Consider the following 60,351-nt stretch of genomic DNA (forward strand, 5'->3'; position numbering starts at 1 on the left):
GGTTCGAGTGGCGAGTCAGTGCTAGTTCTCATCTCGTGCTGAACATGAGCACGTGTGGCATGGTGGCCCAAATTCATGTGTGTGAGAGTGAGTGTAACTGGGTGTGTATGAGTGTGTGAGTGAATTTTAAAATTTGTGAATGGAGCTGTGATTAGTCAAATTGGAAGGATGCCCTGGTGGGGTCCCCCCTTTTAGGAAGAGGGACCACACTGATTGTAGCAACTATCAGGGCATCTCCCTCCTCAGTGTGCCGGAAAAGGTCCTGGCAAGGATTATTCGGCATCGCCTTGCCAGGCACACTAAGGAAAGGCTTGCAGAGCCCCAATATGGTTTCAGAAAGGGGTGGTCCTGCACTGATCCCACATTCTCTGTCCGTCTGCTACAGGAGAGGTGTAAGGAAATTCAACAGGACTGACATCACTGCTTTATTGACTTGGTTAAGCCCAATGATACCATCAATAGGCCAGGGCTTTGGGTGATGTTATTCTTCATGCTATAAGGGTCCTTGGCTCTCTACTCACAATCATTAAGGATTACCATGATGGTGGACAAGCCTGGGTAAAGCTGCCTGGCCAGGAGTCAGAGCCAGTCCCTATTCATATGACCAGGTCAGAATCATAATATTTAGATTGGAGGAATCCAATGAGATATTAAGCTCTTTTTCACAGATGTCCAGTATATCACCTTTGGATGCAACAAAGATGTCCTCAGGCTCCTACATTATCTGACAGGTTTTTTGACCGTGGAATTTGTGAAGATTTCCATGGCTGTTTCAGTGGAATATTTTTTCTGATACCGATACAATTGGAGGCTGATCGATGCGATGGTCAAGGGACGGCTTCTCATTGGTCACCCATATTATGCATGCTGATGATCTGGTAATTGCTGCTCACTCTGAGGAGTTGGAGACTGCTGCTGAACCTGGAGATTTCCACTAAGAGGTGTGGGGTCTTACCATCAGCCCCACAAAACAAAGCATCTGTCTGGGTATTTTAAATAAAAAAACACTCCACCCCATGAGTGGGGGTAGTTCTCGTAAGAACGGAGGAGTTCCTATACCTGGGTAGTGTGCTTATGACTAGTTAGTTTGGTATCAGAGGTCTCCAAATCAGTCGAGTGGCATCTATTCATCAGCTGCCTAAGGCCACGTGGAAGCTGTCTAACCAGTCACTTAATATGAAGCTCTGGGTCTTCTCAACCACAGTTAAAGGAACATTTGTGCCAGTTCGAAATATTTAGGCTGGCCTGCCTGTGATCCATCCTAGATTGAACCAGACTGGATTGTTTGAGCTCGCATCCTTGAAAGATCTGGACACAGTCCCATCACTGAGCTCCTCTGGCAGATGAGGCTGTATTGGCCGGGTCATGTAGCCCCCATGTCCTGCCACTGCACAGCCTAGAGAAGAGATTGGATCATGTGGTACAAGAGAATGTGGAGCTGAGTGGACTTGCCGATGACTGGTACCAGCGGTGTCAAGATCGGCCTCTGGAGTAGGCACGTGAAGGACGCTATTGGGCAGTTGGAGGCAGCCGCCCTCCAACAATAATGGAGGGTAGAGGAGCGACGCTCTCAACCGTGAGTGTGGCATCAGGCGGCTAAAACGCAGAAATTTGATAGTGGGGAGCACAGCTAATGCAACTGTTAAGTCATCTCAATTAACCCATAACATCTGGGCCTGTCCCGTGATCTGCTAGCAGGGATTCTTCAACATCACGTAGTCTCAAATTGCACCTCGCCTGGCACAAGCGATGGGTGGTGATGTCACTGCCACTTAACGGCGAATTGCGGCTGTTTGGTTAGTGTGCGATCAGATACAGACTACCCCCACCCCCCATTAGAGCCCACTCGGTAAATACTTAGGCCCCATCACGGCTCAGCTCTGGCTCGGCCGCTTGGCTCATGCTCAGCTCACAGACATCTTGACCGTGGCTGGGACCATGGCTCACAGAGCCGACTCCCGTTAATTGCATGGCTTTAAGCTGGCTCACTTGAGCAAGAGCCGAGCCAGAGCCAAACCGTGGCTGAATACGGACCATAGTGAGGGCATTTTAGTTGAGGTTTAAAGACACTTTATACCCATGTAAGAGGACATGTAGCGTTTCGCCCTTCCCGACTCATTTGTTACGGCTGTGCTGCTATCTCTATGCTGTGTAAGAAATATAGCGTGCTATATAAACAAAGTGTATAATATATCCTGTGCAATGTGTCTGTGTCAGCTTTATTTACAATAACTCTGCAGGCACGGTGCCATGGGTCCATGGGGCCTGGGTTCCACCTCCTGGGTTCACATGAAGAGCATACAGACTATGTGGTGTTTGTATCTCTCCCTTGCCTGCACGAGTTCCCTCTGGGTTATCTGGTTTCCTCCTTCAGCTTAAAAAAACCGTACAGGTTCCCCCTCGCTTTATGCGAGTTCGGTTTGTGCAATTTGGCGCATATGCGGCTAACCTAGTGCAGAGACGTAACCTGCAAATTACGCAATTGGGATCGCACACAGCAGCAACATCGTCCCCTGCTGTTAAAGATGATGTAGCACCGTCCTTAAACAGATTCTCGAGACTCGGTGAGGCTTTCCTGGGTAAATAACCGGAAAAAATGTGGGCCTGGGTGAGTTTCCACGGCACAGACGGAGCCAGAGTAGGGCCTCTGAGAACCTGCGCCAAGGAGATGGAGCTGCAACACGGCCTTAGAGAGGCCCCAGCACGCAGAATGGGGGGGGGGGGACGCTCTGTATAACATACACAAACTAAGACGCTCAGCAGGCTTGAGCTTGGATAGTAATTGGATGGGCTTCCAACATGCACACTAACAGAGGGCAGTGTTTCCCAATGCAATGTTATACTGCACTTCTGTGCTCCCCACCTTCACCAACCCGAATTGACCAGCGTAGTGAAGTATGGTCAGATAACCCCCCGCGACCAACACGGCTTGGGTAGGTCCTCATCCAGCAGTGGATCGACTCGAGGACAATGTGCAAGTAGAGACTTAGGGGCCGTCCATAAATGACGTCACGCACCTGGGGGGGGGGGTCAGACATCTGTGACGATGTGTGACGAGGGAGGGGGGTTGAGAAATGTGACGTCACATCAAAACGCGCAACTTTAAATAAATATAGACAACACGTTCTACTTAATTAAATAGACTTTTTAATAAATGTTTTCTCCTACAACATCAGAGTGCAGCGCCACATTAAATACGCACTACAATGACAATAGTTTAAAGCGATTTGAAGCATGTTTTATTTGGGGGGGGGGCAGAGCTTTGTGACGTCATATTTGAGGGGGGGGGCTATTTTTTTGTGACGTCGTGTGACGAAGGGGGGGGGGGATCAAAAATCGTCCAAAATCGAGTGACGTCATTTATGGACGATCCCTTAGGCAACTTACTCCACACGGGGGGAGGGGGGAGCCGAGATAATTAATTCAAGCCACGCCCAGTCCCCGAGGCACCGCCCACGTGGAAGAAATCGTTGCCAGACGAGAGGTTTCACGTGGCACGCACACGTGGTTCTCACGGGAGCCCCGGGACGGGAGGTGCAAGTCCGAGCCCCCCACCCCCTAACAGGGGTCGAGAGAGAGAGAGAGGGGACCCCGAGGGAAGGAGGAAGTTACCGGGCAGAAGAAGAGCCGGAGGCCGAGAGGGGACAGGGGAGGCCGGGCAAGCAGAGAGGCCGCAGCAGGAGAGAGGGACACGGCAGAGAGAGAGAGAGAGAGTCGGGGAAAGGGGTCTTGGTAGCGGCTGTCTCGGCGGGTGGTGGAGGTGGTGGGGGTGGTGGGGGAGCCGGAGGTGGAGGTGGGGTAGTGGTGGTGGTGGAGCCGGTGGTGGTGGTGGAGCCGGTGGTGGTGGAGGTGGTGGGGGCTCATCGGACCCCGCCATGTCCCTGGAGGTGACGGCGCTGGGCACGGGGGCCGCGTTTCCTTCCCCGCGCCGCGGGACCTCGGCCGTGGCCCTGCGGCTCCCCGACGGCTCCGTGTGGCTTTTCGACTGCGGCGAGGGGACCCAGACACAACTCATGCGCTCCCCGCTCAAACCCGGTACGGCACGGGGGTCCGTGGGGGTCCGTGGGGGGCCGCGTCTCACGCAGGAGCCTATAGGGGGCCCTTCGTGACCAGCACCCTCTCGGGGACAAAGGTCCCCCGTGTAGACTTCACAGACTGCAGGGGAAAGTGCTGTTAACGAGGAGCTCCTGTGAAGGCCGGCACGGCACACGAGAGGGTGGGTAGCCATCACCACGCCCAACCGCCTTTGTCTCACAAGTGGCGATGTTTACACACCACACCAGCTACTCATTTGCGACTGAGTCGACCTAGGGGAGGCCCAGGACCGGTTTAGATAATCGTCACTGGTGTTGTCCGTGACCGGGAATCGAACTCGGGTCGCCGGGTTCGTAGCGCTAACCGCTGCACCACCGCTCCCCAACAAACGCAAGCACACAACGACTTGCAACAGTAGCAACGAGGCGGTGTCCATGAACTTGTATGACGCGCTCCACACGTGGGCCAGTGACGTCACAGGATACACACAAACCTCGTGTCTCGCACCCTCGACTGTTGATGTGCACTACAATGGGGGGTAGAGGTGTTGTGTGTTTTATCGCGTAAATATAAATGTGTATTTAAACCCGCCGCCACCACCACCACCCGACACAGCCAATTGGCAAGGTTTGTCGCGTAAACAAAACCGTGTGGTTGAGTTGCTACTCAGCAGCACACCGCTTGTGTGTTGGAGAGTGAATCCACTACAACATTTACAATTCGAGTGACGTTTCGCTGGCGATTACAACAACAGCAGCAGCAGTCGGCTTCATCAGGCGATTTGCCAGAATAGTGAAGGCGTCTTCCTCCTGTTGCAGTCTTACATCGAGGGGCGAGTGAAGGAGACGTCGCCACTGTGAGTCTGTCTGGTGCTGCCCTTCCCACCTGCTAGGCTCCTTGGACTGCGAGGCGACCAGCGGATGGCAGTACGTCACACGTGTGGGTTGAATCCATCTGTGCGGAGTTCCCAGCGGCGGCTTTCCCTGGTGCCCCATGACCCCCAAACTCTCGCCAATGGCATTCGTGGCCAAATATCTCCAACGTCGAAGCCGCCTCTAGCGGAGGCCCCTCCACTTCGGGATGGGCGTACTGTATTCCCTGAATTATCAAACGCATCCCAGCCTCCACCCTGCCCGCGGGAGTTGTAAGGCACAAGTTAGAGGGTGCCTGTTATAATCTGGAGAATGTGGCAGTGGGCAGGGTCACACCGCAGCCTCGTGCTGCTCATTGAGTCGTCAGTGAGTCCACGCCAGAGTCCTGTAGCCCAGCAGCACTTGCGTGCTCCATTCATCGCAAACCCCGAGAAGCAGATGCCACTATTATGGTCCATTCGGAGCGCAGCACCACCTCCACTACCTCCACTACCTCCGTGTCCTCCCGACCACCTCCTCCACCACCAACACCTTCACCTCATCCGTGTCCTCCCCACCACAGGCCGGGTGACCAAGATCTTCATCACCCACCTGCATGGCGACCACGTGTTCGGCCTGCCGGGCCTCATGTGCTCGCTCAGCATGCTGGCCTTCGGGACGGCCGACGCGGCGGCCCCCCCGGACGAGGAGGCCCCCGCCGAGGGGCCCCGCGTGACCGCGGGGCCCCCGCAGCTGGAGGTGTTTGGGCCCGTGGGGCTGCGGCGCCTGCTGCGCGTGGCGCTGCAGCTGTCGCGCTCGCAGCTGGGGTTCCGCTTCGCCGTTCACGAGCTGCGGCCCAGCGCGCAGCAGTGGAGCGCAGCCGACAGCGGCGACTGGAGGCCGCCGGAGGAGGTGCGGGAGGATGATGGGTGGACACGTGACGATGGGGTTTAGGGTTCTAAACGGCGCTTGGGGCCACGTGAGATGAGCATCGGCTCAAATTGGGATGCTTCTAAATTTTTTATTTTTTAAAGCTCATGATTGTAATGATTTAAAAAACGCGCCTAAAATTAAGTTAAGTGTAAGTTGTACGCTCATTATCTCGCAGAAGTGTAATATAATTAAATTATGCAGCTTGCGTTCATACAAGGCTTCTGCATGTGTACCTGTGTGTGTGAGGAGTGACCGTGTGGTGCAATCGAACTCGGCGACCCGAGTTCGATTCCCGCTCACGGCCAACGCCAGTCCCGATCATCTCAACTCGGCCTGAAATGAATAAGAACCCATTGCGGTGTGTGAACATCGCCACTGGGAGACAAAGGCGGCCGGCCGTGGTGCTGGCCACCCACCCCCTCGTGTGCCACAGTGCCGGCCTTCACGGCTGCTGCCCGCTAGCAGCGCTCGCCCCAGCGGCCTGTTGAGGATTGAGGGGGGCGTCTTTGTGCGTTGCAGGCAGAGGGGGCCCCGCACCCCCAGGAGGAGCCCGGCCGAGAGATCACGGAGGGCCCCCCCCAGGAGGAGGGGTTCCTCGTGCTGGAGGGGGGCCCCGGTGCCCCCTCCGTGCGAGCCTTCCCGCTGCGCCACTGCGTGCCGAGCTTCGGCTACGCCGTCAGGGAGCCCCCCAGGGCCGGGCGACTCCACGTGGAGGTGCTGCGCGGGCTCGGTGAGGGGGGGTGGCGGGGGGAGGGGGGGGGGGCAGGCGGGGTGGGGGGGCAGGCGGGGGGGGGGGCAGGCGGGGGGGGGCATCGTGGGTCCTCGGCACCGGGCCTGGGCTTCTCTTGATTGAGGGTGGTGGCGGTTGAGGTTTGGTGGCCTCAAAGTGCACCTGGCCTGGCACAGGCACCGTGGTGATGTCACCGTCGCTTCATTGGTATTGGTTGGGTAGCGAGTTATGGTGAGTGAGGGTGAGGTTGGCGCGTGGGGTTGGTGGGTGTGGATGGTGAGTGAGGGTGAGGTTGGCGAGTGAGGTTCGTGGTTGAGGTTGGCGGGTGAGGACGGGCGGCGGGTGACGGTGTTGACGGAGGAGGCCCGTGGCCCCTCGTGACGCGGTGTGCCTCCCCCTTCCCCTCAGGTGTGCCGCCAGGGCCCCTGTACGGCCGCCTGAAGGCGGGCGAGGCTGTGACGCTGCCGAGCGGGAGGGTGCTGCTGCCGGGAGAGGTGGCGGACCCCCCCGTGCCCGGCCGCTTGGTCGCCGTGTTCGGCGACTGCTCGGAGCCGCTGGGCCCCGCCGCTCTGAGGCTGTGCCAGGTGCGCGGCGCTCCCCGCAACCACGCGGACAACAACAACAACAAGCGCGGCTCTTGTTGTTGTTGAGAGTCGCTTGTTTAACCAGGAAAGCCTCGCTTGAGTCTCAAGACTCGTTCAGGAAGGTCCTGCCAAGTGTTGTGGGGTGGTGTGGCCGGCACCGCGCCTACGGAGGGATGGTGTTTATACACACTACACTACACCAGGTACCTCGCAGACTCGGGAGCAGTTTAGATACCAGCCACTGATGTTAGGGAATCGATCTCGTTTCACCGGCGCAGTGTGCAAACCACTGCGTCACCACTCTCCAACGCTAAACGCTACACTCGCACCCACTCCTCTCTGCCTCTTTAGTGTGCGCATGTGGGGAGCGGCGGCGCAGCGGTTCGTAGACCGTGCTACACAACCGGTGCCCGCGTTGGATTCCCGACCACGGCCAACACCATTGATGATTAATGATCTAAACCAGTGCTGGGTCTCCCCTAGGTCGACTCAAACAGTACCTGGTGCGATGCGTAATCATCCCCACAGGGGAGATAAAGGTGACCAGGCGTGGTTCGGGCCACCCGTCCCATCGCGTGCCTCGCCGGGCTTAATAGGTGCTCGCTAACAGCACTTGCACCAACAGTCTGTTGAGGGGAGAATCTTGAATTGTAAATGTTGTGGATCTACTCTACAACACTAGTAACTAATTGGCATGTTTTGTAACTGGTTGTGTCGGGTGGTGGCAGGTTTAACGATGCATTCATATTGACGCGATCTAACCCACGTGTTTTTATTATGGGCAATAAACTAAAAACTATTTATATTTTACCAGGTGAGGCCCACTGAGCTATACAGCTCTTTTTCAGAAGTGACATGGCCACAAATGGAAGCTTAACGAAGTTGCTAATTACGTGGAAAATTATAAAAGCCAAATACTCTGAATGCATTTTGATTCTACATTTGGATGGAAAAAACGGAGGACCCAGATAAAAATCCACGCGACCACGGGAAGAGAGACACACAAACTCCAAATATACAGGCTTCAGGGTGGAGATCGAACCCACGACCTCCTGCATACCAGGCGAGCTAGTTAACATCTCCTAGCCACCGTGGCGCCCCACGAATCTTTCCCTTCTGTGGCGGGTGCAGGGCGCCGACCTGCTGGTGCACGAGGCGACGCTGGAGGACGGGCTGCAGGAGAAGGCCCGCCTTCGCGGCCACTCCACCCCGTCGGGCGCCGCCGCCACGGCGCTGGCGTGCGGCGCCCACCGCCTGCTGCTCACGCACCTCAGCCAGCGCTACCGGCCCGGCGGGCCTGAGGCGGCGCGGCTGCGCGAGCAGGCCGAGGCGCGGATAGCGCTCGCCGGAGACGGAGCCCGGTGCCAGGTCACGCTGGCCGAGGACCTCATGGTGGTGGACGTCCCTCTGAGGCAGCAGCAGCAGCAGCGGTAACGGCCGCAGCAGAATGCCGCAATTGCAACAGCAGCTGCAGTAATGTCCGTATGAACAATGGCAACAGCAGCATAAACAATGACCAGCGGCAGCTGCAGCAGCAATGCTATCTGCAGCAACACTACTACCAGCGGCAGCTGCAGCAACACTGCTACCAGCGCCATCACTCAGGGCGCGTAGTCGACTACCAAGCTGCCATCGGGAGCACGAGAGAAGTGGCCCAGCAGCAATCGCCAACTCCGGAGTTGTGGGGTCTGGGGGACTTTGGACGAGGAAAAAGGTGTGGCGGCATCAGAGGCACTGGTCACAGATTCCACCAATTGAGTAACTTGAAAGCTTTACTCAGGAAGTCCAATGTTACATTTTAAAGATTTATTTTCAGGACAGTTTTTTTGCCAATTCCTCGATAACAGCTCATGTGTTTGTTGTGGGGGAGAAAACAATGCCCAGAGAAAACCTACACAGGCATGGAGATCACTCAACCTATTTGCTGGACTGCTTTCTGTATATGTACACAACACGCATGACACTACATTCACACGTTGATTAATGGAACACGCAATACAAAGGCAGATTCCCTTATAGCCTCAACAGACTTGGGGAAAGTGCTGTTAGCGAACAGTAATGAAGACCGGCACGGCACACGAGGGGGTGGGTGGCCAGCACCACGCCCAACCGCCTTTGTCTCCCAAGTGGCGATGATTACGCACTTCGGGTAATTATTTGAGGCCGAGTCGACCCAGGGGAGGCCCAGGACTAGTTCAATGAATCGTCGTGTTTGGAGCATGAACTGCTACACTACCTCCCCACACTATTTACATGACACCACTCACACGCCCACCAGCTCCCAATGCGCAGACACACAGCACACCCCTCGATTTACACGGCAAACTACACGCACAAAGTGAATTCACCTTTCTGGCATGTTTATAAATTCCATGAACATGGATGCGTGTCAGTTTTTTGCGTGTTGTTAGCTTATTAATCAATGAATAATGGAATAAATGCAATGAGGTACATGACCATTTTTCTTAATGTTCAATGTATGCAAATTATTGTCCTTAAATAAAGCAAATTGCTTTGTGTCCAGTTGAGTACTGAGTGGTGATTCTAGATTTGAAGCTTTCGTGACTGCAAGGATTCATACTCTTAGGTCTTGTCGGTAAAGTCACGTAGGTGACTTTACCGATAGAACAGATACAGCAATTGTGCTGACTTCCACCTGAAGACGGAAGCTTGTGTTGCCTCCTAAACGTCGTGATTTATTATTTTATTTCTTATATTTTTATTATTATTTATTTTTTGCCTACATGACTTTACCGAAAAGACCTAAGAGTACTGAGTGGTGGCCAGAAGGTACGGTCTGTTGAACTTCTTTCGCACCCTACGTAGCCAACCCCGCCAATCGGAGGTGCGTGGCAAGGACAACCAAGAGACACGTTTGAGGTGGCCAGGAGATGGCGCGACACCAATGGAGTCCCTACATCTGTCTGTGGAGCCATCACTGCTGTGAGATTGTGATCAACTTCCTCACGTGATACTGCACCCATCTTTTAGGACCGTGGTGGACGACAAATGGGTCTGGGATTGGTGTTTGGGAAAGATGGGAACCCAGTTCTCATCGAACTCATTGAGCTCATTCTGCTCCAGCTGCTGCTGCTCCTCGAGCTGTTGATCATGTTTCTGGATCTGCTGCTTCTCCTGGAGCTGCTGCTCCTGCAGATTGTGTGCTGCAGGGTTGTGCGCTGCTCTGCTGTACGGCTGTGTGCTGTTGCAGGGCTGTGTGGTGCTGGGCTGTGTGGGTGCAGGGCTATGTGCTGCAGGGCTGTGTGGTGCAGTGCTGTGTGGTGCTAGGCTGTGGTATGGCCAAGGGGTCTGACCATAATAAACGCTGCCCTCTTTGTTCCACGTGATCAGGCGGCGGTGGAGCCAATGGGAGCCCGCCGGCTTAATATTGGAAAGAGGCTCGGGTCTTGAACCGCTCGTGGAGCCTCAATTCACCTTGCCTGGTAAAGGCACCGTGGACATGCGTGCAGGATGGTGCAGGACCATGGTCTCCACGTGTCTGGCGTGACCAAGAACAAAACTGAAGAGCTGATGATATTAGGATACTTTGAGGTCAGATCTTATAGGTTGCATGTTAAATGTGCACGCAGCTTCGAATCTGGAAGGTAGAAAATGTTGGTAGCAAGGTGTGGTGGCATCTGCAGCTTTAACCATGCTGGCATATTAACCTTGATCGTAGCCACATTACCAGCAAACGGAACAGTGCAATGTTACAAAGATCTGTGTTTATTAAAATCACTCCCGAGACGCGACCTTCGGCTATGACGACAGAAAACAGAGACGGTGTTGCCCCCGACTTGACTTCCCAGAGCGGAGAACTCCCTCAAGATTCTCTAGCTCTGTGGATGGGCAGCAGTAGTAATCTAATGCCTCTTTTTTCCCCACCGCACGTGCGATCCAGCCTAGCGCGAGGTTGTTTCTCCACTGCAGAACCCGAGCTGTGCTGACGACGACGTCACAATGAGCCAAGACGCACGTGCATGCCAATGCATGACTAAATATTTCGCATTTCCTGAAGCGTGCACTTAAACCCCGGCTCTGACCCCGCTTGGCCCCCGGGGCCAGAGTTTTCCGAGTTTGGTCCAGCTCAGTGGAAAACCACCCGTACTGTGCGGGTCCCTCGTCAGCACGGCCCGGATGTGACGGTGCAAAAAAGGGGGCATAAGAAACTGGTTGGCGGGGAGACGTTTTACTGCGGGAGGAGAGGGGGTCCCCGCATCTGGACCTGCGGAGGAGGGGGCCGCATCCCGCGCGGGGGAGGCGGTGGGGGCCCACGAGGGAAGCCGAAGGGAGGCGGCCGTGGGGGGGCTCCGTATCCCATGGGCGGCATGTGGTGGGGGGGGGCCCCTCATGTTCGGAGGAGCGGGGCCTGGGGGCACAAACACAGACGATGCAAGGGGTTAGAAGGCCGACGCGGCGAGAGACACGGTGGCGCGTGTGATACGGGAGACGTGCGACGACCGAGACGCAGGTGAACGCGGCACTGACTTGTGCAGTTTGTCATAAACGGCACGCGGTCCACCATACATACCCATTGGGGGGCCAAAGGGGGGCCCACGATGCGGCATGCCCATGTGTGGAGGAGGGGGGCCGTGGGGCATCGAGTGAGATGGGGGCCGGGATGGGGGGCCCTGACCCCCAACCGACACGGGCGGAGCCGGGGGAGGGGGCACCATGCCCATGCTGTGGGGCGGCATCACCCCCATCGGGTGCATTCCTACAGCAAGACGCGGCAGCAGAGGCGACCATCAGAAGAGACCACAGATACAGCACTGAGACAACAATCAGTCTACAAGCAAAGACTAAAGACATGATGACAACGATTACAGACGGAAACCACCGGATCTATTACTTCACCCGCCGTATGACCCACAACCTCACCCGTCACATCACCCACCACCACAATAATTGCATGACCGATCACTTCAACAATCACATAACCCATCTCACCAATATCATCACCCGTCACCTCACCAATCGCATGACACATCACCTCAACCATCGCATGACATCACCTGACCCATCGCATGACACATCACCTGACCCATCGCATGACACATCACCTCACCCATCGCATGACACATCACCTCACCCATCGCATGACACATCACCTCACCCATCGCATGACACATCACCTCACCCATCGCATGACACATCACCCGCTGCACAACTCCCTCGTGCTGGTTCGGTTACCTGGGTGGGGCATGACGGGAGGGAAGGGAGGCGGCACGGGCGGCGGGCCCGAGGAGTGCGGGTGGCCGGGGCTGGGCGAGGGCCCCGCCGAGCTGCTGGCGGACATGCCGTGAGACATCATGGCGCCCGACATCGTCATCCCGGGAGGCAGAGAGCCGGGCATCGGAGCCGGCGGGGGAAGCCCTCCCATCATAGACATTCCTGCGACGGCAGAGTCCAGGCCACGTAGAACGCGCGTGCAAGCATCTCTCGTAGGCACGCACACACACATGGTCTCTCATCTATATGTAAATATGCGCACACACACAAACACAGCTGCCATTCGCCACTAAGTGGTTTTGACTTCACAGCGATTTCCCAGCCTATGTGCACTTTGACAGATGCACCGCTTGTGCTCCCCACAGTGCCATCGTGCTCTGTTGTAGCCACCTGACGCATTGCTCATTGTTGCGAGCGTCGCTCACACCTCCGATTAGCACGGTCGGCTATGCACGGTGTAAAATAAGTTAAAAATAAATAAATACATGTTCCTTCGCCCTCCCGTTTTTGTTAGAGGGCGACTGCCTCAAACTGTCCGGTAGCATAGTGTCCCTCGAATGCACAATCAGACATGAAGTGTTACTCATTACCACCATCTCACATACACAGTGTCTCATACACACAGTAACATATACACACAGTGACACAGAATGAACCACACACACGCACTGACCATCACACAGTATGCTGCACACGCACAGATTCCCTGGGTAAGCGACACACACGCACTCTTCAGGCAAGAGCTGTTGTCCAGCACTTATTAAGGGCAGCAACGGCTGACGAAGGAGGTGGCGTGGAAAGCACCGCCAGCAGCAGCAGCACGAGCTGCAAACTCACCAACAACCAAATGTGCTCACACAGACAAAAATTCCCCGTGTAGCCTAAACAGACTGTTGGGGCAAGTGCTGTTAGCGAGCACCTACGAAGGCCGGCGCAGCACACGAGGGGCTGGGTGGCCAACACTACACCTGGCCGCCTTTGTCTCCCTAGTGCCGATGTTAACACATTGCACCAGGTACTCTTTTGAGGCTGAGTTGACCTAGAAGAGGCCCAGGACCGGTTCAGATAATCGTCGGTGGTGTTGGCCGTGGGCAGGATTCGAACTTGTGTCGCCAGCTTCGTAGTGCAGCGCGCTAACCGCCCCACTACCGCTCCCCACACACACACGCGCACATCCACACGCGCACACGTTTGGCATCCGCACGGCACGAGCAACGGCCCGCTCTCACCGGGCGGCGGCATGGGCATCCCAGAAACGGGCACGGAGGGGGCCTGCGGGGGTGGCGGCGCGTCGGCGAACAGCTGGTGGGGGCGGTCCGCCTGCGAGAGCGGGTTCTGCGCAGCGAGCAGGCGCTCGGCGGCCGAGCCATGGCGCTCGCCCTTCGAGTCCTTCTTGAACGCGTACGAGACGGAGATGGGCCGGTTGCACAGGTACTGCCCGTTCATGGCCTCGATGGCGGCGTCGGAGGCCTCGAAGCTCGCGAAGTTGATGAAGGCGTAGCCCTTCGAGTTGCCCGTTTCAGGGTCGCGCATCGTCTTGGGGGTCTGCAGGATGACGCCGAACGCGCTGAACGTGTCGTACAGCAGCTTCTCGTCGATCTCCGTGTCCAGGTTCCCGATGAAGATGTTGGCGCCCACGTCGAGGTTCTTGTTGTGGGCCGACGCTTTGTTGACGCGGATCGGCTTGCCGTACAACTTGATCATGTTCATGATTTTAATCGCGTAGTCGGCATCTTCTTCGCCGAGGAATTCGACGAAGCCGTAGCCTGCGACGGAAAGATGGACGCGCCGTTAACGTCGACACAGGCGTCCCGCACAACTCACATTTTAAATGCAGTGCCCTGTAACGTGACAAACATCTGAGGGTGCACAGGACTTGAACCTCTCAAAATGGGGTTGTGCTGTCTCAGCTGCGCTGGCAGACGCAGCCGTTAACAGTCGGCCCGATATAAACCAAAATCGCCACCGAAACGAATTATATCGGCATCGCCGACACGTTTCCGAGTCTGGCCAGGTGGCACCAGATCTCCCCTTCTTACGCCAACACTTGCATCCACCAGGCAGCCTGGCTCCTCCACAAGTCCACCGACCCCACATGCCCACTAGGAATCATAATCGATCCCCTACTACTGAATCCGGACTCCAGGCTAGGAATCACGAGAATTGTCCAGTTCTAATAAGCTGGTGGCACAGTTGGTCGTGGCCTATGGGTGCTGGAGACACACGAATGGCACTTGGATAAGGTGAGTGCGTGACGATGTTTGTGATGCGAGTACTCGATGTATGTTTGCGATGAGAGGGCTTGACGTGTTTGTTGTAGCTAACGGTGTTGTGTAGAGTGGGAAGCGGTTGTGTAGTGGTTAGCGCACTGTGCGACGACCCCCACCGACCAAAGTTAGATTCGCGCTCACGGCCAATATTCAGTCACGAATATCAGAACAGGTGCTGGGCCACCTCTAAATATACTCAGTACTAATGAGAACTTGATAAAGGTGGCCAGGTTGTGGTGTTTGGCCACTCACTCCCTCCTGTGCCGTGCCAGCCCTCAAAGGTGCTCGCAAAACCGCACTTGCCCCCAGAATGTGTGAACGGCTGTATGAGGGATGTTGCTTGTGTGTTATGAAGGTGGTTTCAGTGAAAGTTTGTGATGTGGCTGGTTACTGCGAGTGGTTCAAGGGGCTGGCTGCGTTGTCGGTGGTTAACGTCGATGTTTGTGATGTGGGACCGCACCTTGGTGTTGCTGAGTGATGCGGTCTTTGGGCATGTGGGTGTTTACCACCGGCCCTGCCTGCAGAAAGAGCTCCCATAGCTAGCGCCTCGCTCACTCTTGTCGTCTAGTCACCAACGTACACAGTGGCATCTGCAACAGAGCAGCAAGAAACAGCACAGCATTAGTTAGCGAGGTGACCATGACCAAATTACCTGAATGATCACAGATGACGAGGGCAAAGCCGGTTTGTGCCTGGATAGCAGTTGTAGGGAGACCATGAAGCGGCACAAATGTCACAGGCTGCGGGGAGACTGCGCTGTCGGCAGCAGAGTGCATTGCAGAAATAAGCAATTGTTCTACTGTACTTCTATGCTCCAACGTCCGTGCCCCCGCCAAAACCAACCCGCAAATGCACCCAGGGTGCGATAGTTGAAGATCTGGGAGACGTAACAAGTGAAATGAGAGATGTGGGGAATCAAGAGGGCGGTGAGAGGGGGGTTGACGGAGAGATGAGTTTGGATTGCCCAAAGAAAGCAAAGTAGAGGGCAGCGTGCTGCAATAAAGAGACGGGGGGAGCGCAGAGAGAGAGAGTGGAGGGAGAGCAGGGCGGGCGGAGTAATAATGAGTGGGGAGATGAGGGAGTGGAGGCAACATCGTGAGAGTCCTCCAGTCGGGAGAGGAGGCTGTGGAGAGGGGAGATGACAGCGAGCGGGGGGGGGAGTGGAGATGGCACCAAGGGAAGGGAGAGTGGAGATGGCAGTGAGGGAAGGGAGAGTGAGATGGCAATGAGGGAAGGGAGAGTGGAGATGGCAGTGAGGGATGGGAGAGTGGAGATGGCAATGAGGGAAGGGAGAGTGGAGATGGCAGTGAGGGATGGGAGAGTGGAGATGGCACCAAGGGAGGGAGGATGGGGAGAGTGGAGATGGCAGTGAGGGATGGGAGAGTGGAGATGGCAGTGAGGGAGGGAGAGTGGAGATGGCAGTGAGGGAAGGGAGAGTGGAGATGGCAGTGAGGGATGGGAGAGTGGAGATGGCAGTGAGGGAAGGGAGAGTGGAGATGGCAGTGAGGGATGGGAGAGTGGAGATGGCAGTGAGGGAAGGGAGAGTGGAGATGGCAATGAGGGAAGGGAGAGTGGAGATGGCAGTGAGGGAAGGGAGAGTGGAGATGGCAGTGAGGGATGGGAGAGTGGAGATGGCAGTGAGGGATGGGAGAGTGGAGATGGCAGTGAGGGAAGGGAGAGTGGAGATGGCAGTGAGGGAAGGGAGAGTGGAGATGGCAGTGAGGGATGGGAGAGTGGAGATGGCAATGAGGGAAGGGAGAGTGGAGATGGCAGTGAGGGAAGGGAGAGTGGAGATGGCAATGAGGGAGGGAGAGTGGAGATGGCAGTGAGGGAAGGGAGAGTGGAGATGGCAATGAGGGAGGGAGAGTGGAGATGGGCAGTGAGGGAAGGGAGGGAGAGTGGAGATGGCAGATGAGGGAGAGGAGAGTGGAGATGGCAGTGAGGGATGGGAGAGTGGAGATGGCATGAGGGAAGGGAGAGTGGAGATGGCAATGAGGGATGGGAGAGTGGAGATGGCAGTGAGGGAGGGAGAGTGGAGATGGCAATGAGGGAGGGAGAGTGGAGATGGCAGTGAGGGAGGGAGAGTGGAGATGGCAATGAGGGGGGAGAGTGGAGATGGCAATGAGGGGAGGAGGGAGAGTGGAGATGGCAATGAGGGAGGGAGAGTGGAGATGGCAGTGAGGGAAGGGAGAGTGGAGATGGCAATGAGGGAAGGGAGAGTGGAGATGGCAGTGAGGGAAGGGAGAGTGGAGATGGCAATGAGGGAGGGAGAGTGGAGATGGCAATGAGGGAGGGAGAGTGGAGATGGCAATGAGGGAAGGGGGAGAGTGGAGATGGCAGTGAGGGAGGGAGAGTGGAGATGGCAATGAGGGGGGAGAGTGGAGATGGCAATGAGGGATGGGAGAGTGGAGATGGCAGTGAGGGAAGGGAGAGTGGAGATGGCAGTGAGGGAGGGAGAGTGGAGATGGCATGAGGGATGGGAGAGTGGAGATGGCAATGAGGGATGGGGAGAGTGGAGGGGGGGGGGGAGAGTGGAGATGGCAGTGAGGGAGGGAGAGTGGAGATGGCAGTGAGGGAGGGAGAGTGGAGATGGCAATGAGGGAGGGGAGAGTGGAGATGGCAGTGAGGGATGGGAGAGTGGAGATGGCATGAGGGAAGGGAGAGTGGAGATGGCAATGAGGGAGGGAGAGTGGAGATGGCAGTGAGGGATGGGAGAGTGGAGATGGCATGAGGGAAGGGAGAGTGGAGATGGCAATGAGGGAGGGAGGAGAGTGGAGATGGCAATGAGGGAAGGGAGAGTGGAGATGGCAGTGAGGGATGGGAGAGTGGAGATGGCAATGAGGGAGGGAGAGTGGAGATGGCAGTGAGGGAGGGAGAGTGGAGATGGCAGGGAGGGGGAGAGTGGAGATGGCAGTGAGGGAAGGGAGAGGGAGATGATGGCAGTGAGGGAGGGAGAGTGGAGATGGCAGTGAGGGAGGGAGAGTGGAGATGGCAGATGAGGGAGGGAGAGTGGAGATGGCAGTGAGGGAGGGAGAGTGGGGAGATGGCATGAGGGAGGGAGAGTGGAGATGGCAGCAGTGAGGGAGGGAGTGGAGATGGCAGTGAGGGAGGGGGAGGGAGAGTGGAGATGGCAGTGAGGGAAGGGAGAGTGGGAGATGGCAGTGAGGGAGGGAGAGTGGAGATGGCAGTGAGGGAGGGAGAGTGGAGATGGCAAGTGAGGGAAGGGAGAGTGGAGATGGCAGTGAGGGAGGGAGAGTGGAGATGGCAATGAGGGAGGGAGAGTGGAGATGGCAGTGAGGAGGGAGAGTGGAGATGGCATGAGGGATGGGAGAGTGGAGATGGCAATGAGGGAGGGAGAGTGGAGATGGCAATGAGGGAGGGAGAGTGGAGATGGCAGTGAGGGATGGGAGAGTGGAGATGGCAGTGAGGGAAGGGAGAGTGGAGATGGCAGTGAGGAGGGAGAGTGGGATGGCAGTGAGGGATGGGAGAGGGGAGATGGCAATGAGGGAGGGAGAGTGGAGATGGCAATGAGGGAGGAGAGTGGAGATGGCAGTGAGGGATGGGAGAGTGGAGATGGCAGTGAGGGAAGGAGAGAGTGGAGATGGCAGTGAGGGAAGGGAGGAGGTGGAGATGGCAATGAGGGAAGGGAGGAGTGGAGATGGCAGTGAGGGATGGGAGAGTGGAGATGGCAATGAGGGAAGGGAGAGTGGAGATGGCAGTGAGGGAGGGAGAGTGGAGATGGCAGTGAGGGAAGGGAGAGAGTGGAGATGGCAGTGAGGGAAGGGAGAGTGGAGGATGGCAATGAGGGAAGGGAGAGTGGAGATGGCAGTGAGGGAAGGGAGAGTGGAGATGGCAGTGAGGGAAGGGAGAAGTGGAGATGGCAGTGACGGAAGGGAGAGTGGAGATGGCAATGAGGGAAGGGAGAGTGGATGATGGCAATGAGGGAGGGAGAGTGGAGATGGCAGTGAGGGAAGGGAGAGTGGAGATGGCAATGAGGGAGGGAGAGTGGAGATGGCAGTGAGGGATGGCGAGAGTGGAGATGGCAGTGAGGGAAGGGAGAGTGGAGATGGCAGTGAGGGAAGGGAGAGTGGAGATGGCAATGAGGGAGGGAGAGTGGAGATGGCAGTGAGGGATGGGAGAGTGGAGATGGCAGTGAGGGAAGGGAGAGTGGAGATGGCAGTGAGGGGGGGGAGAGGATTGGGCGCTAGAGAATCGGGAGCGGAGTTTGGGGGAGTACAGTGCGGTACAGTGCGTAGCGGCGCGTAGGAGAGGGAGCAGAGTGGGCAGTGAGCACAGGAGAGTAGAGAGAGAGAGTAGAGCAGGGAGAGAGTAGAGTAAGGAGAGGGTAGAGGAGAGAGTATAGTAGAGAGTAGGGAGTAATGAGAGAGTAGAGTAGGGAGAGACTAGATGAGAGAGTAGATGAGAGAGTAATGAGAGTGTAGAGTAGATTAGAAAGTAAGGAGAGAGGGTATAGTAGAGAGAGTAGAATAGAGAGTAGAGTAATGAGAGAGAGTAGATGATAGAGTAAAGTAATGAGAGAGTAGAGTAGAGAGAGTAGATGATGAGAGGAGGAGACCCACCCTGGTTTCGCTCCGAGATCGGCCCGGCCGCCATTCTGTTCCGCGAGGCCCGAGTCGCGCTCTGCGCATGCGCGCGGGGGTCGGAGGTCACGTGACGCGTGCAACTCGCGCTGCGTACGCGACGTAATGACGTCACGGCGTGCCGGTGCGTGATGACGTCATCGCGTTTTTATAATTATTTTGCGGGCAGTCCTCGACTTACGTACGGGTTCCGTTCCCCGTTTCGTGAGCCGATCAGTTCGTAAGTGGGAACACAACAACGGGGCGCGCACGCAGTCATCGACTTACGAACGCGCGTCTTTACGAACAGCCCGCGCTTACGAACCAACTTTCATGAAATCCGTAGCTTTTTAATGACATTGACTTCATACGCAAAACTCCTCCTTGCAAACTGAACCGCGGGACTATTTTGTTCAGGGGAGCGATCCTCCGCGAATTGGACTGAGTCGTGCTGGGAGAAAGCGTACACGTGTGTGTGTTTGTGCACGTGTGTTTTTGTGCACATGTGTGTGTTTGTGTGTGTGTTTGTGCACGTGTGTGTTTGTGTGTGTGTTTGTGCAAGTGTGTGTATGTGTGTGTGCACGTGTGTGTTTGTGTATGTGTTTGTGTGTGTGTATGTGGGGGGAGCGGTGGTGTAGCGGTTAGCGCGCTGAGCTTCGAACCGGCGTCCAGAGTTCGATTCCTGCTCACGGCTGACACCAGTGACGATTATCTGAACCGGTCCTGGGCCTCCGCTAGGTCGACTCAGCCTCAAATGAGTACCTGGTGCGGTGTGTAAACATCGCCTCTGGGGAGACAAAGGCGGCCGGACGTGGGGTTGGCCACTCACCCCCTTTGTGTGCCGTGCCGGCCTTCATAGGTGCTCGCTTACATAACTTGCCCCAACAGTCTGTTCAGGCTATACGGGGGATCTTTATCTTTGTTTGTGCACGTGTGTGTGTTTGTCTGTTCAAGCTATACGGGGGAGCCAGAGGACATCCCACCCCAAGGTGTACAGGGAAAGGCTCTGACTCCCGGCCACGTAGTTTAACCCGGGCCCGCTCACCATCATGAAGGTCTTTAATGATCGTGAGCAGAGGGTCAGGGACCCCGGAAGCACGAAGAACAACTCAGAGCCCACGCACACACAATTTCACACACACGCGCACACACTCAGCAATTCTATTCTTAGCCACACGGTGGCAGTAGCAACAGCAGCGTGATTCAGGATCTCGATATCAAATGTCGAGTTCTGCTGCTGCCCACGATGAGAAGGGCTTCAGCAGAGAGAGAGTTTTGTGTCGTTTTGCTGTTGCTCCTCCATTGCAGGAGCGCAGGCGACAGTGGTTTACTGTGTGGCCCATAGTTTGGGTTTGCATGGCCACAGCCGCACTTATATGGCTTGTGTCTTTAACGCATCTCTCTGTGTCACTGTGTCTCTATGTGCCTCTGGGTCTCTATGAGTCTTTGTGTCTCTATGGTTTACTATATGGTCCATAATTTGGGTTGCATGCCCACAATTGCACTCCTGTGGTTTTGTCTTTAACGCATCTCTCTGTGTCGCTGTGTCTCTATGTGCCTCTGGGTCTCTATGAGTCTTTGTGTCTCTATGGGTTTACTGTGTGGTCCATAATTTGGGTTGCATGCCCACAATTGCACTCCTGTGGGTTTGTCTTTAATACACCTCGATGTATCTTCGAGTCCGTCTCAAATGTGTCTATCGGTCGCTATGTATCTCTATGAGCTCCGTGTGTCTCCATGTATCGCGACCTGTGGGTGAGCGGGTGAGTGAATGTGTGGTTGAGTCGTTTTGGTACACCGGTGTTGTGGAGGAGTGATTTCAAAGGCAGGAGAATGTGCAATGTTTGGGTCTGGAGCGAGGTGTTAATTCTGAACCTCCATCATCAACAGCCGTGGTCACTCCACGGCTTGATGAACGCCTCCCCACACACGGTCACCAACTTTCACGATCATGCGAGGCCACAATTGTTCTCTCTGAACGTTGTCATAACGCTCCGAATCATGGGACCTTCCTTGCCAGTATCAAAATATAAGAATGTTTTACCCTTTCTGGAAATAAAACAGGCATGAAGATTTTAAATACCAAACAGAAACCTTTTGCAAGGAATCATGTCTGCATTGACTACATATTTGTGGTGAACATGCAAACGTAAAAAAACATGCTCTGGTAATATATGCATCGTCTTTGAAACTGATTGGTCCACACCAATGACAGATTTCTTTCGAGCCTCGTCTCAAACAGTGTTAGACCAGAGGACGCCAAAAGGCGAACAGCACAAAGGCAATGCACTGTCGGGGCAATGCGAGCTTATATTACCGGACAATGTTTTTTGTTTGCATGCTCACCACAGGTATATGTGGTTAATGCAGACATTATTCCTTGCAAAAGCTTTCTGTTTGGTGTTTTAACATCTTAACACCTGTTTTATTGCCAGAAAGGATAACACCTATTATTCTTAGAACTCTCCGAATAACCACGTGATCTCTGGGACAACGTTGGCATGTGGTTTGCAGAACGTTTGCCAACATTTGCAATCAGCAATCGCCCCAGGAACACGGCTTATTTTGTGTAACCGCCTGTGTCCAACCGTTATTTTATTTTATTAGAAAAAGTAATATTCGTGGCTTTTACAAAACAAAGGGTGCAGTGTTGGATTCAAGATAACCAGATAAACATATCCATTCATCCTGAGTCCAACTTCACAATCAATTATTTCCTGCAAACGGATCGTGTCAGCAAATCTGAGCTGGTTAATGTTTTGTCCATTTACGTATGTTTGCCTCTTATTTCCCAAATGCAATATTAAGGACAAACATCTCATGTCCCCCATAACAGCAGCCTGTCAAAGCATATATTCTATTATGCTTTGTGTCGTTTGAAGTGATGTACCGTCAGTGTATCTGTTCCAGCTCTATTATGGCTTTGGCAATTCCTTTATGCTTTATTAAATAATACATTACATTTCCCAAAGTGCCTTTCAACTCGGTACGCAAGGCACTGCACATCACTATACATACCACTGGCCAAGGGGTAGCAAAACTAAGGAGAAATAAACAGCGGCTAATCGAGAGAACCGAAAGCGAGAGAGAATAAGTGCGTGGCGAGGAAGGGGGTCTAAACCGCGGCGCCGTTCGTCTTCCGAATGTGCGAGCAGCACTTGGCGAGGCGCTTGCTCCACGGCCGGTGAGTAGCTCAGCAGCAGCAAGAGGAGGAGCAGCAGCAGCAGGAGGAGAAGGCAGGTCACCCGGAGTGTGCACAGGGGGAGCCGGCTCCGAGGAACGCACAGGGAGGCACCGGCCATCAAAGGACGAAGCCTTAGGGATGATGGCCAAACATACGGGGGCGGTCAGTAAATTTGAGATAACCTGCTATCCACTTTTTTGAGAGCCTTTAAAGGTCAAAAGGAGACCAGGTGAGACATATTTGTATGAAGACACCCATTGACTCGTGGGAGCTTGAGTGGCTGGAAAAGAACGGCGGTGATATGGACGATGTTCAACAAGGATGGACGCACCGATTAAGAGGGCGTCAGAAGACGGCAACCACGTTGACAGCTTTGGGGTCAAGCACCGTTTCTACACAGATGACGTCCGACTCTTCGCCTCCATCGATTCCACAGACGCCTCTGCACTTCAGAGGCTCTGCGGAGTTCACCGCCAGCCTGCAGCAGTGGCCTCTGGGCCCACGGTCTACCCTTGAATGTTTCCAAATCCGATGTCGTCCCGATTGACACCACGCAGCGCCTCACCACATCCATGCTCCCTTTGAGCATTTTCATCGCTGGCTCCGGTCCACGCACCAGGTCTCCTGGGATGAACTACTAAGGAGGTCTCAACGATGCACATACTGTCGTCCTCTTCTGCTGTGGAGAAAACTATCTTGGTTGCCACTCTGACTGGATTAATATGAGGACGAAACAAACCCCTGTCCCTGGCCCCTCCTCCCTCTCGTGGCTGCTGCTCTCTGAACGAGTCCAGAGCTTTCTGAGATCATCCTCCTGAGTGCACTGAAGCCCTGACACTGCGCTGGTAATAAGTTAACATGCTCTTTTAAATATGTTCCTAGTTTGTATAAGGCTCAAGATATCAAAAACAAATACTCATTATTTCATATAAAATTTTTGTACAATATTTTCGTATCATTGCATCATTGTACTTTATTACTTTTGTCATTTTAGTGACTCCGGCCACTGTTGCAAATGAGACTAACATGGTCTCTCGATTCGCACCTGGTTAAACAAAACCAAAGCTGAACCCAGCCGTTGGCTGCTTAAACAATTGGCTGCTGCATATCGCCAACTTGCCAAGCGTCAGGCTGCCAATTTCGAAACCCTTTACCACACATGGATTTGAAAAGACGAGCCGTAACACTCTGCAACGTCGTTTAGAAATCACATCGCGGCAATGGTCGGTATGCAGCAAAAGGGTTTAAACATCGACAGCCTACCAATTCAATTGGCTGGGTTGCAGTCGCATAACGAGCGTCGGGGGGCAGGCCCCGTTGACAACCACCCTGAGATTTGTTTTCAACAACAGTTTCAAAGAACAACTGATTTAAAACGGGGTTTACATTTTTTAAAATAAAAATGCGTTTCACGTTTTATTTTAATTTAATTAGAGCAGTAACGTTTGGTGACTGTGTGAGACAAATCCAATATTGGGGCCCCACCCGACCGATTGCCGCACCCCCCGAGCTGATAATGTCGTGACTACGCCACTGCTGGGTTGGCAAAGAAGAATATTGCTTTGAAGAGCCCAGACGCCGGGAATCACGCTCCCAGAGGCCGGGAATCACGCTCCCAGACACTGGGAATCACGCTCCCAGACACTGGGAATCACGCTCCCAGACGCTGGGAATCACGCTCCCAGACGCCGGGAATCACGCTCCCAGAGGCCGGGAATCACACTCCCAGACACTGGGAATCACGCTCCCAGAGGCCGGGAATCACGCTCCCAGAGGCCGGGAATCACGCTCCCAGACACTGGGAATCACGCTCCCAGACACTGGGAATCACGCTCCCAGAGGCCGGGAATCACGCTCCCAGACACGCCAGGAATCACGCTCCCAGACACTGGGAATCACGCCCAGACACTGGGAATCCCACTCACAGACGCCAGGAATAACGCTCCCAGACGTCAGGAATCACGCTCCCAGAAGCGGATAAGCTGGAAGATTGCTTGGAACCCGGACAGACACAGTTGGAATTTGGCCATCTACGTGCTGCCAGCGTGTGCGGCGCTAAGCCAAGTTAAGTCATTGAGATTTCTTAGTTCAGTCGCGGGAAACGCACCGCAGCAAGGAAACAAAACAAGCCAAACCAGCCAATCCTTTCTCAAAACCTGCACAGCTGCTTGTTCTTCCACAGTTACCCACCTGGGTCACACACCTGGCATCCCCTGTGAAGCCCACACACGTGTGTGGCCAACGTGGAGGAAAGGCGGAACTGTGGACTCCGCCGCCCGTCGAGGGTTGTCTCGCTCACGGTCTTGGTGTCTCGGTGTCTCGCACACAGTTTCTCGCTCACAGTCTCTGTGTCTCTATTTACAACCTCAGCAGGAACGTGTGCAGGGTTCCACCTCTGGGGAACCCAGCAAACGCAGGGAGAGGCTTCCAGCGTTCCGCCTCGATGGCGTAGGGCATCGCAATCATGCGGTTGAGCGTGAACACTCGGTCGCCCTTCACGACCGAGCAGAACAGCGCGCCCTTGCTGTTCATGTACTGCCCGGCCAGCGTCGTCCACGCCGCGCTGCTGATGTTGTAGCGGTCGATGGCGCAGTGCAGGAAGTCGTCGTAGGGCCCGTTGCGGATCACGTAGAGGTTGTCCCTGTGGGCCACCATGCAGTGGCCGTAGCTGTGCGGCTTGACGAGCGTGGCCAGGCGGCGCCAGGCCTCTCCGTCCGCGTCCAGCTCCGAGATGGTGGTGGTGTCGAGCGGCTTCCACAGGCACACGAAGGCGCGGCCCAGCGTCGTGGCGCAAGCCGCCCCGGCGGCCGCCTGGGGGAGCGGCGCGCAGGGCGACCACGCCTCGGCGCGCTCGTCGAAGCTCTCCACCGTCGCCAGCTTAATGCCGCCGTGCTCGCCGCCGATCGCCAGCAGGCGGTCCCGGTGGGCCAGCAGCGCGAGGTTGTAGCGCGGCTGGTTGGGGCCTGCGAGCTCGCGCCACACCTTCCGGAGCGGGTCGTAGCAGAAGGTCGTCTCCACGGGGTCGCGTTCCATCCCGCGGATCCCGCCGACCAGGTACAGCTTGTTGTTTAGCACGGCGATACCCGCCAGCGCAGAGCTCGCGCTGCAGGGAAGGGCCGTGACCGCCTCCCAGCGGTTGTGGACTTCGTCCAGGCAGCAGACGGTGCGCGACTTGTCGTCCAGGTAGGCGTTCGACGAGGAATACGTGCCGACCGCCGACAGGCGGCTCGGCTGCAGCGCGGACACGTGAAGCCGGTGCTCCTCGGACAGGAGGCTCAGCCTGCTCGCGAAGCGCGGCTCGTCGAGCACGTCCCGCACAAAGTGAGCGGCGCAGCGGCGCGCCCGCTCAACGCCGTACTCGCTGGCGGCGACGAGCATCTCGACGCAGTTGTCCGAATCTACCGCCGCGCTCAGGTACGCGACCAGAGCGCTCACCTGCAGGAAGCCGGCGGCCTCCACCGCGTCGACGACGTCGTCGGCTCGGAGAGGCGTGGCGCCGTCATCCAGGACTCGCAGCATGATGGAGAAACCGTTGGCGGTTATGCATCCGGTTATTTCCAGCTCATCGCGCTGGCACTCGCGCATTCCGGAGCGGAAGAGTGCGTCAAAGTAGTCGCAGTGCTCGGCCATGCGGCTCCGGTTGACCTCGAACACGACCCCTTCCACCGTGACACGCAGATCGCGCGTCGGCGACGGCTTGCTCATTATTGCGCCGCTCGGTTCACTGCCACCGCCACCACCCCGATCGTGAAGCCACCCCGGTCATCGTGCCACCCCTCTCCTCTCACGACCCCCCAAATCATCGCACCACCCGACTCGTAGCACCGCCCCCTCTCATCACGCAACCTGGATTATGGCACCACCACGATCATCGGCATGAGCTTCCACGAGCTGGGGGCATGTGCTGGCCGACCGCTGGACCCTCGCGTTTGACCTGCTGCTGTTCTGTGCATTGGTGAGCCGCAAGCCCTGCGCTATGAATAGCACGCGTATATATAGCCACCAATGCGCAGCGAGCACTCGAATTACCACCCACAGCCCTGCCTACACCTTACACTAACAACATTGACATTACTTAATACCCAGCTGATGCACTGATGTTACACTTAAAGTGTAAGGTCGAGACAGATTTTGTTAAGGCCTTCATCCAGCATTGGATTGATCAAGGCTGATGATGATGAAATGTAAGGATTCAGTGTTGTTTTTGAAATCTCAAATATACTTTATTTAATGATTCGAGAGCCAATTTAAAATATTGCAATTAAATCTGCGAAACAGATTACATTTTACATCGTAATGCGACACGAGAGACCAGACTATGAGCAGTAAGTAACTGAAACAGAAGAGATGGTAACTCAACGGCAGGACCCATGCACGCACATCAGAGAACACAGGCACGGCTTTGCACTCCTGAGTGCTTAAACGGAATAAATAATCTCTGGGTCTGAAAACATGGAGCCTGCCAAAGACCTTGCTGGATATAACTTCGTAAAATGTAAAAACTAAAAATAATAATTAAACCATAAATACATTTAGGCATGCCAAGAAATAATCCTGTTCTCCGATGCGTTTGCTGGTTGCACTGCACGCTGGTCGGAATGGTGTTCAATGTCTCGCGCTGGGAGCTTGTTCAGCAACCGCTTTCGAAGCTCTTGACGGAGCAAAACGTCGGGGACACCGTTCCGACCAACGTGCGGTACAACTAGAAAAAAAACACATCGCAGAGCTACACAACAGTTTAACCGTGGAAACCTAGATAGTGCCAGAACCGCCCATCTGTTTTTTACGGATATCGAACTTGGGATTGCCAAGCGCTGTCAAGCCGAAGGAATGCTGGGCCTCTTAAGGTCTGAGCGCCTAAAGAAGATATCTTGCTGGTAGGCCTTGTACTCCGCCAAGTCCAGCTGACTCGAGGCCGTCCTGATGTCGTTGTGAATGGCGTCAATGAGGTCGTCTGTTGGGAAACATAAACATTTGCCACGCTCGCGTTAGCATTGGTACTCAACTCCTGTTCACACCCCCAAGCATGGCGGGGGCAAGTCTATCTCTATGGGAACCATTGTTGACTTTGCCATAAGAGTGGCAATATTTTTTTAATAAATTTCTAAATCAATGGTAAAGCACCCAGGCCTCCAACAACAACAGCCGCAATTTGTCACAAAGTGGTGGTGACGTAACCACTGTGCTTGTTCCAGGCCAGGTGCACGCCCGAGATCACGTGAAGTGTCGAAGGCTCACTGGCAGGGCACGGGACAGACTCAGGTGCCATGGGTTGACTGACTGAGATGACTGGCCGATGCACCACCTTGGGCCCAGTGGCTTCCCTACCCCCACGCCCCCCCCCCACACACAAACACACAGAGGAGGATCTCTCACTGTCGCACCCAGGGAGTCGAATCCTGTCTCCGCACGGATGTAACCAAGGATCACAATGCTCAGCACCTCGCCGTAGAAGTCCTCCTCAAAAGAGTGGATGATGTGCACCTCCTGCGACACAGGAAGATATACGCACGCGTAAGGTCAAAAGTGCAGCCCTGCAATTTCTTGACTAAATTCACTGCTGGTGGAAGGGCCTCCACTAGAGGGAACTCCACAGAGCACCACTAAAGGGTATTGTTGCCTACTCTGACAGTCTTTGTTTGCTTGTTGTAGTACGGAGTTAGAATGATGGCTTTAATATAAGTTGTCTTGTGGTTGTTGTTTGACTTGCATCCCACTGGGATTGTTGCACAGCGTTGGTGTACGGTGCTTTTTCCTGGATTTTTCTGTTTGCGCATAGTCACTTTAATGTTTTCTTGTTCATGTTTTTGTTCTTTGTTTGTTGCGGTTGCACCCGATTCAAGAGCCGAATGGCTCACAGGGCTATACCTAATAAATGAAACTGAAACTAAAGAGGTAGGCAGCACCAACACTTTGCCCCAAAACACCTGAGCATTATTCGACCGGTAGCGCCACGAGGTGCAATGGAACCTGCGACCTCTGAATTCGAAGTCGAACATTCTCACCGTTACACCCTAGCAGCATTGATGATGATGGTGAACGAAGATGATGTATGTAACAAACACGCGTGTGCCACGTGTAATTACGGGGCGTGCAGGGAGATGCGGCGAATGCCAGAACGATCCGATAGACAAATCGCGTGAGCGAGCGAGCGAGGGAGGGAGGGGACGTGCCCAGAGGCTCCGCTCACCATGGACTTCTTGGTGTTATTATAGAACGGGTTCCAGCCGATGCTCATCACCATCTTGTGCACATCTCCGCTGCCCACGCACGCCCAGCCAAAGTAAATTCCCGTGGCCACGTCCGCCGGGAGCTGCTCCACCACCGGCTCGGGGAGGTTCGCTGCGAGGTGAAGAGATGAGCAAGGGATCTTTGAGCATATTCATCACGACAACAACAATAATAGCAACTCAACAAGAACACCTCAACTCAGCACCCCCAACACTGCACACAAACCTCACATCCACTCAACACCCTCTAAATGCCCAACAAGGTGGCATCATGGCCCACGAACGCCCCGCAGTCACAGAGCGACTGTGGACATAAACCCTGTCACAACATACTCTTTGTTTTTTCGGTAAAGTCACGTAGGTAAAACAAAATAAACCCCACTTGATACAGTAATTTTGCTGCGACGGTGCCACCTGAAGACGGAAGCTTGTGTTACCTCCGAAACGTCGTGATTTAATTAATTTCTATTTTATTTTTTACCTACGTAACTTTCCCGAAAAAAACAAAGAGTATGGACCCTTGCAGTCACGAAAACTTCTAATCTATAATCCTGTCACAACACCCTAATCAATACGCCTAATATCCCGAAGCATGACGTTAACACCTCAATACAACACCCGAATTCAACAGCCCAAAACACTGGCCTAACACCCCAATACAACCGACTAACCACTCGCGCAACATCTCAAAACACTAAACCACTCAACACTCGACTCAGTAATCCAACGCTTCGTCATGCAACGCAACACGTTAGAAGCCAAACCCGACACATTGACAACGACCCCTGTACTCAAACAATGACCACAACACTCGATTCCAGTGTCCATCACTCAATGTCAGAGGGGGAGGGGCACTATCGCCGATAAGACATCATCAGTGTGAGGGCCGCCACACATTTGAAACCATTGGGGTTTGACCGCAGCACGATGATGTTGGGGGTGTTTTCACATCTGCTGTAGTATTGCCAGGGGCCGCACTAAAGGCCACCAGGGGCCGCCAGTGGCCCGCGGGCCTTGCCATGGAGACCGCCGCCGCTCTATTCGCAACAACCTTGCCGCTGTGCACCCCAAGCCAAGCCCCCTAAAACAAGCACTCTCACCGCTACACCAACCCGAAAGGCCCCCCTACCCCTGGGTCCCCCTACCCGTGACCCCCTACCCGTGACCCCCCTTACCCGTGACCCCCCTACCCGTGTCCCCCTACCCGTGACCCCCCTACCCGTGACCCCCCTACCCGTGCCCCCCTACCCGTGCCCCCCCCTATCCGTGCCCCCCTACCCGTGCCCCCCTACCCGTGGCCCCCCCTTACCCGTGGGTATGCCGAGCTGCTTGCTGCCTCTGCCGAAGCCCTTCACCACCTTGCCGCGGCACCAGCACGGGAGGCTCTTCATGGCACGGCGACCCCTGGGGAGAGAGGCGAGGTCAGCTCCGAGGTGAAAGGAGGGGGGGGGAGGTCAAGGGCGAGGTCACGGGGTCCAGGGGTCACGGTAAATAGGTCACGGGACGCGCGTCGGCGCCGAGTCACGCACGGGGTGGGGGGGGAGGAGCTACGGGAAGCCGGGAGTCACGTGGGTCACGGCGCCACTTCCTGTAAAGAGCGCCCCCGGAAGCGGAAGTTCGTGGGGAGGAGGGAGCGCGGGATTCCTGACGTCATTCACGATGGCGGTGAGGACGGAGCGGGAGACGTGGGGAGAGAGAGGGGAGAGAGGAGAGAGAGAGATATAAGGGGATGGGGAGGGAGACGGCGAGACACGGGGACACGGGGACACGGGGAGGGAGCCGGAGAGACACGGTTACATGGGGAGGGAGGGAGGGGGACATGGGGACAGAGTGAAACAGAGACACCGGGACAAGGGGACGGAGAGATACACGTGGGGACACGGAGACACATGGGGGGGGGACACATGGGGACACGGAGACACATGGGGACGGAGAGACATGGGGACACATGGGGACACGGAGACACATGGGGACGGAGAGACACTGGGACGGTGTGGGAGGGGAGAGTCGCGTGGAGACGGGGACGTCTCCATGTCCCCGTGTGAACGTCCATTCGGGCATGTAAAGAGGAAGACGTTGAATGAGACCTGTAGTAATGTGGGAGTAGGGATACGTAGACACGGTGCATGAAGACACGGGGATATGGCAACATGGACACGTGGGGTGGGGGGGTGGTCTGGGGACATTGGTACATTGAGATGTGTAGTACTGCACTGTAATGGGGAGCTGAAGGTATGGGGATAGAGACACGGGTACTGACTCTGACGCGTGGTTGCCTGCTTACATTCGGACAGGGGTGTACATGGAGGCATGGGAACTTCGGGCCCAGCATCGAGACATGAGGACATTGAGCCAGTGAGCCCTGGGAACACAGATCTAGAGTTCTGAATACATGGGGGGCATTGCCATAGGGAGAATGTTACTTATGGGGAGCTGCGGGCATGGTAAAATGAAACATGGCTTAATTTGTGGACGTGGGGTAATGTGGACCTCGGGACCCGAAGACAAGAGGGGCATAGAGACATTGGGGGGGAATGGGACCATGGGGACACGGAGACCTTGTGACCATGGGGATGTGGATGCATGGAAACTATGTAGACACGATCAGGAACCACAACATGGGGGGGGGGGGGGGGGACGCTGGGATCTGGAGACATGGGTTACGCATCGTGGTGGAACTTTGGATACGGGGGGGGGGGGGGGTGGCTGGAAGGGATCTCCGCGAGCGGTGATCCTAACCGCGCTCAGGGGGTGACCTCGCGTGCTTTGTGTGCCCTCAGGACAAGGAGAAGAAAAAGAAGGAGAGCATCTTTGACCTGTCCAAGTACCTGGACAAGAGCATTCGCGTCAAGTTCCAGGGCGGCAGGGAAGGTGCGTAATCTTGAGTTCGCTTACTGGTTTGTTGAATGGAAAAAAATCAAACTCGATGCGTTCGTCAATAACGCTGTGGCCTCAAAGTAAATATATAATACATAGGCGACGTTTCAGGCAATGGCCCTTAATAACAGATCAGAGCGATAGTGGACAAAGGGTTGAAGATGGCACTTTACAGCTGGGGCTCAAATGAGAATTGCAATTTTTTTTGTATTTCTCTTTTGTCACTTAGACAAAATGTTGTTGCTAGGTAAACACAAAGAGTTGCTAGATTACGTTAGTTGGTGATGCTGCTTCTGGTGGCAGTGGTGCACAACCACAACAAAGAAACTCAACACATTTACCACTTATACTGTGGCCTTTACAGGAAAATTATATAATCAGAGACGTTTCAGGGAACGGCCCTTATTCATGCGCTGTTGCACGGAACGTAAACGGGTATATTAATTTTAATGCATTGTCATTGGCAAAGTTACTCGATCTAGTGACAATCGCCAAGTTGCCAACACTGATCGGTGCTTCGGGTGTCTCCCCCCACAGCCAGTGGCATGCTCAAGGGATACGATCCGCTCCTCAACCTGGTGCTGGATGGCACTATCGAATATCTGCGAGGTGGGTGGCCCTGCGACACATCTTATTATCGACATATGGGTTGTGCTAAGTGATTGTTGGTGCTGGTTAGTAATGTCGCAGTGGTAATGAATGTTGCTGAATAGTGATGGTGGTGGCGATGCAGGGCAGTGCTGCTGAATGGTAAATGTATCGAGCCTGGGTGGTCCTGGTGGTGCTCCGCATTTGTGACAAGTGGCGGTAACGAGTGGCGGTGGCGTAGTTGTGACGGTGGTGGGTGTCGTCGGTGCTGAGTGGTAGCGGTGTCGGGGGCTGGTGGAAACAGTGTTGGTGGTGGCATTAGTGGTGTTGCGGTGTTGTTGTTGGCGACACACAGACCCGGATGACCAGTACAAGCTGACGGAGGACACGCGACCGCTGGGCCTCGTTGTGTGTCGTGGAACGTCCGTGGTGCTCATCTGTCCCCTGGACGGCATGGAGGCCATCCCCAACCCCTTCGTGCAACAGGACGGCTGACCTTGGGTCATCTCGGGCGACCCCTTGAGTAACCCATGGATGACCCCACATCCTGCAAGCTCGGTCAACGTGCGATGGAGGCGTCATTTCTTAGCCGTCGTGGTGTCAGTGTTGCCCGTCGATGGGTAGCCCGCGGTGCGTTTGCATGGAAATAAATGAGACGGGGGACTGGTTTTGTAATAAAGTTGATTTTAATGTTTTTTTATACTTGCGAACCACCAAGTGTTGTCGGAATAGTCGTACTTTCCCTGAGTTACTCCTACCATTGTGGTTTTAATAAGGTAGCGCTGTGTCGTGAGCAAAACTCGCTATACCTCTAATAAAACACCTCCCACGTGGCTGCTGACTTTTCGTACATTTATAGGGATCTGTACTTGCAATTGTAAACAAATAAAAAGCTGAACCGTTTTTTTAAGTCATTCAAACTCAACACAATTTGTCTGTCACTTGGTGATGCTGAACAGTGTTTTTTTGGGACTGAACGATAAGTCGGGAGTGTTTATAGATCAACCCCAATGCTTTATTTTGTAACGGTCGTGAGCACAGATTATGATTAAGCCATCCGTGGAAACCAAACCCAATAGTAAAAGGCACTCAAAACCAAACTCCCATCTAACGCGACTACCATGGGTACTGTTCCCATGAGCTACACTTATTGATTCCCCCACCCGTGTTGAGGACTGTCTACCAGACACTGTTTCATCTCATCCACATTGTTCACCACCAGACACTGCAGGTCACCTCAATTATCTTTCTGCTTCTTCCCTCGCCTCATCGTCCCTTCTCTCAAAAGCTCTTTATTCAAGTAGAACTGAATCTTGTTGAAGGAAGTCACCCCCCCCCCCCTATTGGCGAAGCTATTATGGCCATAGTGCAATTTGGCGAGAGCGACCGAGTGACGTGAAGTCGGGCCCCGCCACTCGTGCTCGCCTACACACCAAGGCGCTGTTGTTGCCGAGCCGCCCTCTGGCCCCCGGGGATTCCTGCTAGCCTAGGGACGGCACTAACCCCATCTCGGGCGCACTGGTCTTGATGAGCGCCTGCACGGTGCGGAAACTGGGGTGGTCTTTGTCGGCAACGAGTTGCAGCAGCACCGCCTCGCTTGTCGTCACTATCACCCCGGCCTGAGACAGCCTCTGCGAGACAATGCGGACACGCACGGCGGACAGGTGTAAATGTGTGTAAACGCACGGTTACACGGGTGAAAGCAGTTACCCGGGTGCAAGCAGTTACCCCGGTGCAAGCAGTTACCCCGACACGCGAACACGCACAAATGCAAAACATTTGGGCAACCAGTTACCTAGGGCTGAAGATGTTCAAGAACCTTTTTGGTGGGACACATTAAGATACCAAGGGGTCGTCCAATACCAGCGCGCGTGCCGAGTGTAAAGAGGCCATTGGAGTGACTTAGCACTCCAATGGCCTCTTTCCCCCCTCTCACCTTTCCCCACAGGCAGTGTGTCCCGTTATGCAGTCGGGTAAATCGTGCGTGCCAACGAGCAAAGTGTAGGTCTTCTATGCGCCATCGGGTTTTAAACCACGTGCGCACTGATAATTGTTTTTTTACCCTTCTATCTGGCAACAAAACTGACACCTTTTTACAAGGAGTCATGTTTGCATAGACCGCAATACCTGCAGTCATAATACAAACAAAAGAACATAACTCTGATAATGTGCACTGTCCTTGAAGTTGATTGGTCCACACCCGAGACAGCTTTCCTGAGAGCCTAGTCTCACATGGGTTGGACCAGAAGACGCCAAAAGGCGCACAACTCAAAGACAATGCACCATCAGAGTATGAGAGCTCGGGGCAAACATCTACACTATGGGGACCTCATTTGCCAGTAAAAAGGTGTCAGTTTTGTTGCCAGAGAGAAGGGTAAAGAACCAATTATCATTTTTACTGGCAAATGAGGTCCCCATAGTGTAGATGTTTGCCCCGAGCTCTCATACTCTGATGGTGCATTGTCTTTGAGTTGTGCGCCTTTTGGCTCATCTGGTCCAACCCATGTGAGACTAGGCTCTAAGGAAAGCTGTCTCGGGTGTGGACCAATCAACTTCAAGGACAGTGCACATTATCAGAGTTATGTTCTTTTGTTTGTATTATGACTGCAGGTATTGAGGTCTATGCAAACATGACTCCCTGTAAAAAGGTGTCAGTTTTGTTGCCAGATAGAAGGGTAAAAAACCAATTATATTTTACTGGCAAATGAGGTTCCCATAGCACGTGCGCACTGTTTGGCGCAACATTCGACGTTTCGCTCCACGTGCTGGAAGGAGCTTCTTCGGTCACGGCACGTGGAGTGACACGTGGTTACACGTCGAGTGACACGTGGTTACACGTCGAGACCCAATGGGAGAACTGCAACGTCTCGCATCGCGCGCTCTCCCTTTACGATGGCGGCGGCAGCGGCTGGCGGACAGTCGACGGTCAGTGGACGGACAGTGAGCGGACAGTGAGCGACCCGTGGGCGAGGAGCGGCGCGCAGCGAGAGACCTGCAGTGCGAGCAGCCGGTCGGTCTGGCTGCGTGACGACGTCGCGTCGCCCACCACGTGCACCTCGTAGCCCCTGGCCGTCAGCTCCAGGGCCGTCTGCTGGATGCACACGTGCGTCTGTGACGGGACACGCGCGCACAGTGGTAGTGTCAACTTGTATACAGTTACATTCGTGGAGGGAGTTTGGAGAACATGGGCAGGTTAATGACATCATCCCGTACCTCCGAAAGAAGTTCAACATACATCACCTCACCACAACCGATAATCTGGTTGAATCACAGCCTCGTCTATGCGAGTCTTTCGGTCTCTATATGGGTCGTGTTGATGACTCGGTTACACTTTGTCCTCCGTGTACTTAACTTCTCATTGGCCCTGCTTGGCCATGAGCCAAATTCAGACGCCTTTTAGTGAGGCCCAGCATAGCACGATTTGGTTTGGCTCGGCACAGCCAAGGGTCCTGCGTTACTAATTGAACCCTTGCTAATTGGCTGTGTCGGGTTTAACGACGCATTTTTTTTATTTACGCGATCTAACCCAAAAAACCTCTTATGGCTCTGTGCCCCAGTGGAAACGGGGTTTACGATTCTCACCTCGACGCCAAAGAGAACCACGCTGCGGACTGCCCTGAGCTCCCCCAGCAGCAGAGCCTCCACCTCGGGCACCAGCATGGAGAAGCGGGTCTTGGGGAGGACCGCCCTGGCGCCAGCGAGGTTCAGCTCCGGCACGGTGCTGCCCAGGCCCCTGGGGTACTGCTCAGTCACCACGATGGGGACGTCCAGCTCCCGCGCGCCCCCTATCTGCGGCGTCGAGAGGGATGGTGGGGAGAGACAGCTCAAGCTGGGCACAGCTCCGACAGCTGCACGACTCACGACTGCTCAGCATTGCTCAGAACGCGACTGGCACCGCTTACCGTCCTCGGCATCGCTTGGCATTTCTCAGCGGCCACTCGGAACCGCTCAGTATCGCTAGGCACCACTCAGGTCAGGACGGCTCAGCACAGCATCGCTGGGCACAGCTCGGGAACACTCAGCATCGCTGGGCACAGCTCGGGAACACTCAGCACCGTTCGGCACCGCTCAGTGCGGCACAGCTGAGCACCCACCAGTCTCTGCGCCACCAGCGCGACCTCGCCGAAGAACTTGACGGCAGGGCGGAACCGCTCCTGCATGTCGCAGCAGAAGAACGCGGAGCTGTGCGGCTCCAGCAGCCCCAGAGGTCGAGACGCCTGCGAGTGAACACGAGTCACAAGGGAGCAAAACTCGCGCGCACACGCGTCGATTCTGTAGCGCTCTCTGAACACGCGTTTATCATGTAAAGTATTTAATTGTTCATGGCACGAGACGCGCAGGCAGAACGTGACACACACGAGTTCCCGTGTGACACACACACGAGTTCCCGTGTGACACACACACTACCTGCCCCCGTGCGACACACACACACACACACACCTGACCCCGTGTGACACACACACACACCTGCCCCCGTGTGACACACACACACACCTGCCCCCGTGACACACACATACACCTGCCTCCGTGTGACACACACACACCTGCCCCCGTGTGACACACACACACCTGCCCCCGTGTGACACACACACACACACCTGCCCCCGTGTGACACACACACCTGCCCCCGTGTGACACACACACACCTGCCCCCGTGTGACACACACCTCTCCCCGTGTGACACACACACACTACCTGTCTCCCGCCAGACAGAGGCACCGCCCTGAGCCTGCAGGGCGCCTCGATGCTCATCTCGGGACCCGCGTCCACGAAGCTCCCCCACTGCTCGCTGTAGAGCTGCACGGCGAAGTCCCCGCGCAGCGCCGCCTCCTGCTCCCGCTCGCCGGCGAACGCGCTCCGGAACGCGGCCCGAGACTCCTCCAGCCCCGCGCCGCGAGACAGCGGCGCCACCCGGGCCCGGTCACCCACACACAGCAGCGCGCTCAGCTGCGAGGACATGGCGAGACGGACGGCTTCACCGCCACTAGCACTCACTCACTCACTGCTGCTGCTCACCACTGTGACACTCACTGCTGCTGCTCACCACTGTGACACTCACTGCTGCTGCTCACCACTGTGACACTCACTGCTGCTGCTCACCACTGTGACACTCACTGCTGCTGCTCACCACTGTGACACTCACTGCTGCTGCTGCTGCTCACCACTGCCACACTCACTCACTCACTGCTGCTGCTGGTCACCACTGCCACACCCACTGCTGCTGCTCACCACTGACACACTCACTGCTGCTGCTGCTCACCTCTGCCACACTCACTATTATTCCTCACCACTTCTCACCGTGACACTCACTTCTGCCTACTGATCACTCACGCTTGCTGGTTCTCACTGGCGCCTGTGCTGCTTACTACGAATACCACTGCTCGCTGGTGCTCACTATTCCTCACCACTCCTCACTGATGCGGCTCACCACTGCGCCCACCCTGACCCCTCCCCACCCTGACCCCACGCTGAGCCTCTGACCCCTGACCCCATCGCGTCACCCCCCCCCTCCCACAACGCACGTGGGGATGTCGCTGCCCCCGCCGCGTGCTTCAAAAACGCTTCCGGGTCGCGCGAGACTCTCGCGAGACTCTCGCGAGATCCTGCACCGGCCAAGATGGCGGCGCTGTGTCGGTACTCACAGGTGGCGTGGGGACGGGGTGAGGGCGAGGGGTGAGGGGACGGGGCGAGGGGTGAGGAGTGAGGAGTGAGGGGACGGGGTGAGGGCGAGGGGTGAGGGGACGGGGTGAGGGGTGAGGGCGAGGGGTGAGGGGTGAGGGCGAGGGGTGAGGGGACGGGGTGAGGGGTGAGGAGTGAGGAGTGAGGGGACGGGGTGAGGGCGAGGGGTGAGGGGACGGGGTGAGGGGTGAGGGCGAGGGGTGAGGGGACGGGGTGAGGGGTGAGGGCGAGGGGTGAGGGGACGGGGCGAGGGGTGAGGAGTGAGGGGACGGGGTGAGGGCGAGGGCGAGGGGTGAGGGGACGGGGTGAGGGGTGAGGGCGAGGGGTGAGGGGACGGGGTGAGGGGTGAGGGCGAGGGGTGAGGGGACGGGGTGAGGGCGAGGGGTGAGGGGACGGGGTGAGGGGACGGGGTGAGGGCGAGGGGTGAGGGGACGGGGTGAGGGGACGGGGTGAGGGGCGAGGGGTGAGGGGACGGGGTGAGGGGTGAGGGGCGAGGGTGAGGAGTGAGGGGCGAGGGTGAGGGGTGAGGGGCGAGGGTGAGGGGTGAGGGGCGAGGGTGAGGAGTGAGGGGCGAGGGTGAGGGGTGAGGGGTGAGGGGCGAGGGTGAGGGGTGAGGGGCGAGGGTGAGGGGTGAGGAGTGAGGGGTGAGGGGTGAGGAGTGAGGGGTGAGGGGACGGGGTGAGGGGTGAGGGTGAGGAGACGGGGTGAGGGGTGAGGGGCGAGGAGTGAGGGGTGAGGGGTGACGGGCGAGGGTTAAGAGTGAGGAGTGAGGGGCGAGAGGCGAGGAGTGAGGGGTGAGGGGACGGGGTGAGGGGTGAGGATGAGGAGTGAGGGGCCGAGGGGTGAGGAGTGAGGGGTGAGGGGACGGGGTGAGGGGTGAGGAGTGAGGGTGAGGGGCGAGGAGTGAGGGGCGAGGGACGAGGTGAGGGCACGGGGTGAGCTGCGGGGGTGAGGGGACGGGGTGAGGGGGTGGCGACAGGGTGAGGAGGGGTGATGTGAGGGTGAGGAGATGTAGTGAGACGATATAAGGTGATCGGCGAAAGGTGAGTGGTGAGGGGGATAAGGTGAGATGGGTGAGGAGACAGGGATGAGTGGATACGATTGAGCGTTCGGGTATGAGAGGTGAGGGTCAGTGAGTGAGGGGATAAGGGTGAGTGAGGGGATAAGGGTGAGTGAGGGGATAAGGGTGAGCGAGGGGGTAAGGGTGAGCGAGGGGATAAGGGTGAGCGAGGGGCTAAGGGTGAGCGAGGGGCTAAGGGTGAGTGAGGGGATAAGGGTGAGCGAGGGGATAATGGTGAGTGAAGGGGTAAGGGTGAGTGAGGCTGTGTCAGAGGCTTAAGCGAGTGGGGTGTGACCTGGGGCGAAGGGTGAGGATGCGTTGACTGCGGTTTAAGGTGAAGGTTACGAGTGATGCCTCGGGGGTGATGACGGGGTCAGGGTTGGGGTTTATAGGGAGGGGTGTGGGTGGGGTTGGTGAGTCGGTGAGACCGACTCACCAGGGTGGGGGGTGGGTGAGGTTACGTCTACGACAGCACGGGGGTCACGCACTGTCTGGGGGACTTGAGTGGTTCGCGCGCCGCGCTACGAACCCGGCGACTTTGGTTCGGTTCCCGCTCGTGGCCAACATCGGTGGCGAATATCTGACCCGTGCAGTGTAAAACAATAAAACATCAGCACTGGGGGAGATAAAGGCGGCTATGCCCCCCCCCCGCTCCCCACCACCTCGTGCGCGGTGCCGACTACGGCCTCACGAGCACCACGTGCACCCAACAGTCCTTGTGAGCTTCACGGGGGGGGGGGGGGGGGAGTCAAGAGCCGCATGGCTCACAGGGCTCACAGGGCTATACCTAATACATGAACTGAACTGACCTTTCTAGATTTGAAGTTTTCGTGACTGTAAGGATCCCTACTCTTTGGTTTTTCGGTAAAGTCACGTAGGTAAAAAATAAAGATTTATTTATTTTTTACATTTATTTGTTTTCATTTTAATTTATTTTATTTTATATGTTTTAGCTACGTGACTTTACCGAAGAAACCAACGAGCATGAACTGACCTTGTCTTTCTTGTTGCAGCAGCAGTGCGTGTACAGGAGAAGGCTTCAGGCGCTGCCCAGCCTCTGCGCCACCGCCGCACAGCGATGTGGGCACGAGCCGGCGACGCGCCCCCGGTGCTCCAGCACGCGCAGGTGAGGGCAGCCGCGGTCCCCGCGATCATTGTCAGAGGGGGGTGAGTGAGGGGGTAAGGGTGAGTGAGGCTGTCAGAGGCTTAAGCGAGTGGGGTGTGACCTGGGGCGAAGGGTGAGGATGCGTTGACTGCGGTTTAAGGTGAAGGTTACGAGTGATGCCTCGGGGGTGATGATGGGACGGGGTGAGGGTTGGGGTTTATAGGGAGGTAGGAGTGGCACTTTCACCGATGAGGCATCATCATCAGTGTGAGGGCCGCCACACATTTGAAAACATTGGGGGTTGACAGCGCCTTGATGGTGATGATGGGGAGTGGGGGTGTTTTCACATGTTGTGTATTGTCGGGGGCCGCACTAAAGGCCAGCATGGGTTTGGTAATTGCACTTGCTTCATAGCGGCGAGGAATCTCCCCCAGTGACGAGCTCGCATCTGGCTCCAATTCCAAATGGCTCACATGGTAGAGCCTGAACAGACTGAGTGGATTTTGGCAGATGCAACTCTCTCGACCAATGCGCTTGTGAGGAGAGGCAAAACCACATGGATCGTCTCCCTGAGATGTCCTGCAGCACCATAATGTGCTCCTCAAGATTTGGCAAATGCCAACACCGGAAGCCTGTGCAGAATATTGGGAAAAGACGAATATCGGTTGGACAGGAGACACGACAAGAAGATTGGATGATTTCATGTTGTCGAGAATGGAGGATCCATTACACACGTTATTGAATACATTGCCGATCATGAAGGATATACGAATAAGTTAAATGAGAACTGCTTTAACATTGACATCTGTCAAGTGCAGGAGAGGGGGACTGGGTGCGTGTACTTTTGTGTGCCCTATGCTTGGTCAATGTACTTGTCTGTCGTGTACCTGAGTGCAGAGTCCTCGTGTGCCATGCACCTTTGTGTCGCGTGCTTGTTGTTACGTGTACTCTCCGGCCGTGTGCTTGGCTGATGCTCTCGGCTGCGGTTCTGCCCTGCCACAGGGGAACGCGTACTCCACTGGAGGGAGAAAGGGATTCTTTTCGGAGTTTTTTGACAACATTAAGCAGGACATGACAAAGAATAAAGAAATGAAGGAGAGTCTTAAAAAGTTCCGGGAAGAGGCGAAACGACTCGATGAGTCTGATGCCCTGCAACAGGCGAGGAGGAAATACGTGAGTATGGATCACGCATGCCGCACAGGCACCGCAAACACACAGGCACACTCACACTGCACAGAGACACATGGAAACCACAAGCATATGGACACACACCACACAGACATGCAAACAACACACAGAAACACGGACACCATGGGCACATACATACACTCACACAGGCACCACACGCACACATGCAAATAACACAGACACATGGAGACCACAAACACACGGACACTGTGGGCACATAATACTCACACAGGCACCACACACACATGCAAGCAACACACGGACACCATGAACACACAGGCACCATAAATATGCATACACGACAGACAGACACACACAAACAGATATCATGAATATGCAAACATCGGAAAACAACCACACGGACACTGTGAGACATGTCAATTCCACTGTTCTGTCCGCCACTGCCTGCTGTTTCCGTCCGTCTAGAAAACAATCGAATCGGAGACGTTGAAGACATCGGAAAAGCTTAAGAAGAAGATGGAGGAGCTGTCGGACACCGTGAAGGAGGTGCGAGGCGAGCCGGGATGACGAGTTGCGTCGATTTGTCGACTCAAAGCTAGAATCGACGCCTTGTTTGTGGTGGATCATTCAGCCTCTTTCACCAACTGTTGGCATGTTATTAGATTCGCCTGTGTGTGTGTGTGTGAATGTGTGTCGATGTATGTACGTATGTTGAACTTCTTTCACTCCGTACTTAGCCAACCATGCTAATCGGATGAGCGGGGGAAGGACAAAAAACTAAAGACCAAAAGAAATTAGTTTTTAACCGAGATGTAAAAGTGCATAGCTCCAGTGGCTTCCTAATATTGGAAGGAAGAACATTCCAGACAGCGGAAGAAGCGCATCTGAAAGTTCACGATATGCAGTGACCATCTTTGTTCAATGGTTAGCCTTGTGTGTATGTTGTGTCTTGTGTGTATGTTGCGTGTGTGGTTGTACGACAGAGCAGTGAAGAGGTGGTTGTATGATGGTGGTGTAGCCCTGTACATGTGTGTGTGCGACTATGCCACAGGGCTTTGAGGAGGTGGGTGTATGTCAGTGCGTGTATGAATGTGTGTTTTGTTATTGGGGAGCGGTGGAACAGTGGTAAGAACACTGCGCTACGAACCCGGAAACCTGAGTTCGATTCCCGCTTACAGGCAACACCAATGACAATTATCTTAACCAGTCCTGGGCCTCCCCTAGGTTGACGAATCCTCATATGAATATGTGGGCGTTGTGTAAACACATTCACCGCTTGGGGAACACAGGCAGCCGGGAATGCCATTGGCCACCTATCATGTCGTGTGCCGTGCCGGCCTTCATAGGCGCTGCTAGCATGCAGCACTTGCCCCAAAAGTCTGTTTAAGGCTATATGGGGATCTTTGTGTAACTGTGCCGTAGGGCTTTGAGGAGGTGGGTAAGACCGATATTGGGAAGAGGCTCAAGGAGGGAGTGGAGGGAGCCGCCCGCACCGCCAAGGACTCTGCGCAGTCCGTGTCGCGGAGCGGGGAGATGCTGGGGAAGACGTCGGCATTCCGCGCAATCTCGCAGGTACTGGCGGCATCACACCCGACGTCACACCCGACGTCACACCCGACGTCACACCCGACGTCACACCCGACGTCACACCCGGCGTCACACCCGGCGTCACACCCGGCTTCTCACCAACACGCATCGACACCAACACCCACAGCAATACAGCCCAATGCACCAACGTACACATGAACACACACACACAAATACACACACACGGACAGCAATCATTGCCCCCCCCCCCCCTACTACGGAAACTTGGCAGGATCCTCTGGAAAAAGAGTCCTAATGCTCAGTGGGGTTTACTTGGGTAAACACGAGTTACAAAACCAACAGTAAAACTCCCAACACACATCAACTCACGGAAGCACACACACACCGGTCAACGCACGCACACGCGCCAGCGCATCTCGGTGAGTGGGCGACGTGTTTGTGGTGCAGAGCGTGGAGTCGGTGAAGAGGGAGATTGACGACAGCGTGCTGGGCCGCACCGGCAGCTACCGGCCCCCGGCGGTGCTGAGGAAGCGAAGCGAGGGCGCCGCCGACAAGGACACGGAGGAGAAGATCTTCTCGGCCAACACGTGAGACGCGCGGCGGCCACAGCTACGGCGTGACGCACCAGGGGCGGCGTGACACACGAGACATGGAGACACGGAGAGACGCACGAGACACAGCGATGGTGGTGGTGTACATCAGTCTGCTTGATGCGGTGTGCTTGTATGCTGTGTGTATGATGCACGCTGTGTATCTGTGTCCCAGAGAGGCGATGGGCATGGTGCTACACAAGGACTCACGTTGGTATCAACAGTGGAGGGAGTTCCGCGATGGGAACGTCGTCTTCAACAGTGAGACTCCATCCCTAATCCTAGCCTCACCCCTAACCCCAACCCTAACCTCACCCCTCCTCACCCTTCGTGTATTGTGAGTGTGGTAGTGGTGGATAGCGAGTGTGGTTGTGGTGGATAGTGATTGTGGTAGTGGTGGATAGTGAGTGTGGTGGATAGTGAGTGTGGTTGTGGTGGATAGTGAGTGTGGTTGTGGTGGATAGTGAGTGTGGTAGTGGTGGATAGTGAGTCTGGTGAATAGTGAGTGTGGTGGATAGTGAGTGTGGTAGTGGTGGATAGTGAGTGTGGTTGTGGTGGATAGTGAGTGTGGTGAATAGTGAGTGTGGTGGATAGTGAGTGTGGTAGTGGTGGATAGTGAGTGTGGTAGTGGTGGATAGTGAGTGTGGTAGTGGTGGATAGTGAGTGTGGTGGTTTGCGAGTGTGGTTGTCCTAGTTCAGGGGTCGGAAACTGAAATAACAAGAAGCGCTGTTAAAAAAACCTTCAATATTTAAACAGCCGCAATCCATTTGGAGATTTTGTAACGTTGTCGTGGTTAACGTTACCGCAGCCCTCGCAGCAACTATATTGTGGGTGGTGTCGGAGCGGTGTGTGTGGCGGGGCTCGCTGTGCGTGGTGTAAAGCGTGGTGAGACCACCGCGGTGCTGTGTCGGTTGCGGTGTCGGCACGGCGAGTGAAGCTGTGAGCGTGCGCCGCGTCACCGCACCGCGTGTGCCGTGTTGCAGGGTTCTTTGAGATGAAGATGCGTTACGACGAGAGTGACAACGCTATGATCCGCGCGTCACGCACCCTCACCGACAAAGTCTCCCAGCTCGTCGGTGAGTAGCCTCTCTCTCTATCTCTCACTCTCGACCTCGGAGGGGTTTGAAGTCCGATTCCGCCCGCATTATTAAAGAGCAGGGGGGTGAAGCGTCTGCCGTGTCCGTGCTCTGCTGGCAGGGGGACTTTTCTCCAAGACGGAGATGTCCGAGGTGCTCACAGAGATCCTCAAGGTGGACCCCGCCTTCGACAAGGAGCGGTTCCTCATGCAGTGCGAGAAGGACATCATCCCCAACGTGCTGGAGGTGAGCTCACTCGCTCGCCCAGATTCTCACCCCGGCTCACCCAGCACCTCGTTCACTCGCCCAGTACCTTGTTTGCTCACGCAGAGCAAACAAGGTACTGGGCCCAAAACCTCAGTCGCTCACCCAGAACCTCGCTTATCCAGAACCTCGCTCGCTCATCCAGATCCTCACTCGTGCACCCAGGACTTCGCTCGCTCACCTGCATGTCTCCGTGTCTCTGCCCAGGCGATGTTGCGGGGACAGTTGGACGTGCTGCAGGACTGGTGCTACCAGGCGGTGAGTCTGCCCTGCTCTCCCTGTCACTCTCCAATACCCAGGCCCCCTCTGAGCACAGCAGCGTAACACCCAAACTCATCCGCCCGAGTCTCTCTCACATATGGCTGGAGGAGAAATCATCATCATCATCACCAGCCAATGTCTATCCGCTGCTGGATAAAGGCCTCCCCACACCGATCGCCATCTCTGTCCAGTGTTCCTACAAATCCGTCTCACGCATAGACATGAACTTATTTAATCACTCCAACTCTGCGATGGATAGCAACCTTGTAAGTCTATGTACAGATACGTTTAGCTAGCAAATGGCTTCAGTTGATGTGGGTGGATTTCTGCTTCAAAGCCCCCCATTGAATGTTGAGTTCTACTCTGTGGTCCTCACATTGTGATTCATAAACTCACACGGAGGCTCATAGAGTCACACAGAGACCCGTAGACTCGCACAGAGACTCGGGGTCTTAGAGCATGGTTCCCAAACTCCAGTCCTGGAGACTTGTTTTCCATGTTTCACGTGACGTGCAAAGCAATGAACGGCGTCTGCGGCAATGGAGACCCAATTCAAATTAACATTGAGGTCATAATAAAGGTTTTTGGGTGAGATCGCGTTATTATAAATGTGTCGCAACCCTCCACCACCCGACATGACCAATCAGTAAAAAATGTGTCACGTTAACGAAACGCCAATTAGTTACTTTTTCAGCCCACCGGTGTGTTTGAAGTGTGAATCCACAACATTTAGAATTTGAGTACTGGTCGCGAAAGCCTCCGTGTAAAACTGTTTGGAATGTTGGCGTTTGCCAAAATCTCTCGCCATTTCGGGCGGGAGTGCGGTAGCGACACTCGTGCCTCGCAAGCAAGAAACCTGGGTTAAATTCCCGACTCGGGCATCTGCGTGGAGATTGAATGTTCTCTTCCCCTGTTCCTCCCGGTTCTTCGGTTTCCTTCCATCGATGAAACAAAAAAAACATCCAATGTAACTTGTCATATCCAAACATTGCAATGCTGAAATTAGCAACTTGGGATTTTATGAGGGGGTGTGTCGGTGTTTGTGCGCGTGTTTGGTATCGCACAGACGTACAGTCAGCTCGCTCACCCCATCAAGCAGGCTAAGGCCATGGGCTGCTCCTTCCACTCGCGCATCCTCGACATCGACAACATTGACGTGAGTTCCCCTCCTCCTCCTGCCTGTTGTCGTTGTCATCGCGTCTCAGAACCGCGTGCTTTGTCCTGCATGCTAGGGCCTGAATGCCATGAGCTGTGTGCTACGAGCTGTATGTTGAGCTATAACCTTTGTGCTCTGCTATGAACTTGTGATTTTGCTATGCTGTGGTCTATCTGGTTTCTGTGTCCTGCGACTCACTGCTCAACTCCTGCTCTGCTGCGTGCATCCATGCGTCACTGCGTGTCTCTGCGTTTCACCGCGTCTCTCGGCATCTCCACGCATGTGTCCGTGCATCTCCACGCGTGTGTCCGTGCATCTCCACGCGTGTGACCGTGCATCTCCACGCGTGTGACCGTGCTATGCCGCGTGTATCCGCGCAGCTGGCGATGGGGAAGCTGATGGAGCAGGGTCCCGTGCTCATCATCACCTTCCAGGCTCAGCTCGTGCTGGTGCTGCGAGACTCCAAGGGGCAGACGGTGGAGGGCGACCCCGTGCGTACCCACAACCTCTCACCCCCACCAAGGGAGTTAAACGAGCGCGCGTGCGGTTTAAAGTCCGCGTGCTTTAACGCCACTCCTCACCCTGCCCGCTCTGCCCGCACCCCCCCCCCCGCCCCGTGTGTGTCTGCAGGACAAGGTGGTGCGTATGTTGTACGTGTGGGCTCTGTGCCGTGACCAGGAGGAGCTCAATCCCCTGGCTGCGTGGCGCCTCCTGGACATCTCGGCCTCCAGCTCGGAACAGATCCTCTGATCGCTCAGCCCGCTCCCGGCCCCGCTCCCGGCTCCACAACAGCGACCACATCTTGGCTCCGGTTTAGTCAGAGCTCCGATACTGCAGCTCGTAGGGTGTGCCGCCACCGCCGGGAGTGGTGGTTGGTGGTGGTGGTGGTGGGAGGAGGAGGATTAGCTGAGCGTGAGCACTGCTATGGGGGTGGGGGGGGGCACGGTACGGGTGAAGGTGCAGCCCTGAAATTGCTTGTTCGAGCCACTGCTGGCGGAAAGGCCTCCACTACAGGGAGCTCTTAAGAGAGCAAAGAGGGTATTCTGCCTACTTTTCCACACTGGCCCGACATCTTGGAAGAGGTGGAAGGTGGACGCGATTCGTAATGATTCCTCCTCTCTCCTCCTCCGTGTAACGCGGGGGCCCAGGGTGCGCTAGCGGGCAGCGTGTGTCACGTTTATTGCGACCTTGCCCGACCCTGTACTGCCAAGATGAGGACGACACCATTTTTTATTGATTGATTTTTTTAATGTAAAAAATAGTGCTATGTTGGAAGAGAATGGTTATTATTATTATCATCATCATCATTATTATCACAGTCATAATGCGCTATACATGAAGCTATTAAAACAGGCGAAACGCGAGCTGGCTGATGATTCTGCTGTGTCGACGCGACACGGACTCTGCGCCGCTCGGGTTGGGATTGCTCCCTCCACCTCCTGGGCCCCGTGACGACGGAGCCCTGTAAACACACAGCAACAGCGGTGTCTGCAATTACAGCAGCACCCACTCCACTCCATTGTGCTCAACTCCACTCAATGGGGCCATATATTTCTGGCGGCAGCCGCGATCACCGTCATGTCCCATCCGTCAGCGCGTCTTTGTCTCGTGCGACTTGGGATGCGATGGTTTGATGAGCACGAGCAGGGCCATCCATAGGGGGGGGGGGGGGGGTGGGGCCCGGGGCAACGAAACAGGAAGTATTACATCTGACACCACCGGGACGTCGGAAGCACGGGGGGGGGGGGGTAGGGGGGGGTCACCCCGAGTCGCCGTTACCCGAGGGACGGCTCTGAGCACCGCAATGTGATGGTGGACACCGATGAGTGATTGGTCGGTGACACGGAGGTTGCTCACAGCTCCTTGTCTAATCCACTCCAGTCCGGTGTGATAGTGTCAGTCCTCGCCTGCATTGCCCACTCCAGTCCAGTGTGCTCCAGCCACCTCTCGTATGCTTCCAGTTCAGTGTCATCTACTCCACTGTAGTGACACAATCCAATGGAGTGTGAGCAATTTAGCACTTCCCTCCCCCTCTGCATTATCCAATCTCGTCCAGTGTGCTTCTCCAGCCCCCTCTCGTGTGCTCCACTCAATTGTGCTCCAGTCCACCTCGCTCCACTTCACTGTGCCACACTCCAGTCTGCTCCGCTGAAGCGTTTGCCAACTCGGTGGAGACGGGGCGAAGCGTGATCATGACCGCGACGTCCATCACGGCGACGGACTGGGCCTGAACCAGGCCCCCTCCGCGTGGTGAGTGGGAGAGCCGCCCTCCCGTGCCGGCGCGGTTCACCCCACGCTCGCCCCACGCTCACCCCACGCTCACCCCACGCGTCGACAGGGTTCACCCCATGCTCGCCCCCTACTCCGGCGCTGTTCACCCCACGCTCACCTCACGCTCATCCCACGCTCACCCCACGCTCACCACCCGCGTCAACGCGGTTCACCCCACGCTCACCTGACGCTCGCCCGACGCTCGCCCCCCGCGTTGCAAATTAGCGTACGCATCTACCCACCTCCTCCACTGGCACGACCAAACTGCGCCAGGGCCACGGTCGGGCCAACTGGCCCACTGGCGTGGATCAGGAAGCACCAAGATGTGTTTTCCACTGCAGAAACCAAGCCGTGCCGCTAACGTTGCACGCACAAAAAATGTATTGGCCTCGCTCGGGGCTCTTCGGCCCCGTTTGGTCCCCGGCCAGATTCAGAAGTGGTGAGCAAAGTGGTAAAGCCACCCGGACTGCGAGGGAGCCCCACGCTGGCGCGGCTCGGATGTTGCAGTGGAAAAGGGGCGGTCGAGTCCCGACGCTACAAGCGCCGCCCGTTACGTTCTCTTGAAGCGGCTCCATTCAACCTGCAGCTGCTGCTCCACCGAGACCAAGACAAAGATGCCCCGTGTCGCCTTACCATACTTTTGGGGCAAATGTTGTTAGCGAGCAGTATATATGAAGGCCGGCACGGCACACGAGGGGGTGGGTGGCCAGCACCACGCCCCGACCGCGTTTGTCTCGCGAGTGGCGATGTTTACACACCGCGCCAGGTACTCATTTGAGGTTGAGTCGACGTAACCACGACAATACCACTCCCCAGACACCAATACCAATATTGGTGTTAGTGTTCACGCGCGCATATACAGGCCCGTGCACTCCAATCGCTGTCGCACGCACGCGTGGCTGTGCGCTCGTTTCACCATTCCGCCAGGAGCTCGCGCGTTCCCGTTTTTCTGCCGGCTCCTCCCGCCGTTTGTTCAGCGTGAGGCACCGTCTCCCGAAGCCCTTGGTCGTGGCGCTGCGTGGCGCCGTCCGGCCTCGACCACCGCCGATGTTCGCTCGTCGCGCCTCCGGGGCGCCGGCTCCGGCGGCTCCGCAGCGTCCCCGGGCCGGGCGGGCGCTCCCCCCGTCCGCTCCCGGCGCTTAGCGTCCGCACGGCGGCGCTGCGCGCCCGGAGGAGGAGGAGGCCGGCGCGCGGGGTGGGGGAGCGCCGGTGGGAGGAGCCGGAGGGGGAGCGGCGCCCGGCGGCTTCGGGGCCGGCGCCGGCTTGACCGCCGCGGTTCTGCGCGCGCCGAGACGAGGGAACGCGGCGACCTGGGGGGGGCCGGGTTCACGAGCCGCCCCCCTCCCGGACGAGGTCGACCCCCGCGCGCCGCGAGGGAGGGGGGGCCACGCGGAGGGGCGCGGCGGGGAGCGCGACGGGGGCCGCGAGCGGTGCCGGCGGAGCGGAGCGCCCGACCGCTCGGGCGGCGCGCACGGCAGACGGCCGCCCGGGCGGGGACGGCGCCCATCTCCCAGGATGCACTGCGTCACCTGACCGGTCTCCTGCAGCTTCCTGAGCAGCTCCTCGAGCGCCAGGCTGGGTGCGCTCACTCGCTCTGTGTGGCCCTGCTGCTGCCCGGGGTCCCCCCCCGCGGTCGTCGCGTCCGACCCGGCGCTCTCCCGGGCCAAACGGCGAAAGCGGCGGCGGCGGCCGCGGCGGTCGCGACGGGCGACGGCCGCGGCCGGGGGTCCGCGGCGCCGCCCCCGCCGCCCGCCTTCCTGCGCGTCGCGGGCGGCGTCGACTCGGGGGTGGGCAGCGCCGCCAGCTCGGGGAGGGGGCGGCCGCCGGCACGGGGGAACGGCGGGGGGAGCCCCCCGCCCACTCGAGCGCCGTCACGTCCACCTTGCCGACGGCCATGAGCGGCACGAGCAGCGCGGCCGACCTGGCCACGGCGTCGACCTTGCCCCGCGCGGCGCCCTCCAGCAGCAGCTCCTCGAGCAGCCGCGAACGGCCGTAGGGCCCCGCCGGCCCCGGGCCGGCGCCCGGGGCCGGCGCCGCGGGCGGCGGCTTGCGCGGCCGCTCGGGGCCGCCGGGGCCGGCAGCGCCGGAAGAGGCAGACGGTGGCGACGCAGGAGAGCGCCGCGCCGAGAGCGAAGGCGCCGAGCAGGCAGAGCCACACGATGCCGGCGGGGACGCGGCCCGGGGAGGTGGAGACCCGCGGCTCGCGGATCGCTCCTGTGGCGGCACGCACGGCGCCAGCGGCCACTCGCGACACGCGGGACGCTCGCTACTCGCACTTGACACTCACTTCACAGTCATTACACTTGATGCTGCGCACACTTCACACTACACGATCACTACTCACTCAGACGTGACACTACTCACGCTTGGCACTCACTGCACATCACTCTTCAGGCTTGACACGACTCGCACTTGCCATGACTCACGCACTTCACAATCGCTACTCACAGTTGACACTAAACGCAGGACACTCACTACTCTTACACCGTGACGCTCCATGTGATGCTGTGGAGGAGACACTCACGCTGGACGTCACAACGGAGTCTGTGGAAGCACGGGGCAATGGAGACGCACAGGATCATCATCGTCGTCATCACCGTCATCATCGTCGTCATCACCGTCGTCATCATTGTCGTCAATATCGTCGTCGACATCGTCGTCATCATCGTCATTATTGTCGTCCACATCGTCGTCATCACCACCAAAGTCATCATCATTGCAACCACCATCATCATACTCGTAACCATCGACGTCATCAGCATCGTCACCATCATAAGCAGCGCCACCACAATCTTGCACAACCCATGTCAATATACACACTAGGCCACTGCACCAAAGTCAAATCACAGCACACAAATACAAAGATCCCCCGTATAGCCTTAACAGACTTGGGGCAAGTGCTGTTAGCGACCACCTATCAAGGCCGGCATAGCACACGTGGAGGTGGGTGGTCGGAACCACGCCCGGCCGCCTTTGTCTCCCTAGTGGCGATGTTTACTACACAACGCACCTCGTACTCATTTGAGTTCCCGAGTCCGGTTCAGATAATCGTCACTGGTACGCTTAGGTTTTTTCGGTAAAGTCGTGTAGGTAAAAATAATAATAAAAAAATCAATGAAAAAGAACTAAATCGATTTCATAAAGTTATTTTTTATTTTTACTATTTATTTACCGAAAAAACCTAAGAGTATGAATCCCGAGTTCGATTCACGCCGTGAGCGTGAATCGAACTCGGGTCGCCAGATTCACCGCGCAGCGCGCTAATCGCTACACCGCCGCTCCCCAACCACTACCACGGCAACAACATCACCACGGCGCTTGTGCCAGGCTATGTGCGTGCACGTTAAGGCCACGTGAAGTGTCGATCTACCACAGCACATGGCACAGACAGAGACACTGGACCCCCCCTGCAGGACTGTGGGGGGCTCACCGGCGCAGTCAGGCAGGTTCCCCGCGCTCCCCGTGGCGAGGGCTTGCTCCGCCATGGGGCTGGGGACACAGAGGGGACCCCCCCCTCATCCAGTTAGGCACGGCCCCCCACCGACACCAACACTCGGCAACCCCAAACAACCCCAAACATCCCCAAACCCTCGCGTCTCAGTGGGGCTGCTGCTGCGGTTTGGTGACGTCACTGCCAGTGCGTGGCGCTTTGTGACGTGTGGTGTACGGTCTGTGTTTGCGGTGTGCGTGGGTTATTGAGTGTAATGCGGTGTGTGTAGTGCGGTGCGAGTGGTGTGTGTATTGTGTAGTGCGGTGTGTGTAGTGCGGTGCGAGTGGTGTGTGTATTGTGTAGTGCGGTGTGTGTAGTGCGGTGCGAGTGGTGTGTGTATTGTGTAGTGCGGTGTGTGTAGTGCTGTGTGTGTGTAGCGGTGCATGTGGTGCAGTGCGTGCGTGTGGTTCAGTGGGTAGTGCGTGTGGTGCGTGTGTGCGGTGCATGTGGTGGTATGGTGCGTGCGGTGCGTGCGGTGCGCGAGTGTCCGCACCTGCCGTGGGATGATGGCGTGACGCGGCTGCAGGTCCCCCCCGACCAGGCGCAGTACGGGTCCCGGGACGCCAGGCAAGCCCTGGGGCCCACGCGAGACGGAGCAGGTCAATACCAGCGTATCTCCTGCACCTTCAGTCAATCGGTCCACTACTACGAATCTTAATCGATTTTTTGACCGGGCCTATTAATCACCCGGGCCAAAATTGCGTCGGTACCACCCTCCGCTCGAGCCCTGCCTGGGGTCTGGGTACCCACGGGGAACCCACGGGGTACGCGCGACGCAACGGACGCAACGGACGCACACCTGTCCACCCATACGGTTTACCCGTATTGTTGCACAGGGAAATTGAGTAACAAAAAACATTGTCTATTTGTGTTTCTACCATGTGATGGTACTTTGTAGAATTAACGTTTAGATTTATAATGGCACGGGGTGACCAACAAGGTCTGAATTGGTCTGTAATAAGGTAGGGGGCACTGGTAAGGGGTCGACAGTTGTGCGAACGTGACCCGACTCCCGTCGCCCATCGTGCGGCCATGGCCCTGGGACCGACGCCCCCAAGTTCCGACCACCCGGCACGGCGCGGGGGCGGCGAGTCCAACGCTGGCGCACGCGGGCAACGTTGTTTGTTGTGCCTGGTCGGCTGGTAGCAGGCTCTTGACGACACGAATTTGACACATCGTTCCCAAAGATCAATCTGGGGCGGATTTGTTGTCGGTTTTTTTTGTGACGAGAGGGGCCCGGCCGCTCCGGCCCCGTTCGGTGAACACAGCAGTCGTGGGGGGGAGGGGGGGGGTGTTTGTGGGGGGTGGGGGGGGTGTGAGAGGAGTGGGTTCACGAAGAAGTCGTGAGAAGGTGTGCGTGTGCTAGCGTGTACTAGGCGTGTGGTGTGGCATGCCCTAGGCGTGTGCCGCACTTCTTGCAGTCTGCGTGCGCGCGCAGTGGCTGAGCGGGAGGCGCAGCACGCAGGAGGAGAAGGCGAGGAAGACGGCGTGGCGCTCCGCGTCCACGAGCAGCGCCCGCACCGCGCGCGGGGACCGCTCGCCACAGCTGGGGCGGGGGGGCACGTGATGGCACACACAGCGGGGACACACACGACGTGGCACACATGGGATGACATGGGAGGGGTACATGAGGGAGACACGGGGAACATGGGGCGGGGGGCGGTGGATGGGAGACACGTGGGGAACACACGGGCCGGGGGGGGGGGGGATCGTGGGAGGGCACACATGGGTGAGAGATACGGGGAGGGCATAGAGTGGGACACGGGGACACGAGTTCAATTCCGCTCAGGGCCAGCTCCAGCGACGAGCGTGTGGACGTGCGGTGTGCGTCTCGCCCCACGTGTGCGCGTCTCCCCACCACGTGTGCGTCTCCCCCCACGTGTGCGTCTCCCCCCACGTGCGCGTCTCCCCCCACGTGCGGGTCTCCCCCCACGTGCGCGTCTCCCCCACGTGTGTGCGTACTCGCGGGCGCTGTAGGGCTCCGCCTCCTCGAGCAGCACGGCGCCACCACCACCGCCACCACCGCCAGCCACCGCCCGGCAGCAGCAGCAGCTTGAGCAGCACGCCGCTCTGCGCCGCGAGCAGCACCCCACGTCTCGTTGCCGTGGCGCCCCGCCCTCACGTCCACCGCGATGTGGGTCAGCCGGTAGCTGGGCGGGGGGTCGGGGGGGGTCACGCGGGGGTCACGCAGAGGGTCGCGCGTTAAGATGGATTATTCTGAACCAGCGTTTTGAGTCCTACGGGGGTCCGAAAGATGGCGCTCTCTGTGTGTGCGTCTGCTGTGCGTGCGTTCATGCACATCTGTGCATGCGTCCACTGCACATCTGTGCGTGCGTCCATGCACATATGTGTGTGCGTGCACATCTGTGTGTGCGTGCATGATCTCACAGGTGGGGAGTGGTTAGGGTAGTGGTTAGCGCGCTGCCGCTATAACCTAGCGACCCGAGTTCGATCGTCCTCGCGGTCAACACCAGTGGCGTTTATCTGAACCGGTTCTTGGCATTCCCTAAGTCGACTCAGCCTTAAATGAGTACCTGGTGCAGTTGTATAAACCTCGGCACTGGGGAGAGACAAAGGCGGCCGGACGTGGTGCTGGCTACCCACCCACTCGTGTGCCGTGCCGGCTTTCGTGGGTCCACTTTCCCCCAAGCCTGTGAGGCTTATACTGTGAATCTTTATACTGTTCCACAGGTGGTGCATCTGCCAGTCAAGTCTGGCAGTCAACCCATGCAACTGGGGCTGTCCGGCGACCTCTGCCAGCGAGCCTTCCGCACTTCCAGTGCCAGCCTCAGGGTGCACCTAGCCTGGCACAAGCGCTGGGGCGGTGTGTGACGTTGTTGCTGTTCTCACCGGGTGCCGGTGAGCGCACGAACCAGGGCTGCGGGGAGACGGCGTTGACGGCGCGGTGAGCCAGCGGGTGCGTCTTGGCGAAGCTCAGCGCCTCGTCCGGCAGCAGCGGCGAGCGGGGGAACGCAGCCGCCTCCCCCTCGCCCGCACACGCACCGGGGCCTGGCGCGAGGACGCGGGGGCGGAGACGTGGGGATGAGACGCAGGGCGACACCCCAGGTGACACACGGGTGACAAAAGACAAAGATCAACAGATTGTTGGGGCAAGTGCTGATAGCGAATTGCACCTATGAAGAACCGGCACGGCACACGAGGGGCTGGGTGGCCAGCACCATGCCCGGCCGCATTTGTAGATGTTTAACACATCACACCAGGTAACATTTGAGGCTGAGTCGACCTAGGGTAAGCCCAGGACCTGATCAGCTAATAGTCGTGAGTGTTGGCCGTGAGCAGGAATCGAACTCGGGTCGCTGGGTTCGTAGCGCAGCTAGCTGACGCTACACCACAACTCCCCACACACAGGGTGACACTGTGATTACACGGGGAGACGCACAGGGTGACATACGGGGTTAGACATGGGGTAAGATAATGGCCACACGGGGTAACAAACGAGTGGTAACAAGGGCTGAGAGACGGGAATGAAGCGATAAGCAAGACATGTTCGACAGAAGAGACATGTGGACACGGGCATGAGGAACACAGACAGAGGACACAGGAACACAGAGACACACAAGGGATCACAGCCGCATGGCATGATGTCAGGGGCATGATAATGATGTCACGGTGTGATGGGAGTGGTGTGATGGCACTGATGTAATGGGAGTGGTGTGATGAGAGTGTTATGATGGGAGTGGTGTGATGGCACGGTATAATTCTAGATTTGAAGCTTTCGTGACTGCAAGGATTCATACTCTCAGGTTTTTTCGGTAAAGTCACGTAGGTAAAAAATAAAATTAAAAGTTAATAAAAGTAATAATGGAAATAAAATAAATAATAAATCACGACGTTTCGGAGGCAACACAGTCTTCGTTCTCAGGTGGGACCGTCACAGCTAAAATTACTGCATCAAGCTGTGACGGTCCCACCTGATAACGGAGACTTGTGTTGCCTCCGAAACGTCGTGATTTATTATTTTATTTTATTTCCATTATTACTTTTATTAACTTTTAATTTTATTTTTTACCTACGTGACTTTACCGAAAAAACCTGAGAATATGGCACGGTATGATGGCACGATGTGATGGGAGTGGTGTGATGGGAGTGTGTGATGGCACGGTGTGATGGTATGGTGTGATGGGAGTGGTGTGATGGTAAGGTGTGATGGGAGTGGTGTGAGAGTGGTGTGGAGTGGTGTGATGGCACGGTGTGATGGCGGGTCTGTGTTGTGATGCACCTGGGGTGGGTGTGCGGGCCTCCGGCACGGCGAGCCAGGGGCCGTCGGGCCCTCGCTGCTACGAGTCGCGGCCCCTGGAAGGTGCTGGCACGTCCTCCATGTCGAACGCGCACACGGCCGAGCCGTGGATGCTGCGCACCACGCGCGCACGCATGTAAAGACAAAGCTACCCCGTGTAGCCTCTTGGAGACTGCTGGGGGCAAGTGCTGTTGCGAGGTTCGGCACGGCACACGGGGGCTGGGTGGCACAGAACCACGGCCGGCACTTTTGTCTCCCTTAGTGGGGATGTTTACGCGCCGGCAAACAGGCACTCATTTGAGGCTGAATCGACCTAGGGGAGGAATCGAACTCGGGCCACCGGGTTCATAGCGCAGCGCGCTAACCACCACACTACCGCTTCCCACACTCGATCACTCAAACACACCAACACAATCTCGCATTCACAAGCTGCAGACGGGCGAGAACACGCGGGCTCCAAATATACCGCGGGCATCGCCAGGCTCTGGGGCTCGAACCCACGTGCTCCTTCGCGGCAGGCGAGGGTGGTAACGTCTCCTCGACAGCGCAGTGATGCCTGGGTGACGGCCGGGTCGGGGTGGAGGGGGTGGGGTGGAGGGGGTGGAGGGGGTGGGGTCGGGGTGGAGGGGGGGGGCACCTGTTGAGGGGGGTGGTGAAGACCCCGAGCACGAGCTCGCGACCCCCGATGTGGAGCACCTCGGAGACCCCCTGGAGCTCGTTGAAGTAGAAGGGGGCGTCCCCCGGCGCCTCGCCCCCCACCGAAGCAGTTGAGTCGCGCCTTCACGAACGAGCTCCAGTGGCCATCCAGCACGCGCTGAGAGCCCCCCGCGTCGCCTCTTGCAGACGCGCGCCACGCGCGAGAACAGCACTGGGGGGGGGGGGGGGGGGCAGCGACGCACCTGTGTCAGCACGCCTACACAAGTGAAGGAACCCATGAATGAAAGCCGGTGTGTGTTGGTGTGTGTGTGAGTGAGTGAGTGAAGGCCGGTGTGTGTCGGTGTGTGATGTGAAGGCCCATGTGTGTCGGTGTGTGTGTGAGTGAAGGGCGCGTCACCTTGCCCATGGAGCTGAGCTCAACGGCGATCTCCGTGAAGAAGAAGTAGACATGCTGCCCGTGCTCCAGCACCCTCACGAACACGGGCTCTGTGCACCCGCACGGCACACGCGTGACGCACCACACACAAGACACGCGTGACGTACCACACACAAGACCCCGCGTGACGTACCCACACGGTGACTCACGACACGCGTGAACACACAACACAACCTCAGACACGCGCACCACACCGCCTTGACACAGTACTCGTGATGTGACACGACCTGACACGAGCAGGTCGTGTCACGTCACAGGGGGGGCCGGGCGGTGAGGGTGGGGGGGGGGTCGGTGAGGGAGGGGGGTTAGTGAGGGCGGGGGGTTAGTGAGGGGGGGGGTTGGTGAGGGTGGGAGGGTCGGTGATGGGGGGGGGTCGGTGAGGGTTGGTGAGGGCAGGGTGGTGAGGGGTCAGTGAGGGGGGGTTGGTGAGGGGGGGGGGGTTGGTGAGGGCAGGGTGGGTGAGGGGTCAGTGAGGGGGGGGGTCAGTAGGGGGGGGGTCAGTACCCTTGAGCCACTTGGAGTCGAGTTTGAGGGAGCGCAGGGGGGGCCCGGGCCCCAGGCTCCCGTAGACCACCGCGTCCACCCCCAGGGGGTCCACGGCCGTGGCCGAGTAGAGACGCTCGCCTGCACGCACAGATAAAGGTCCCCCAGCTAGCGCGCGTCCTGTGGGGGGCAAGTGCCCGTTGGCGAGCGGCACCCACGATGTGGCAAAACACCACGCCCGGCCGCCCTTTGTCTCCCCAGCGCCGTACCAAGCGCTAATTTGAGGCTGAGTCGACCTAGGGGAGGCTCGGGACCGGTTCGGATAATCGCCACCGCTGTTGGTGGCCGTGAGCGGGAATGGCACTCGGGTGGCCGGGCTAGTCGCGCAGTGCACTCACCACTTTGCCACCGGCTCCCCACGCACGTCCGCACGTACACACGTCCGCACACGTACCACCAGACACCGGACACACGTGTGTCGCTGGCGTGTCGCTGCGACCCCCACGGACCTGCGAAGGCAGCCGCCCGCCTCCCTGCCGGGGGTCGAAGGGACACTTGGCGAGGCCACTCGTTTGCTCCCCAGTGAAGGACAGGTCCGCCAGCTGTCCACGCACACACACACGTACACACACGTACCACACACACACACGTACACACACACACGTACACACCAGCGCGCACACACACACGCGCACACACACGCACACACACACGTGCACGCACACACGTGCACACACGCACACGCACACACACGTACGCACACACACACACACGCACACACACGTACACACACACACCGACACACACACGCGCACACACATGCACGGACACGCACGGACACACACGCGCACACGCACGCACACACACACGCGCGAACGCACACACGCACACGCAGGGGCACTAGGAATAGACACTGCGTGACACTGCTGTGTGTCTGACACTCCGTGTGTGACACTGCTGTGCGTGACACTGCTGTGTGTGTGTGACACTGCTGTGGGTGACACTGAGAGTATGTCACTGCTGTGTGTGTGACCCAGGCAGCAGTACCTGGTAGTTCCTGCACGTGGGGCTGTATGCGTTGGTGCCGCACACAAAGAGGAGTCCGTCTCCTCGTGGCGCAACCACCTTCATGAAGTTGTGACACTCCTCCTGCGGTGAAGACAAACATCCCCCGTACAGCCTCCACAGACTTTTGGGGGCAAGGGCTGTTTAGCCAGCACCTGTGAAAGCCGGCAAGGCACACGAGGGGGCGGGTGGCCAGCACCATGCTCGGCCACCTTTGTCTTTTTACACACCACACTAAGTACTCGTTTAAGGCTGAGCCGACATTGGGGATGCCCAGCACAGGTTCAGATAATCGTCACCGGTGTGGGCGGCCGTGAGCGGGAATAGAACTCGGGCCTCTGCTGGGTTCATCGTCTCCCCCGAGTGACGCCGGTGTCACCCGCGTGACGCCGGTGTCACCCGAGTGACGCCGGTGTCACCCGCGTTGCCAACGGCCACGAAGGGCGGTGGCCCAGGGGCGGCCCCATCGTTCACCGCGCGTTCGCAGACGCTCGCGGTGCGAGCCCGGCGGCCGCCCGGTCAATGCTGCGGCTGATATTCACGTGGGCGGTTAAAGATTCCCGTGACGTCATTCGCACGAGTAGGCCAACGACGTGCGCCGGATTCGTGGTCCAATTTTTCTGTCGCCAACATGTCAACAAGTTAGCACCGCGCGAGTTACTCAACTGACAGACTAATACACAGGGACTGCTGCCACTGGGGGTGCTCCTAGGCGAGATCACACAGCAGCCATCGCCCCCTGCTGTGAACGCACCTCAGGCTGTGTCTGTGATGCACGGCAGCGACTTCCTTCCCGAGGATCGCGCTGCGCTATGAGAAGAGGGAGCTCATACGGACTATTTGGTTTTTTTTTAAAATAATATTTTCCCAGGTAAGGTCCCACTGAGCTACGTAGCGCTCTTTTCAATAAGCGACCTGGCTATCGCAAGTGACAGCTCAACGAATTGGCTTGTCACGTGGACATTTATAGCGGCGAAATGCTCTAAACGCGTGATGTTGATTCTAAATGTGGAGGGGAAAAACCGGAGGACCTGGAGAAAAATTCACGCGACCACGGGAAGAGAGACACGCAAACTCCAAATATACAGCAGCAGGTGTCAGGGTTGGGATCGAACCCACGACCTCCTGTAGACCAAGCGAGGTAGTTAACATCTAGCCACCGTGATGATGATGAGAGAGACGCAAACTCCAAATATACAGCAGCAGGTGTCGGGGTTGGGATCGAACCCACGACCTCCTGTAGACCAAGCGAGGTAGTTAACATCTCCTAGCCACCGTGATGTTGAGAGAGAGAGACACGCAAGCTCCAAATATACAGCAGCAGGTGTCCGGGTCGGGATCGAACCCACGACCTCCTGTGTACCAGGCGAGGGGGTTAACATCTATCCACCGTGACGACCAGGGGTTGGCAACCAAAACTCGGTACAAAATAAACCCTCAATACTCCTCGAGCCGCAATGCACTGCGTGGTGAATGCGAGACGGTGGTGAATGTTGATGAAGAGCGTCACGAAGTGGGTGTTCAAGAGCCGCAGGTTGGCGACTCCTGAGCCGTGAGAGAGGGGCCCTCGTGGCCGTCTGGCCTCACCTCCGTCTTGCCGTTCATGAGACACCGGTCCACCTCCTGGCGCTCCGCCATCCACGTCAGCTTCTGCGATAAAAAAAACTCCTCACCCATCACGCTCTTCACCTCACGCTCCTCACCCATC

The 60,351-nt window shown here is 56.7% G+C and overlaps 6 protein-coding genes and 2 pseudogenes across 7 annotated transcripts; 3 read left to right on the forward strand and 5 right to left on the reverse strand.

Annotated features, from left to right (window-relative positions):
* The first annotated feature begins 3,484 nt into the window (after nucleotides 1-3,484).
* On the forward strand, nucleotides 3,485-9,652 carry LOC133355108 (zinc phosphodiesterase ELAC protein 1-like). 2 transcript variants are annotated; one of them, XM_061572408.1, is made up of 5 exons: nucleotides 3,485-4,035; nucleotides 5,470-5,798; nucleotides 6,343-6,533; nucleotides 6,958-7,133; nucleotides 8,265-9,652. In XM_061572408.1, exons 1-5 carry the CDS (start codon nucleotides 3,876-3,878, stop codon nucleotides 8,432-8,434), a joined length of 1,026 nt encoding a protein of 341 aa, XP_061428392.1. In that variant the 5' UTR covers nucleotides 3,485-3,875; the 3' UTR covers nucleotides 8,435-9,652. The 2 variants fall into 2 exon arrangements, with proteins under 2 accessions (XP_061428392.1, XP_061428391.1); XM_061572407.1 differs by having other exon boundaries at nucleotides 3,800-4,035; nucleotides 6,339-6,549.
* A 1,670-nt stretch (nucleotides 9,653-11,322) lies between these two features.
* Nucleotides 11,323-15,194, reverse strand: LOC133355109 (splicing factor 3B subunit 4-like; annotated as a pseudogene).
* A 6,652-nt stretch (nucleotides 15,195-21,846) lies between these two features.
* LOC133355181 (kelch repeat and BTB domain-containing protein 13-like) lies at nucleotides 21,847-26,217 on the reverse strand. Its single transcript, XM_061572527.1, has 2 exons — nucleotides 24,590-26,217; nucleotides 21,847-22,530 (listed from the first exon to the last, which is right to left on the reverse strand). Exon 1 carries the CDS (start codon nucleotides 26,102-26,104, stop codon nucleotides 24,758-24,760), a length of 1,347 nt encoding a protein of 448 aa, XP_061428511.1. The 5' UTR covers nucleotides 26,105-26,217; the 3' UTR covers nucleotides 21,847-22,530; nucleotides 24,590-24,757.
* Nucleotides 26,218-26,669: 452 nt separating this feature from the next.
* Nucleotides 26,670-30,175, reverse strand: LOC133355182 (riboflavin kinase-like). Its single transcript, XM_061572528.1, has 4 exons — nucleotides 29,939-30,175; nucleotides 28,590-28,741; nucleotides 27,784-27,886; nucleotides 26,670-27,353 (listed from the first exon to the last, which is right to left on the reverse strand). The coding sequence occupies exons 1-4, from the start codon at nucleotides 30,018-30,020 to the stop codon at nucleotides 27,217-27,219; spliced, it is 474 nt and encodes a 157-aa protein (XP_061428512.1). The 5' UTR covers nucleotides 30,021-30,175; the 3' UTR covers nucleotides 26,670-27,216.
* A 63-nt stretch (nucleotides 30,176-30,238) lies between these two features.
* On the forward strand, nucleotides 30,239-33,008 carry LOC133355116 (U6 snRNA-associated Sm-like protein LSm7). Its single transcript, XM_061572421.1, has 4 exons — nucleotides 30,239-30,294; nucleotides 31,410-31,500; nucleotides 32,044-32,115; nucleotides 32,450-33,008. The coding sequence occupies exons 1-4, from the start codon at nucleotides 30,289-30,291 to the stop codon at nucleotides 32,587-32,589; spliced, it is 309 nt and encodes a 102-aa protein (XP_061428405.1). The 5' UTR covers nucleotides 30,239-30,288; the 3' UTR covers nucleotides 32,590-33,008.
* Nucleotides 33,009-33,114: 106 nt separating this feature from the next.
* LOC133355115 (isochorismatase domain-containing protein 1-like) lies at nucleotides 33,115-37,531 on the reverse strand. The gene is made up of 5 exons (XM_061572420.1): nucleotides 36,790-37,531; nucleotides 36,189-36,311; nucleotides 35,677-35,883; nucleotides 35,087-35,203; nucleotides 33,115-33,725 (listed from the first exon to the last, which is right to left on the reverse strand). Exons 1-5 carry the CDS (start codon nucleotides 37,051-37,053, stop codon nucleotides 33,576-33,578), a joined length of 861 nt encoding a protein of 286 aa, XP_061428404.1. The 5' UTR covers nucleotides 37,054-37,531; the 3' UTR covers nucleotides 33,115-33,575.
* A 91-nt stretch (nucleotides 37,532-37,622) lies between these two features.
* On the forward strand, nucleotides 37,623-47,347 carry LOC133355192 (mitochondrial import inner membrane translocase subunit TIM44-like). The gene is given in 15 exon segments (XM_061572544.1): nucleotides 37,623-37,667; nucleotides 37,670-37,738; nucleotides 39,850-39,931; nucleotides 39,934-39,959; nucleotides 40,941-41,111; nucleotides 41,553-41,633; nucleotides 42,510-42,659; nucleotides 43,083-43,222; nucleotides 43,401-43,486; nucleotides 44,210-44,302; nucleotides 44,424-44,548; nucleotides 44,774-44,824; nucleotides 45,894-45,983; nucleotides 46,364-46,474; nucleotides 46,614-47,347. Coding segments are annotated over 15 exon segments (1,440 nt in total). The 3' UTR covers nucleotides 46,734-47,347.
* A 6,536-nt stretch (nucleotides 47,348-53,883) lies between these two features.
* LOC133355011 (semaphorin-6D-like) lies at nucleotides 53,884-60,350 on the reverse strand (annotated as a pseudogene).
* Between the last annotated feature and the right edge of the window lies 1 nt (nucleotide 60,351).

The sequence above is a fragment of the Lethenteron reissneri genome, chromosome 50, assembly GCF_015708825.2.
Source record: "Lethenteron reissneri isolate LAM-NWPU_2019-01 chromosome 50, ASM1570882v1, whole genome shotgun sequence".
Lineage (NCBI taxonomy): Eukaryota > Metazoa > Chordata > Hyperoartia > Petromyzontiformes > Petromyzontidae > Lethenteron > Lethenteron reissneri.

Bases quoted from the DNA above. Each gene is read 5' to 3' on its own strand.
- LOC133355115 (XM_061572420.1), bottom strand. From the start codon at position 37,053: ATGTCCTCGCAGCTGAGCGCGCTGCTGTGTGTGGGTGACCGGGCCCGG. The intron at 35,204-35,676 runs GTGAGAATCGTA...GTCCCGTCACAG, and splicing joins TGGTTCTCTTTGGCGTCGAG to ACGCACGTGTGCATCCAGCA. The intron at 33,726-35,086 runs GTCTCTCGCTGC...ATTGTCTCGCAG, and splicing joins ACCGGCTGCTCGCACTGCAG to AGGCTGTCTCAGGCCGGGGT.
- LOC133355116 (XM_061572421.1), top strand. The intron at 31,501-32,043 runs GTGCGTAATCTT...CTCCCCCCACAG, and splicing joins GTTCCAGGGCGGCAGGGAAG to CCAGTGGCATGCTCAAGGGA. The intron at 32,116-32,449 runs GTGGGTGGCCCT...GGCGACACACAG, and splicing joins CACTATCGAATATCTGCGAG to ACCCGGATGACCAGTACAAG.
- LOC133355182 (XM_061572528.1), bottom strand. From the start codon at position 30,020: ATGAAGAGCCTCCCGTGCTGGTGCCGCGGCAAGGTGGTGAAGGGCTTC. The intron at 28,742-29,938 runs GTAAGGGGGGGC...TTCACCTCGCAG, and splicing joins GCAGCTCGGCATACCCACGG to CGAACCTCCCCGAGCCGGTG. The intron at 27,354-27,783 runs GTGCGACAGTGA...GTTTCCCAACAG, and splicing joins GACAGGATTCGACTCCCTGG to ACGACCTCATTGACGCCATT.
- LOC133355108 (XM_061572407.1), top strand. From the start codon at position 3,876: ATGTCCCTGGAGGTGACGGCGCTGGGCACGGGGGCCGCGTTTCCTTCC. The intron at 6,550-6,957 runs GTGAGGGGGGGT...CCTTCCCCTCAG, and splicing joins GGAGGTGCTGCGCGGGCTCG to GTGTGCCGCCAGGGCCCCTG. The intron at 7,134-8,264 runs GTGCGCGGCGCT...TGGCGGGTGCAG, and splicing joins CCGCTCTGAGGCTGTGCCAG to GGCGCCGACCTGCTGGTGCA.
- LOC133355181 (XM_061572527.1), bottom strand. From the start codon at position 26,104: ATGAGCAAGCCGTCGCCGACGCGCGATCTGCGTGTCACGGTGGAAGGG.